Source organism: Ahaetulla prasina, chromosome 6, assembly GCF_028640845.1.
Source record: "Ahaetulla prasina isolate Xishuangbanna chromosome 6, ASM2864084v1, whole genome shotgun sequence".
In the NCBI taxonomy this organism is placed as follows: Eukaryota; Metazoa; Chordata; class Lepidosauria; order Squamata; family Colubridae; genus Ahaetulla; species Ahaetulla prasina.
The window spans coordinates 100,623,662-100,695,750 of record NC_080544.1 but is presented as its reverse complement, the minus strand read 5'-3'; the positions used below and the strand labels follow the sequence as shown (position 1 = coordinate 100,695,750).

Sequence of the window (72,089 nt, the reverse complement as noted above, 5' to 3'; positions counted from 1 at the left end):
TGGGAAGGGTAACTTTAGAGGAAAGACTTCAACAAACCTAGTTCATAGAGTGGTGAACATTCTTTGTATTCTGTCCTACCCACAAACTCTATATTAAAAACAGGTCTTTGAAAATTACAAAAAAAGATACATCATGTCACTTAAATTTCAGAGGGGGGGGAAGCTGCAGGCCAGTAACTCCCCCCCTTTTTTGCATTTAGCATATTTTTCCTTATCCTATTTCACCTATAGCCCTACCAGTTCAGGATGGTATCAGCTCTGCTGCTCTCCTTATGTTTTTACTTAGCCTTTGTTGTATATCCAAAACAGAGGTGGGTTTCAGCAGGTTCTGACCAGTTCTGGAGAACTGGTAGCGGAAAGTTTGAGTAGTTTGGAGAACCGGTAGTAAAATTTTTGAAACCCACCACTGATCCCAAACCATTTTTTAAAGCCCCCTTTTAAAGCAAGCTTAAGTTATGATAAAAAAATAATAATCGGCAAACGATAAAGATATATATCCCAACCGTTGCAGAAGAGATGATGCAAAGAAGATCCATACACCATATTCTTATAGGAAGGATGAATTATTCCCCCCCTTTTTGTTGTTTTTAAAATCTCCTGCAAATCCCATCTCCCTCCATCAACTCAGACCCCCCTACCCGCCCCCTCAAAAAAAACCCTCCCCCCCAGTCTAGTTTCTGCTGGGGTTGCACAGTTTAGTATTTCGGACCCGAGTTTCCCTTTATGGGGGAATGAGAATGGACTCTCCCGAGGGGAATCCGAGGCGACCCCAACTGCCTGGCGGGCGGGAAGAAAGGAGGCTTCCTCAGGAAACAACGCGGGGTTCTCCGTTTAACCTTGGGGAGAGCGCGGGGAAAACACAACCGCCACCATCCCGATCGGAGAGGTGGTTCTCCGGCCTTTCTGAGGAGCCCGAAGAGGCATGGCAGCCCTCCACCCCCACCACCAAGACCCTCCCTCGGGGAAAGCGGTCGGGCTCCCTGTAAGATGAGTCGGCGTTTCGAGCTCCCGGGAAAGGGAAATTCATGTGTGGGAAGAAAAGACTCCCTCCGCCGGTCCGGCCTTGAGGCGGCACACTTCGTCGTCTTCGTCGGACGGTATGTCATCAGCTACGGTCTCATGGTGGACAGTTTGAGGCTTGCCTTCGGAATCAGCCCCAACATGGAATCTTTGGATTTCGGCAGCCAATAGCTCAGACATCTCAGAGGCTCGCGCCTCATCCATGGCAACTTTTGTTTTTTTGTTTTTTTGTTTACATTTATACCCCGCCCTTCTCCGAAGACTCAGGGCGGCTTACAGTGTATAAGGCAATAGTCTCATTCTATTTGTATATTTTTACAAAGTCAACTTATTGCCCCCCCAACAATCTGGGTCCTCATTTTACCTACCTTATAAAGGATGGAAGGCTGAGTCAACCTTGGGCCGGGCTCGAACCTGCAGTAATTGCAGGCTACTGTGTTCTTAATAACAGGCTTTACCAGCGTGAGCTAAACCGGCCCTACTTGCAGGGTTACGTCTTTGCGGGCTAGAAGGTGGCGCTGTAGCCGCAGGTCTCGAACCCCGGTGACCAGTTGGTCTAATAACATTTCATCTAAGTCTCGAAATTCACACTCTAGAGCGGCGACACGTAGGGAAGCCATGTACTTGTTGATGGATTCCCCCGCTTTCTGAAAACGCTGTCTGAAAGCGTGTCGCCTCGCTATGCGGGAAGGAGCCGGAGAAAAATGAGCTCGTAATTTTTCAAGCAGTGTCTCCCATGGAACAGAGGAGACCTGTTGAGGGGCGGTTAGAGCCCTAGCCGTGGCAAAGATCTCACGGCCAAAGGAGCTCAAGAAGAAACCCCGCTTCCTGGCACTTGATATATCTGCCAAATCGTTTGCTTGAAGGAAACATTCAAAGCGCTCGAGATATACGTCCCAAACCTCATTAGTCGGCTCGAACGGCGGAAATGAGGGAAGCGTAGTTGTCATCTCAGCGGTGATGGCTGTCCGGTCCCCTGTCCTTGTCGCCAGTGTTCTATCTCGCGAACAAATAAGAAGTCCGAGGGGGTTAAGTATTAACAAGCTTTATTGGCAACAACCTACAGAATAACTATTAGAGCTAACGTGCTCCTCAGAAGAACAACGTTCCTTGCCTTGACAGCAGCTTAAATAGCTAGCTGTCACGTTTGCAGAACCAATCAAAAGGCAGCCGGTTTCCCGCTCTTGGGCTAGCCGCGCCTGGACCAATCAGCGGCGGCTAGCAACAGGCAAAGTTTCCTCGGGTCGTAACTCCGAGGACATAACAGTAGTAGTAGACGCAATCAGTTCCAAAACAAACAGACTTTAACTGAGAATTAACTCATTCTCAGCATAGTCCAAACTAAATCAAAACAAATTCTTCATAACAATTCTTCAGTCTTATCACCAACCTTGGTTTAATAAGGCAAACTGCCAAAGTTTTTTCTTGGCAAAAGTTCAAAAGCAGAAGACGGCGACAAGAAATAAATGCAGCAAGACTGTTGATTGGACAATACTGGAAGAAAGAAGAGATACCTACAATAGAAGAATGGATACTGAAAGTTATTAATTTGGCTGAGATGGCTAAAATCTCAGCGTTTTTAAAAGACAATACGCAGGAAAGATATTTAATTGAATGGAAAAAATGGATTGATTATTTACAAAACAGATATCAGATTAAGAAATATCAGATTGCCTTTGAATAATTAGAAAGTTATTTTATGTAATGGGGAGGGGGTTGGGAGATGAAAAGCTTTGGATGTGGTTATTTGGATTGGAAGGGAAAATTTTATTCTATGTTTGGTTTATGTATAACAATACCTTGTGATTGACCCGGGAAGCCGGGGGGGGGGGGTTGGGAGGGAGGGGGGGAAAGGGAAAATGTTTTTGTTTTTAAAAACTCTTTCATTAAAAAAAAAAAAAGAAATAAATGCAGCAAGACAAAGAACAAGTCTATCAACATTGTTTTCTAACAAAGAGCCCAAACGCCGTTGCTGGTCTTTTAAGCCTTAAAGGGGCCAATCATCTCTTGGCCCTGCTCCTGAGTCTTCCTCTTTGCTTTAGCTGCTCTTGCCTTCTGGCAACTCTTCTCATGCATGCATTAGGAACAGGCTCCTCCTGTTCCTCTGCCTCACTACTCTCAGCCTCTGGAGGCTCCAGAGTTCACACATCACTCCCCAATGGCCCCGGCCCCATCTCTGCCTCCGGCCAGACCCCTCATCTGAGTCTTCCCCAGCCTCCAGGACTGGCCCATGTTCTTCCTCAGCTTCATTGCTGTCCGACTCCATTGCCAGCTCCGCTTATTATCATTAATTAATGATTAATTAATGATCATTAAGGTGGACTATCTGAATAAAGTATTGCTAGGTATGTTGAATTGCCCCAAGTATATAAAAGGCAGGATAAAAAGATAATAATGCTAATGGAGAACAAGTTGAAATCAAATCCAGCCACAATGGAAAAGCTGGTTGTAAGTAAGTTAGGTTCAAGGCATCTACTTTATATTGGATTTTCTGTAACTAAAAGAACAGGTACAGCATCTGGAAGGTGGTCCTTGATTTTCAGCTGTGATTGGATTGGCAGATGGTAGTTGTGGCAATGTTTACAGTCATGACCCTTCAGCTACAATCCTTCCTGAATTAGTTTGATTTGGCAGTTTTAGTTTGGTCACGCACAACCTTAATTATTGCAATGTGTTCTATGTGAGGCTACTCTTGGAAGGACATTTGGTGTAAAATACAACAACCAGGCTATCTTCTTTTTTTGTCGTAAATACTGGCTTAATAGATGAGAATGTGATTCACACAATGTAACTGCTGTTGCAAAACCTCTAACAGACCCTCCCCTGATAATTGTAGACTAGAATTAGAATTAGAATTAGAATAGAATAGAATAGAATAGAATAGAATAGAATAGAATAGAATAGAATAGAATAGAATAGAATAGAAGCTGGAAGGGACCTTGGAGGTCTTCTAATCCAGCCCCCTGCTCAAGCAGGAGAACCTATACCATCTCAGACAAGTGACTGTCCAGTCTCTTCTTAAAAACTTCCAGTGATGGAGCACCCACAGCTTCTAGTAGCAAGCTGTTCCACTGGTTAATTGTCCTCACTGTTAGGAAGTTTCTTCTTAATCCCAGGTTGCTTCTCTCTTTGTTTAATTTCCAACCATTATTTCTTGTCCTGTCCTCTGGTGCTTTGGAGAATAATTTGACCCCCTCTTCTTTGTGGCAGCCTCTTAAATACTGAATACTGCTATCATGTCACCCCTAATTCTTCTTTTCTTTAGTCTAGCCAGACCCCAAACCTGCAACCAGTCTTCATATGGTTTAGTCTTCAGGCCTTTGATCATCTTAATTGCTCTTCTCTGAACATTTTTCAAGGTCTCAACATCTTTTAAGTAGTATGGTGACCAAAATCGGTTGCAGTATTCCAGATGTGGTCTTATTGGTGTTGCTTTTAATAAAATGGTAACATAGGGGGTAGTTGATATTAGTGTTTGATGGATTCATAGTTGGATGAATGACTGTATAGTGCTGGTTAATGGTTCAGCTTTTGCTTAGAGAAAAATGTTGCGTGGATTGATTATCAGATTTACAGATGACACAAAGCTGGGAAGGGTAACTTTAGAGGAAAGACTTCAACAAACCTATACAGTCTTCATTTGCGTGCTGAAATGAATACAATAGAATCTGCATCTGGGAAGGAAAAATGAAAGGACCACAAGACTCTTGTGTCAGGGGTGAAATACTCCCGGTTAGGACCGGATCGCCTGATCCGGTAGCGATGGCGGTGGGTGGTTTGGAGAACCGGTAGCAAAAATCCCTGCCCACCCCTGCCCAGCTGAGCTATGCGATCATCAGAGGGTTGGTTTTTTTTATTTTTAAAAGCATTTTTTAACAACCTCTTCGGTGGAAGAGGTTGTAGAAAAAATGCTTTTAAAAGAAAAAAAAAGTTGGACACGTCCACCCAGTCATATTAAACCCCCCCCAAGGCACACCCACAGAACCGGTAGTAACAAATTTTACATTTCACCCCTGTCTTATACTGAAAGATTTCTACTGATTGCCAGCTATTTTCAATGGTGATATTATTAATCTTTAAAACCCCAAATGCTTCGGGTGTGACTATCTGAGGAAAAGCCTGTCTCATTATCAAATTATCTTGTTAAGTAGAAGAAGCTTACATATCTGGGAACTGGGCCAAGGCTGCCTCCTGTGCCACTTTCAACTTATAGAAGAATGCTTTCAAACGTTTTGTTAGAGGCCTTGAGTATTTGTTCGGTAGAAAAGTGGAGTTTTAATTCAGTATGTTAAATTGTTTGATGAAGATTGTGAGCCAGACCAAGACGTAGGACAATGTGTAAACCTGTAGGAAGTTAGCACCCACCCCTCTCCTAGAAGAATGAAATATTTTAGGAAATATTAAAAAGGCAGCATATATTTCCCAGGATGAGAAATGGAGAAACATGTTTTAAAGACAAAGCATCTTCCTGCCCCCCCCACCTTTGCTAATGGACCATCATCTGCAATACAATAGGAGCCATCTAGCAATAGAAACTCCCCACATGGCACCTGGGAAGATTACATCAGCCAGCAAGGCTAGCTAAGACCCGCCACCCGCTGGGAGTTCGACAACCAATCAGGATACACTTCCTGTGCCCCAGGAAGTTCAAAGCTCAGAGAGGGCATAAAACCAAGGCATGCTCAGCATCTAGCCCCTTTTTTCTGCTCAGGACCTCAAACCATGTGATTCTGTCCACCATTAAACCATCTTTCCAAGCAGTCTTCATGTTTCCAGTGTTTTTTTTCCCCCCACTTGGAACTGAACCCAGATGGACATTTCTTCCAACAAACCTAGTTCATAGAGTGGTGAACATTCTTTGTATTCTGTCCTACCCACAAACTCTATATTAAAAACAGGTCTTTGAAAATTACAAAAAAAGATACATCATGTCACTTAAATTTCAGAGGGGGGGAAGCTGCAGGCCAGTAACTCCCCCCCTTTTTTGCATTTAGCATATTTTTCCTTATCCTATTTCACCTATAGCCCTACCAGTTCAGGATGGTATCAGCTCTGCTGCTCTCCTTATGTTTTTACTTAGCCTTTGTTGTATATCCAAAACAGAGGTGGGTTTCAGCAGGTTCTGACCAGTTCTGGAGAACTGGTAGCGGAAAGTTTGAGTAGTTTGGAGAACCGGTAGTAAAAATTCTGACTGGTCCTGCCTCCATCTATTCTCTGTCTCCCATGTCCCAACTGATCAGGAGGAAATGGGGATTTTTGTAGTATTCTTCCCCCGAAGTGGGGTGGGAATGGAGATTTTACAGTATCCTTCCCCTGGAGTGGGGTGGGAATGGAGATTTTACAGTATCCTTCCCCTGGAGTGGGGTGGGAATGGAGATTTTGCAGTATCCTTCGCCTGCCACGCCCACCAAGCCATGCTACACCCACCAAGCCACACCCACAGAACCGGTAGTAAAAATTTTTGAAACCCACCACTGATCCCAAACCATTTTTTTAAAGTGCATGGCAGCTCACAGAGGATGATGCCACTACCACTATGTTCCCAGGAAATATCAGTGCGTCCATGGGCATGGGCATCATCAGGCACTTGCTGGGATTTCTACTTTACTTGGCTTCTTTATTTCTAAGAATATTTCTGAAGCTCCCAGAGCATCAATAGAAATTATTTGAAAATAAATGTGGCATGAGGCTATGGTCCATTTTTGTGTGTGGCGGCAGTGCGGAAATGTCGACACTTGCCAGGAGTCTGCCTGGGAGAAGGCAGAATCTTTCAAAATGTTGGGAATTACAGGAAAGTGCCTCACCCATATTTTTTTGACAGCTGCATCCCCATGACAGATCAAGCCTGTGATTGTGACAGTACACAATTGTGTACCGTCAGACCCATCTACTGGGATCGTTAAGTTCGCAGATGACGGCACCATACTGGGTCCATTCTTACAGGTGGAGACAAAACAGCGTACAGAGTGGAGGTTCAAAAACTTTCCACATGGTGCTTAAAAAAACAGCCTGCACCTGAACATCAGCAAGACCAAGGAGATGGGTTTGGACTTCCGGAGTAAGAGAGAGAAACCTGCCCCACTTTACATCGAGGGGGGCTGGCTGTGTAGAGATAGTTTCCTCCTTTAAATTCCTGGGAGTCCATCTCAGCAAAGACCTCACCTGGCAAAACAACACGATCCAGGTGGCCAGGAAGGCCCAACAGAGACTCCATTTCCTTAGGGTCTTGTGTATAAACAGGGTGGAACAACAACTGATGACCTCCTTTTACCGGTCCACAACAAAAAGCGTCCTCACTTATTGCATCACGGCACGGCATGCTGATCTGACAGCCGTGGATAGAAAAACATTACGGGGTGGTGGTGGTGAGCTACAGCACAAAACATTGTGGGCTGTCCCCTGGTACCACTAGATGAGATCGCTAGGGCTCGCTGCCTTAGAAGAGTGAGGAAAATCCTCAGGGACGACTCTCACCCTGGTCATCACTTCTTTACCCTCCTACCATCGGGAAGGAGATATAGAAGTACAGCCAGCCGCACAAACAGGCTGAAGAACAGTTTTTATCCGTGTGCTGTCAGACTCCTGAATGAGAAATAACATCAAAACTATGTAGTATGATGGACTGCAGGGCCGGCGCAACGTGTAACATGTTCACACTAGTGCAAGAGGACTGGGTGTTTTGTTAATATGATTTATTGGGTTAGGGATTTTCTGTCTTCACTGTGAGTTGTATTGTGTTGGGGTGTGTGCGCGCTGAGGGAGCTCAACCAATCTCATTGCACTCAACCCATCCAAGATGGAGTGGCTGTGGATACCAGTGTCCCGGCACAGTCAGCTAATTCCATCGCTGACTGTGGGGGGCATCGTTGGCCCCCAGGGAATCGGTGCGCAACTTAGGCGTTCTCCTGGATGTACGGCTGTCTTTAGAAGATCATTTGACGGCGTCGCCAGGGGAGCTTTTTATCAGGTTCGCCTGATTCGCCAGTTGCGTCCCTTCCTGGACCGGGACTCTTTATGCACGGTCACTCATGCCCTTGTTACCTCCCGCCTGGATTACTGCAATGCTCTCTACATGGGGCTCCCCTTGAAAAGCACCAGGAGGCTCCAACTGGTGCAGAATGCGGCTGCGCGGGGGATAGAGGGAGCATCTTGTAGCTCCCATATAACACGTCTCCTGCGCAGACTGCATTGTTTGCCGGTGGTCTTTCGGTTGCGATTCAAGGTTTTGGTCATCACCTTTAAAGCACTCCATGGCATGGGACTGGGATATTTACGGGACCACCTACTGCCACCAGTAGCCTCCCATCGACCTGTGCACTCTCACAGGGAGGGCCTCCTTAGGGTGCCGTCGGCCAAACAATGTCAGCTGGCGGCCCCCGGGGAAGAGCGTTCTCTGTGGGGGCTCCTGCACTTTGGAATGAACTACCCGTGGGGCTACGCTTACTCCCCGATCTCTGGACCTTTAAGCGCGAGCTCAAGACTTTTTTCTTTCATCAAGCAGGGCTGGCCTAATGATAATTTTAATTGAGGGTTTTTAGTGGGGCTATTTTATAATTTTATCTTCCTATTTTAAATTCTCGGCTTATGGAATTAGATTTTTAAATATATATTGCATTTTAATCTTTTTGTACATTTGTTTTATTTATGCTGTACACCGCCCTGAGTCTTCGGAGAAGGGCGGTATATAAATTTAAATAATAAATAAATAAATAAAGATGTTGTACAGTGATACATATGTTGTACAGTGGCACTGACAATAAAGATTTGAATTGGATTGAAGCCACAGTCAGCTCCATTAGCCTCATATTTGTACTTTGTTCCAGTTGGCCTTTGCTTTAGAACAGGGGTCTCCAACCTTGGCGACTTTAAGCCTGGTGGACTTCAACTCCCAGAATTCTCCAGCCAGCAAAGCTGGCTAGGGCATTCTGGGAGTTGAAGTCCTCCAGGCTTAAAGTTACCAAGGTTGGAGACCCCTGCTTTAGAATAACACAGGTTAATAAGTGCAGCATTAAAAAGCTCTGGTGAACTTGTTTCCTCTTTATTATGTTAAAAAAATAACAATTAAGTTTGCTGTTTGAAAAAGGGAAATATAAGTTTCACAAGATGAACCTGGTCAAAGTCAGTATCCAATGAATGAGTGGGTCAGCGCTTATTGTGACACAAGGCAGCCAGTGGGTCTAGGCAACAAGGAGGCAGACCTGGGAGGGCCTGGAGAAATGATCAGGGGGAGGAAGGAAGCTAAGTTATGGAGCAGGAAGAAGGAATCCAAGTAGTTTTAGACCAAGAGACAAATGCTGCGGTGAAGAGTAGGAAGCTGAAAGAAACAGTTCAGGAGCAGATCACAGAGCTGGAGATAACTAACCAGGAGAATATTCTAGAGCAAGAAGAAGGAATCTCAGAAGATAGCACAGAGCTGAATGAAGATATCCCAGAGGAGAATGGAAGGGACTGTGAGTTTGTGGCTGGTGCTCGTCCAAAGATCAAAGAGCAAGTTCAAGGGGGACCGGAAGAATTTACAGAACCATCTGATGAAGTCCTAACAAGGAATGAAGAATCGGTTGGGGCAGGCCAAGGTCTTTTCAGAGGGTTTTCAGTTGGAACTCACAAGAAGATCCTGAGGCAGGCTGGGAGATCCTGGGAAGAAGTCGCCGAGAGAGTGGGAACAGGACAGAACCGGACGGCAGAAGAAGACCACCAAGGCCAAGAGGCAGGCCTAAAGCTAGTCAGAGACCTGTTGGCAGTTGTCACCAGGTCTGACCTTCCACTTGAGGAAAAGTTGGAGTTGGAATTTGTGACCCTTCAGTTTATGATGGGAGGCAACGTGCATCTGCTTGGGGAATTGCAAAGCCAGGCGGTGGTGGAGAACTTCCGACAGGAAGTGTTTGCAAAATTCCCTATACCAGCTTTCCATGTGACCAGCTCAGTGATCTGTTGCGATCAAGCTATTGGCCAGTGGCCTGAAAGGTCTCAGCTCCTGAATGAAAATGGTTGCTCCAGACAACAAGAAAGAATCTACTCTCAGCTCATCTTCTTCCTGTGCAGAGCCCCTTTCCTTAAGTCTTGGGACCAACTGGATCGACTGGCTGAAATGCTACACAAACTGAAGAACTGCATCTATTACAACCCGGTGGCCTTGGTTGGAGTCATTGTGCAGGTGGATCCAGACCCAGGATTGGATGCAGAACAGGAGGCCCGGGCAAGGCGTTGGCTGAGATGCCTGCTTGATGGGTTCTTTTGCTGTGATTTGTTGTTAGACCACGATGGGACAGAACCAGAAGTTCAAGTCCAGGTAGCAGTCTATCAGTCAGGCCAACCCGAAAGAGCTTTAGAAGTCAAGAGAGCAGCTTGTCAGGCAATTCGAGCAGCCCTGAAGTTCTGAATGGGCACTACTGATGACCACTCTGATCACATGAGGTAAGCTCAAAGGCCTGGAATAACAGCGTGCCTTTGGGTCTCACATTATGCTGAGCTAAAGTTTGCTTTAACAATGGTTTGTTGAGTAAACCTCAGCACAGCATATACAACGTACCAAGGCCATGTCAAGCGAACCACCGTTTGCTTCTAGAACTGATGATGTTACCTTAATAGGTAATGGAACATCTGCACGAAAAAAAAAGAAAACCAGGCTCAGAGAGTACCAAGGGCCCCACAATATCAAGTAAATTTGGAACTTATTAAAAGAAAGAATTAATAGTCCAGTTGGGTCTAGTGGTTTAAGCACCAGGCTAGGAAGCGGGAAACTGTCAGTTTTGGTCTTGCCTTAGCCATGAATGCCAGTTGGGTGAATTCGGGCCAGACAGTCTCTCTCAACCCAACCTACCTCACAGAGTTGTATTGAAGGAGATAGGAGGATGGGAATGTGGTGGATATTTACACCACCTTCAGTTCTTTGTAGAAATAATAAAGGCAAGATGCAAATAAATAAAATCCTAACACCAGTGAAGGAGACAGAACATGTAGAGAGCAGGTGCTCAGTTCTAATAAGAGCTGGTAACCAGGCAGAGGTGGTTTTCAGCCGGTTCAGACCGATTCTCCTGAACCGGTAGCAGAAATCACGGGTGGAACCATCCCAGCTCTATGCCATCCTATTTAGGCACGTTTTTGAGGCCAGGCGCATGTGCGAAAGGTGCGGTCGTGAGCAAAGTGCATGCGCGGAAGGCTGGGCACATGTGTGGAAGGCAGGCATGCACACGAATCTGGTGTGTGCGGGGTGAACTGGTAGTACCGTGTTTCCCCAAAAATAAGACCCTTTCTTATATTTTTTTGAACCCTGAAATAAATGCTTAGCCTTATTTTCGGGGAGGTCTTATTATTTTAGGGCGTGTGGAGCAAGAAGGGGCTCCTCTTGCTGTCTTACCTGATTCCACCTCTGTCTCCCTAACCCTGACCAGAGGAAATGGTGGGGACCGGCTGCGCATGTGCTTAAATATTTTCGGGTGAGGGCTTATTTTGGGGGAGGTCTTATTTTCGGGGAAACACGGTAACATAATGTGAAACCCACCACTGCAAAAGATTTGTTTCTCTATTTCCTCCTCCCAAAAAAATCCAGTGTTGTGAGACAGTTGAATTGAGAGTGTGTGTGTTTATGAGAGAGAGAGCCTAAAATCCAGTGAGTGTTCATGGCTGAAGGGGGATTAGAATCTGGGCCTTCAAAGTCCTTAACTTAGCTTTCCTTGCAAATCATAGTGTGTGAGAGAGTTTGTGGTGGGGAGAGAAAGGTAGCATGCAAATGCTGTGACCTGGGCACTTGTGTTCAGAAGTAATGATATTTGTGGGTACGTGTAGTATCTGCAAGTGCTCCATCACTGGAAGTTTTAAAAAATATGCTAGATAACCATTTGATTGGGAGGATAAGGTCCCCTGCCTTGAGCAGAGGGTTGGACCCTTCCAAGTCTCTGCCCAACACCCACATGGCCATCACATGGTTCAATCCAAGCACCATCCCAACTGGAGATGCCTCCCAGTTCCAGCTGTCCAGGTGCAGGGCAAGATGTCCTTGACTCTCTGAGAAAGGAATGTTATTATGACTATATATCACCCTGGCTCCATACAATCCCCTCTCCCAGTTTCCCACAGAAGTAAATGTGGCAGGTCTGACGATCCAACGAAAAAGATGGCTTCCAGGCCTGACTCCAGTGCTATGTTCTTGTATGACAGTGAGCATGTTTTATCATCATTCTAGCGTTTTTCCCGCAGGTGCAGGGTCTGCTTTTTGGATCAATGAGCACCATCTTGTGAGATGAAATGCAACATCTGGCTCTAATTGGCTCTTTTTCACGTCCGCATGAAAATGCGCATGTTGCCATTGCCATTTGCTGTGGGCACTGCTGATTCATAGAATTCACAAATTATTCTAAGCTATAAATCATGATTTATATACTACGGTGGATGACTTTACAGGACATTTAAGCCAGAACTAAATCAATCCTAATTGTAGTTTAGCCTGTCAGAATGGTCTTCTAGATATGGTCATTTATTTTTGTTTTGGATAACTGGGGGTACATTCCCTCTATGTTTTTGTTTATCAAATTTATTTGCTGCCTATTTCATAGTTCAGGTGACTCTGAGTGGCTTACATCAAAATAAAATGAATATTCAATGATTATAAACATAAAAAAGGACAGTTTAGATGACTGAGCAGCTTACATCAAAATAAAACAAATATTCAATGGTTATAAATATAAAAAAGGATAAAAGTTACAAAAATTTAAAGCAAGTATTCTGCAGCTTTTTCTGCAGTCAAGGTTCATAAAGGGTTTGGGATTTCAATCATGTAACCAGGTGGTAGCATATTTTTTAAAAATTTGGGGATAGTGTAAGATCCCTGCCCAATGTTTTATTTATACTGAGGCAGAAGCCAAAAGTCAATGCTGATTTCTAGGAAAAAAAACTTATAAATCAGTGAGATGACCATGGGATGCTGCAGATATCTGGCTGCAAATATGGACTAATTGCTGAGCTTCTGAAAATGAAGTCATGTGACCACAGTGGGGCAGAAGTTAGCACTTTGAATCTGGGTCGCAAGCCCCTTTTTTGGGCTCTGTCGTAACTTTGAATGGTTGCTAAGTGACTAGTTGTAAGTTGAGGACTATTTATTTATTTATTTTATTTTATTAAATTTTTATACCGCCCTTCTCCCGAAGGACTCAGGGCGGTGTACAGCCAGAAATAAAATACAATATATATACAATTAAAACAAATTAAAATATAGCAATTACTAAACGGCTGATAATTAAAAGAATTTAAAATTTAAAATATTAATAAACCCCGATATAAAATCAAACTATTATGCCAGTCCTGCTTGGATAAATAAATATGTTTTTAGCTCACGACGGAAGGTCCGAAGATCAGGCACTTGTCGTAGGCCAGGGGGGAGTTCATTCCAGAGTGTCGATGCTCCCACAGAGAAGGCCCTACTCCTGGGGGCCGCCAGCCGACACTGTTTGGCGGACGGCACCCTGAGGAGACCCTCTCTGTGAGAGCGTACGGGTCGGTGGGAGGCATAGGGTAACAGCAGGCGGTCTCATAAGTACCTGGGTCCTAAGCCATGGAGCGCTTTAAAGGTGGTGATCAGAATCTTGAAGCGCACCCGAAAGACCACAGGAAGCCAGTGCAGACTGCAGAGCAGAGGTGTTACGTGTGAGCCACGAACGGCTCCCATTACTACTCGCGCAGCTGCATTCTGGACTAACTGCAGCGTCCGGGTACACCTCAAGGGCAGCCCCATGTAGAGAGCATTGCAATAATCCAGCCGAGACGTAACCAGAGCGTGAGTGACTGTGCATAAGGCATCCCGGTCAAGGAAGGGACGCAACTGGCGGACCAAGCGAACTTGGTAAAAGGCCCTCCTGGAGATGGCCGCCAGATGTTCATCAAAGGACAGCCGTCCATCCAGGAGGACGCCCAAGTTGCGAACCACCTCCTTTGGGGCCACTAACTCGCCCCCAACAGTCAGCTGCGGGTGCAGCTGACTGTACCGGGGTGCCGGCATCCACAGCCACTCCGTCTTGGTGGGATTGAGCTTGAGTCTGTTTCTCCCCATCCAGACTAGAGGGAGTCTTTGACTTATGATCACAATCGAGGTCAACATTTCTGTTGCTAAATGAGACATTTGTTAAGTGAGCTTTGCCCCATTTTATGACCTCTCTTGCCAGAGTTAAGTGATTCACTACAGTTGTTAAATCAGGAAGTTGTTAAATGAATCTGACTTCCCCATTGACTTTGCTTATCTGAAGGTCACAAAAAGGGGGAATCACATGACCCCAGGACATTGCAACACTCGTATTGGCAAAGCGGGTGCATTTTGATCATGTGACTCTATGGGGATGTTGTAATGATCATAAGCGTAAAAAACAGTCATAAATCAGCTTTTTTTCAGTGCCATTATAACTTTGAGCTGTCACTAAACGACTATTGTGTGTACTTTTCCTGTGTGTTCAGAGAGATACATTTGGGAAACTCGGATAACTTATCTCATCCTATAGCACAGAGAAGAAAGTGCTGGATTTCCTTAGTACTGTAGGATGGTTGCCATTATAGCTTTGGAGGATTGATATCCCAGATACCGAAGAACTGGTGATATGAGCCATGGTGGCGCAGCGGTTAGAATACAGTACTGCAGGCTAATTCCTGCTGACTGCCGGCTGCCAGCAGTTGGGTAGTTTGATTCTCACCAGCTCAAGGTTGAGTCAGCCTTCTATCCTTCCGTGGGCGGTAAAATTAAGACCCCGATTGTTGGGGGGCAATGTGGTGAGTTCTGTTGCTAGATGGGTAAAGGGCTAATCCAATCTTAGTTGGATCTTGGGTGAGGGCATTTGCTCATGAATAGACCTAGCTATCTCTTTATCTCTTAAGTGCTGACATCTGCTGTGGGCTATTGAGGAGGGTCGGGCAGTGGTGAAATCCTCTGTGGTTTGCTACCGTTCGCTGCGCATGCAATGCGTGGTGCGTGCCAAATGCATGCTGCGCATGTACAGTGTGCACCAAATGCATGCTGCTTGCGCGTGCATGAGCAGTGTGCACCAAACGCATGCTGCGCGCCAAACATGCAGAAAAAGGACACTTTCTAAGGTAAAAAGAACAGCGGGGGGGAGGGAACAGCTGTGCTGCGCTATTTAGATTCACTAAAAAGCAGGATTTCCTGCTTTCTAGTGAATATAAATCGCGCAGCACAGCTGATCGTCCGAAATACCGGTTCAGACCAACTGGTGTTTTTTTTACTACCGGTTCATGCGAACCGGAGCAGGTAGGATTTCAACACTGGGGTGGGGGCTATTAAGAGTGAATCTGCTTCCTGCCTAAAAAACATATTTCTCCATTTCTCACCCAGTTATAATATTCTGCCTTTTCAATATTTCCTACAATATTTCATTTTTTCTAGGAGAGGGGTGGGTGCTAACTTCCTACACCTTACAGAATCCTTTTTCTTCCCTAAACTTTCAATTTAATCAGCATCAACTACCTTAAAGATTTATGATTTTCTGTCATTTTTCTTTACAGATCTCCAGTAATGTGCAAGATCTCACCATCCCTGGAACATCATTTAAAATTCAGATTATTCCCTCCAAATTTTCTCGTGTGTGTTCTTTAATTTTGAAATTGTTTACACCAATACGGAAATGTCTCAACAGATGGCAGCACCAACCTGTTCTTGCCTGGGTTTGCTAAGCAGGGTCAGGTCTGTTTAAAGGTTAATGGAAAGACTCAGAGATTCCAAGACTAGTTTGGGAAGTGTCTGTCCATCCATCCATCTTTCCATCCATCCATCCAGGAAGAAAATAGAAACAAACAATTTCTGTATTGTTGCCAAGAAAACTTCATGGAACTTCACTTGGCATTAAGTTTGACTTGAGAAGGCTCCGGTTACCTCTCGCCTGGACTATTGCAATGCTCTCTACATGGGGCTCCCCTTGAAGAGCACTCGGAGGCTCCAGTTAGTCCAGAACGCAGCTGCGTGGGTGATAGAGGGAGCGGTTCGGAGCTCCCACATAACACCTATCCTGTGCAGTCTGCACTGGCTGCCTGTAGTCTTCCGGGTGCGCTTTAAAGGATGGTTACCACCTTTAAAGCGCTCCATGGCTTAGGATTGGGATACTTACGGGACCGCCTACTGCCGCCTTGTGCCTCCCACCGACCCGTGCGCTCTCACAGAGAGGGACTCCTTAGGGTGCCGTCCTTAGGGTTCTCCAGGGGAAGGGGCTTCTCTGTGGGGGCTCCCACCCTATGGAACGAACTTCCCTCTGGACTTCGACAGCTACCTGACCTTCGGACCTTTTGCCACAAACTTAAGACATATCTATTTTCTCACACAGGACTGGCCTGAATTTTAATTTTTTAGATGATTTTATGGGTTTTAATTCTAATTAGTTTTATTGGGTTTGAATGTATTTTAAAACTTGGGCCAAATTTAAATAAGTTTTTTAATTGTTGTTTTTAGTTGTATTGTATGTGTTTTGTTTGTTGTTTTATCTGGCTGTTAACCGTCCTGAGTCCTTCGGGAGAAAGGCGGTATACAAATTAAAATATTATTATTATTATTATTATTATTATTATTTACTTTTAGTATGAAAAAACCTAGCTCTCATACCCCAGGAAGAAGGGGGAGTGAAGAAATTTAAGGTAACAGCAGTAGGATTTTTGATAAAGTCAGTTAAGATATACATAATTTAAAATCAAGATAAGAAGTAATACAGGAAGTCCTCGACTTACAACAGTTCATTTAGTGACCGTTCAAAGTTACAACAGCACTGAAAAATGTGACTTATGACCGGTTTTTATAGTTACGACTTTTGCAACATCCTCATGATCATGTGATCAAAATTCAGACGCTTGGCAACTGGTTCATGTTTATGACCACTGCTGTGTCCTAAGGTCATGTGATCACCTTTTGCAAAGGTAATGGGGAATCCCAATGCATTTAATAACTGGGTTACTAACTTATCAACTGCAGTGGTTCACTTAACAACTGTGGCAAGTAATAATACTTGTACATAATACCACTCTAACATTCATTTTTGTTTTAAAACTAAAGTGCAGCCAGGAGAATCTTTACTATTGCTTACTATGCCTACAAACATCTCAATACTGCCTTTTGGTCCTAAAAGGGTTAGCATAACAGCGCTAAGGAATTAAAATATTATTTTAAAAAATACAATTTAAAAAAAAACCCCAAAGAAGGGCTATACAATTCCAAATCTATCATAGCTAGGTCACAACGAGAGCCAGGTTTGTATAGTGGTTAAGGCATAAGACTGGAAACCAGGAGACTGATCTCGTCCTGCCTTAAGGACAAAGCCATCTGGGAAATTTTGGACCAGTCACTTGGTCTCAGCTCTAGGAGAGAGGCAATTGCAATCTACTTATAAAAAAAATATTGCCAAGAAAACTACAGATGACTTGTCCAGTCAGTTGCCAGGAATCAAGACTGACTTGAAGAGGAACACACAAAAACAGTGCACTAAATGCTTGTTGACTAGGAATTCTACCTTCAGCATATATGGCCACCGAAAAGCTATCTTGCATCCCCTGCAATTAGCATTAGCATCTTACCCTTAGGTTGCATGCTGAATGCACTGAAGGGAAAGGCAATAGCCAGGTACAAGCAGTTCAAATAAGTTTCCACTGAAAAGTGTGTTGCACGTACAATGCTGTTTTAGACATTTTTGTTGAGAGAGAGATATTTGCAAACAAAACATGTGACCAAGATGCAATTCATCGGTATCACTTTTATATACAGTAGGTGGAGAAATATCTAGTGTGACAAAATTCTTCATAGACATCATAGATTCCCAAGGCTGTGGCCTTTTTAAAAATTGCTTAAAGACTTCGCAGTGTGAAGGTTCAGACTGACTTCTAGTTCAGGGGTCTCCAACCTTGGCAACTTTTAAACTTGGGGACTTCAACTCCCAGAATTCCGAATTCCCATCAGTGCTAGTAGGGAGTGACGTCTGTTCTTTGTACAGTGTCTTGCTCTGTTATTGGGAGAAATCTTGGTGGTTCTTTGGTCAGGCTGTTGAGTTTGCTTGGCAGTTCCTTGATTGGGGTAATCTTTTGTTTCTTGATTTTTGGTCTCTAATGATAATTGTGGAGTTAATCTCTGCTCATCTGGGTGATGATTGCTGGTGGAGAGTGTTTCTTTTTGTTTCCTTTTTTTGGCTTGTTGATTGTCTCTTTTGAATGGTATATAGATGTGCCTATTGATGGCTGATTTGTCAGAGTTTTGGACTTGGCTTCGTCTATGATGGTCACAGTGTCCCACAGTGTAAATTCACATTCAATTTACCATATAGCATGAAGGGATTTTCTTTGGGGTGGGGGTGGGGAATACAAATCAAAGGCACAGAATTAGAGATACATTTTTTGTAGGGGGTGGGTGAATCCTAACTGCATATAGATTATGCCTCAGACAAATATAAGAATGGTGAAAAGTAGTCCAGATAACCCAAGAAATATTTTTACTCCACTTCCAGGTTTCCGCAATCATATATGCAGGTTAAGGCATCCAATACCTTAAATACCTGTGCAGGTATTTATTGTAAAATTATGGTTCCTAAGCAACTCTACCTTAAATGATCAATGATTAGGGATATTTTAAGCAAATATGTAAATTGTTGAAATACACAAAGGGTAAAATAAATAATAAATGAATAAATGTTGATATAATAGTTCATCAACATTAGGAGGGTTACAGATTCCTCTTTCCTGCCCTATAGTATCATCTGTACCAACATTAGCTTTCAAGATGCGTGGATTTATGACTTAATTGTCATACACATTATCTGCATTTATAAAAATAAATTAAAGATGCAATTACTAAGAGATAACAAATGTTTACATTGTTCAAGAAATATAGCCTCTTAACCGTTTACGTTCTATACAAATTTATTTGTTATATTCCACTAGCTACTGTCAGCACACCATATTCAAATTATATTGTACTCTGAATACCTATCTGAGGGGGGGAAAGGGGAAAATGCGATCAAATATCCCGATTTCAGGAACATTTTCAAATCCTATGAACTTAGTGAGACAACATTAGTATAAAAGAAATGGCATCTTAGGTTTTTGGGCTCAGGATACACAATATTATAAAAAAATATTTATGGAACAATTTGTACCAGCCACCATGCTGGTTGATGCCAATTTTTTGTTAGTTTCATATTGCAATAAAGCCATACAGTATACACAGGCACAAACATATCTATAAAATATTGGTTAGTTGGTTCCGTATGCCACGAATTATGTAGCATACTGAAGACTGTTTAGTGATCAAATTTATATTATTAGTTCTGGTTTGTTGGTTATTCTAATTAAGCAATGCCTTTCCAGCAGTCTAGGAAGGAAAGCCAAGGGAGAGGTGGAAGGCAAGTTAAAAATAAAGAGCATTGCCTGAGACTTTTAGGAAGACCTGAAAGATCTTATGTCATTCTAATGCACCAAAACTAGCATAAAGAAGAATCAGTTTTTACTTCCATAGATAGATCTTCTTATAGAACATTCAAATAGTTACCAATGGAAACAAACTTTGTGGTATTACTTTGGTCAGGAAGCTGAAGACACAAGTTCTCCCTTTTCATCCAATTGTTTCTCAGTCTGTTCAAGGTTATTTTCTGACTATGTTAACCACAGGTATTGAGATTTATTCAACTTTTATAAGAATGTTATAAATATATGATGTTCCCTTTTGGGAAAGTTTAAAATAAGTCAAAACTCTTTAGATTCCTAGATTACACTTAGCTTAACTTTACCCTCTGAACTTCAGCAAATATGCTCGAGTTCTGATTCAACTTCATCATTTAAACATGTTTATTACTGACCATTTCGGCACTCTCCAGATACCTCTGGGTGTGACTCCCACCACAAAGCAATTACCGGTAGTTCTACCGGAAGTAGATGACAGCAGCTGTAGCCCAAGAGATTTGGCAGATGGAAAGGTAGAAAAGGCAGTTGCAGACAATGGAAATTGAACATTCTGATCACAAATCATATTTATTTGAAAGTAAGTGTTACCAGTTTCAAAAGATTTCCCCCTTCCCCTTTGCGACGGCACAGACAAGGACTTGCAGGCCCTGACCTCATCCTGGAGTCCTAATGCAAGTACAAACACTGTGCAGCTGCCCAACCTAAGCAGCCTTCTGAAACATCTGAACTGTAGGCATACATCTCCAGCTTTGTTCAATTTGTCACAGAGAGTTCTCAACATCTATTCGGCAAGTGCTGAATAAATCCCTGGATGTAGTAAAAGCATGCCCTGCGGTCTATGTTTCTGCATTTGAGCTGGTTCTAAAGTCAGGACTTGGTACATACAGAGAAGCCATGCCTGGAACAGCACAGGATTCTTTAAATCTGATCCTACAAGTCACTGCATCGGTCTAGTGGTTTATATAAATCTGTTAGACAAAGAAGTGGTCTGTAAAATTAAAATGACAGAAAACCAACATAAAGAAATATATATATTAATAAGTTTCTGTTATATAAATAACCTTTATAAAAATAATCTTTAATTCTAATAACTCACCTCTTTTTTTTAGGCTCTGGAAAGCATGCATGAAAAATGTTTTGAGGTTTAGGTTAGAAAAAAAATAAAATCCAAACTCCAAAACCTAAGAAAAACCACTATTCTTAAATCCACAAATTTATCTGACATTATAAAGGCACCATCCCCTCTATTTGTTTTTTTTTTTTACTGAGTACAGTTCATGGGAGAAGAAAGCTCTTTTAGAAACAATGAACAAAATTGCTAAACTCTCCTTCTTTTCATTATTCTGTAACTTATCTGAATCCCTTTTTTCACTATGTGAAAGACTGGACGTATGAAAGATTGGGCTGTTATGCTGGCATAAATTCCCAATTAAATAAACCAAGATGAACAAATCTCCAAGTTACCTTCTTACACTTAAGGCATAACACAACTACACATATAGGAAAGTTACATGTTGAAATGCATGATTTATAGTGTTCAAAATACTACAAATGTTTTATTTAAATAACTTTGCATTTTTAACTTGTTGGAAGTTCAAACGCTGTCCTTGGTTTGTGCAACTGTGATGCAACAAGGTTTTTTTTTTAAGCTGTTGAGACAACAGTACAGTGGAACAGCCAAAAAAACTAGGCTTATCAGTTTTTTGTTATCTTTACTTTAGTTCAAGGCATGCTGCTTGATTGTGTGGAAGATCCAGTCCATTTTTGTTGTCCAACCACCATGATGAGCATCGTTCATCTGTTTCATGAAATACTCAAGCGCTTCTTGTTCAGTTTTGTCTAAGGCAAGAGTCTTGCGTATATATGCAATGTCATCAAAAGACTGTAATTCTGGCATCCCTGAACCAAGCATCATGGAAAAGAGGTTTATGAAGAGGTTGGCATGTTGTCGAATTGCTAGGTAGGCCTTGTAACACATTTCTTGGAACCTTGAAGAGAGAAAAAAAATGCTCCCCATTAAAGTCCTATCAGATTAACAACACGCTTGAGATCAATAAATACATAGGCATCCTTCTGTTTAAAACGATTATCTGGCTGAAAATTTTTTGTTTGAGTGTTAAGGAAAACAATTCTACAGTACAGACTCCCTCAATCTAGGACCCTTCAGATGTTCTGGATTACAACTCCTCAAATTCTAAGCCATCACGGAATCAGATCATGTGAGTTTAAAACTACAGGAGCTGTAACCCAAACACATCCGGAGACATATTGATTGCCAAAAGGTATATAATTTCCAAGGAATATCTTTCGAGAAATAGTTTCTTTAAATGTAAGAGTAACAAACATTACTCTTGAAAGAGTTTTACGTTATTCAGCTCTGTATACAACTAGACACAAGAACAGTTTTTTCCCGAAGGCCATCACTCTGCTAAACAAATAATTCCCTCAACACTGTCAGACTATTTACTGAATCTGCACTACTATTAATCGTTTCATAGTTCCCATCACCAATCTCTTTCCACTTATGACTGTATGACTATAACTTGTTGCTGGCAATCCTTATGATTTATATTGATATATTGATCATCAATTGTGTTGTAAATGTTGTACCTTGATGAACGTATCTTTTCTTTTATGTACACTGAGAGCATATGCACCAAGACAAATTCCTTGTGTGTCCAATCACACTTGGCCAATAAAATTCTATTCTATTCTATTCTATTCTATTCTATTCTATTCTATTCTATTCTATTCTATTCTATTCTATTCTATTCTATACTTTTGGTAAGTCACAACCAATAACCTCCACACTAAGCATTAATAAGCATAGTTATCACGTAAATACACACAGGAAGACAAAAGAAAATACAGCTTTTTTTATATGAGGCTTACGGGTGGTGCCAAATTCATTTGCAATTTTTAGTGTAGAGATAATAATAAGGCCAAGATATGTCTTTGCAAGTTTTCCACTTGCAAATTGTTCTAAATTGTTCATGGACGAAGGCTTATAAAGCTTATGCTAGATTGGTTCATCAGCATCATAATTACCACCATCATTATTTTGGTAATTTCTATGTTGTCTAGGTGGCTTACAATATTAAAATGACATGTAACAGATACGAAATAAAAAGATCTCAGTTGCTGTGCCAAATTAAAAATCGTTGCCTTCAAAAACAATGCACAACTATTTTTACTATTTTCTAAAGGATAAGAAGACAGTGGCTAATCTGTTTTCAGGGAGGAAGCTGTTCTATAGTGAAGAGGCTCAGAGAAAGTCACCTTCTGGGCCCCAATCCCCTTGAGGAGTGGGTACCTGCACTATAAATACTCCTCTCTTAACTAGACTATCTAGAATGAGAAGGTTCTACTTGGAGAAGATGATCCTAAAAATATGAAGGACCTAAACAGTAAATCACCAACAGCTTCTATTATATGCATCTCCCACAAAGTAAGTGCAACTGTATGCCAAATATTCTTGTGATAAGTACACTTTTGAAGTCCCTTCAAGGACAGCCAGATGTAAGACAAAGTGCAATAGTTTAACTGGAAGGTAAGAAGGATGTGAGTCAGCACCTTCAGTATTTGGTAACATTTTTTTGTGGAAATCTCTGTGATCATATAGCAGACTCTTGCCCTTTGGCTTCTAACCAGATTTTTTCTATTACAATAACAACAGTGCCTCGTGGGCATATGTAATTATTTTCTAAAAGGTGTAGCTGAAAATTGGATCCAAATTGTTGCTGCTACCTAACGCACAAGGTTTTATTCAGGAAAACTCAAGGCAACCCAAATACCATTTTCTCTATAAGACATAATGTCATGTTTTTGTACCACCCTGCAACAGAAATTTGGTCAGACCAAATAGCATTTCTATTCCAGCTTACTCACCTTTCAAATTCTCTTGTTTTGGTACATTCTTGTGCTCCTTTACTAATCACTATCAAGAAATCTTGTGTTAAGACAAATGGCACGCGCTCCCGTTTGTAACCAAACTTCTTCTTTTTGTGATCCAAAAAGTGTCCAAAATCAATGTGAAACAGCTATGGAAAATATATTTCAGACTCTTATTAATATGAAGAAAGAGCAAATGTTTATTTGCAGAGAAGAGCAAGAAAGATGGGACTGGAGACTAAAACATATAAACAATGGTTTCTGGAATTGGGTATGTTTACTTTAATGAAAAGAAGGACTAGGGGTGACATGATGGCAGTGTTTCAATATTTAAGGGGCTGCCACAAAGAAGAGGGGGGCAACCTATTCCCCTAAAGCACTTGAAGGCTGAATAAGGGCCGGAATAGCTCAGGCTGTTAAGAAGCCTGTTATTAGAACACAGTAGCCTGCAATTACTGCAGGTTCAAGCCCGGCCCAAGGTTGACTCAGCCTTCCATCCTTTATAAGGTAGGTAAAATGAGGACCCAGATTGTTGGGGGGGCAATAAGTTGACTTTGTAAAAAATATACAAATAGAATGAGACTATTGCCTTACACACTGTAAGCCGCCCTGAGTCTTCGGAGAAGGGCGGGATATAAATGCAAACAAAAAATAAAAAATAAAAAAATAAGAAGCAACAGATGGAAACTAATCAAGGAGTCCTTCGGGAGAAGGGTGGTATAAAAATCAAATAAATAAATAAATAAATAAATAAAGGAGAGAAGCAACCTAGAACTAAGGAGAAATTTCCTGACAGTTAGAACAATTGATCAGTGAAACAACTTGCCTCCAGAAGTTGTGAATGCTCCAACGCTGGAAGTTTTGGAAGAAATTAGGCAACCATTTGTCTGAAATGGTATAGGGATTCCTGCCTGAGTAGGGGGTTGGACTAGAAGACCACCAAGGTCCCTTCCAACTCTGTTGTTCTGTTATACCTGCTCTGGTATTTCAGTCCATATGCCAGGGTACAAAACAATTCTATAACATTAGCACTCTTCAAAACAAAGTAAAGAGCTCTGGCATTTATTAGAAGTTTGTTTGGAAAACATTAACTATGTGGTGTGTGTGTGTGGGAAGACTTCCACAAAACAATGAAGTTTCCTGTGAAATGGAAAACACTGGGTGAATTCTAAAAAAAACATTCTCAGGTCACATTTGTAGTGCTAAGGTCTATGTTCCTTTGCTTGTATCCCATGTGAATGTTAGTAGAGCTAAAGGTTCCTACAATGCATAGAGAACACATGTGTCTAGTATCCCCAACAGAGGCACAAAATATATCTCCAAGATAGAAAATATGACAATTATTGCACCCCATAAATAAAGATACTGAAAGAGAATGTATTTTAAATATTTTTACCTGCCCATCATCTTTTACCATAATGTTGCTATTATGACGATCACCAATTCCCAATATAAAAGTAGCTACACAATAGCCAGCACATGAGCGAGTAAACAAATCGATAGCTGGATCATACCTAGGAAAAATTTAAAAAATGTTAGTTTTGGTAAAGGCTACTTTGTTATTTTGGACATGTCAAATAATGTAGAACAATTACTAATTCTTGTAGCCATCTTGTAATAATCTTACAAAAATTTTGGAAGAAGAGAGTGGGTTTTTAAAATTTTTTTTAACGATTTTCAAGATTCAATTTTAATTAAAGTATTAATAGCACGATTTTTAAGTTAACAAAATATAGACAGTGCAAAATCATGTTGACCTTTGTCCATTATCAAAGGAAAAAGGGAAAATTTGCTTTACTTTACACAGCCAAGAAGGTATCACATCAGATTCCAGTGCCAGCTCCAAAACTACAACTTTTACAGTATTTTGGCATTTTCCAGCTGCCAACACCCATCATTAATATACTGTCTATCACATAAATGCAACCAAGCTTCTGTAACATTTACAGAGAACTCTGGCAGTTATTAGAAGTTTGTTTGGAAAACCTTAACTATGTGGTGTGGGGGGAAGGACTTTTCAGAAGATACAAGGTTGTGCAAGCTGTTACATCACCCTAACTTCACTTCTCAGCCACAATCAAGGAAGCTGGATGACCAGAGGCAATCACCCACTGGGTTCATCAAGAACAGATGGAAAATAAAAAAGGTTAGTTATTCAACTCACATTTCCCCTTTGTTCTTGTCTTTGAGCCACTGGTGTAATGTGTGGCTGTTGAATTGCAGCGCACCTTTAAGGCCACCCTTGCACTGGATCTGCATGATTGTATGTGAATTTCTCACAACTTCAATAAGCCCCACACAGTCACCAATGGATAAGCATCCATAAGGTAGCATCCTAAAAGAGGAACATGATACTTTTGTTTTCCGATACAATTGTCAAAGTATTAGTATATGAATATGTCCATCGAACAAAATGCACAGGTATACAGCCCTAGATTGCAATAACTAAGTTTGGATTTTCTAATGAAACCTAATTAACTTCACATCCATCATTGAGCTATATTGTCATTAAGAAGAAATTTTAAACAATTGTGCAAATAGTTCCAAATAGGTCCAGTGCATATATATTTCTATATTTCAAATATGAGCCACCCAAACATGAGCCATGTTTGAAATAGAGAAGTTTCAAATATACTTTGTGGTATAGGGCTAGATCTGTCCTTTCATATGAATATTTCATATGAGGGTAGGACAAGAAGCAGTAGGTGGAAATTAATCAAGGAGAAAAGCAACTTAGAACTAAGGAGAAATTTTCTGACAGTTAGAATAATTAATCAGTGGAACAACTTGCCTCCAGAAGTTGTGAATGTTCCAACACTGGAACTTTTTAAGATGATGTTGGATAATCATTTGTCTGAAGTGGTGTAGGGTTTCTTGCCTAAGCAGGGGGTTGGACTAGAAGACCTCCAAGGTCCCTTCCCAATCTGTTATTCTATTCTATTCCACCGTGAATGCCTGAAAGGGCTTTTTGAATCTTGGCAAATGTGTACAATGGAGATACACAAAACATTAGAACACAGTGGTACTTTCCTGAGCTGCTTGAATGAAATAAAATGCAGTTACCCTGCAAAAAGGAAGAAACTGCAAACAAATTGAAACATTTGTAAAATTGATAAAGTCATAAGTGATGACGTAAAGTTTGTTGATCAAGATCATATTCTTTATTAGACAGAAGTGGAAAGGAAAAATGCAAAAAAAAACTATTGGCAGAATTTAGGAATACTTGCCTAAGATCAAGGCCTTGGTTTTGCCAGATGTTCTCCATAATTCGAATTATTTGAAGCGTGAGCATATCCTGGCGTAGGTCTGGATAAAAAAATGCATTATGTAACGGGTGAAGTTTGGAAAACTGAATATAGTTTTTAAAACTTTGTAGTTTTTTTTATATAATCAAACATTGGGGCTTTTTTAAGATTACTTTAAAGACTGCTAAACCAGCTGATGTTAACATCCAGTTTTAAACCAGAGATGTCGAGTTTAGGAATAAGATTTATAAACTTTGTGATAGACACTACAATATTTAGGAGGAAGTTCAACAATGATATCATCGTTGCTCCCTAGGCTTTAAGTTCTCCATTCCACTTATTTCTCATTGTGTCTCCAATGCTCTGTAAACCAATTGACCTGTCTATCAAAATGGAACTGATGTGAGTTTTTGCCAGAGGTTTTCATACAAATATGAAGTATCAAATTTCTTCTTTAAAAAAGAAAAGAAAAGAAATTTGCCCAGGAAAAAAAAAATCAGTTGAGCATTGCTACAATGTTATTTTCAAAATGAAAAGGGATCTCTTACATAGGATGAAACACGTATAAACTGTTCCATAGAAAAGAATACCTTCTCTGCTCTGTGTGAAACCTTCACCTGATACCATTATGCTCAACAAGTATGAATAAATTTGGATTTAGAAGGGCAAGAAATACCTTCAGGAAATAATCTCAGAAATGAGATGCATAGAGATAGAACTGTGTCATCATCCAAAGAACAGATATTCATGTGAAATGTATGTTTATGGTAGCTAGGATATAAACTCAGAATTGGAGTGTTTCAGGCAGGATAATGAAAACAACAATGCAGAAATTACGACAAAATATTTTTCTTTACCATCCCCATTTTTAAAGATGATCTCATTGTTCTGAAATAGCAGCTCAGACATAATATCTGGATTTTCCCAATTAAGCCATAACGGCCTTTTGGCAGACGACATAATTCTGCATTCCTCAAGCCTACAAAGAAATAGATAACTGTTTAAGCAAGTTCTGTTCCAGTAGACATAAATTTATTAGATTTCTGTAGATCCCTTAGAAGTAGATTAACTTTTCACTTTTAATGATCATTCTCTAATTATAATTTCTAATGAAAATGTATCATTGTGAATTAATTTTAACCACAAAACAAATCCAGTCTAAAGCAACAGCATCCCTGTTCTTGTCATGAACCAAAAAATTTTGAATTGAAGTCTATGGAAACATTTGTTGGGCAATAATTTACAGAGATGCTTTTTTGAAGGAGTAGGTTCTCCTTAATTAAAATAAGCAAATAAAACCATGAGACTGACTTCTGATTAACCCTATCTGATTTTGGAGTGAATTAGAATTTATTAGAACTTAACAGAACTTATAAAACAGCTATAGAAGGAATATCATACGTTGCTAATGCTTGATAAATTTAATTTTATATAACTGTATTTATAATGCTATACTCTGCTATAGTGAAATAGTTTTGCAGAATACAAAACATAAAGGCACAAGTTTAATTTGATCTGGCTTCAGCTTTGATCAATTTTGATTTATCAATGACAATATGTATCTGAAATTAGATTTCCATTTCGTTTTATTGGTGTGCTAATACAGAATTAATTTGATTTAGAAAGTTCACTCTTAGACACTCAAAGCAAAGAATGTTAACTGAATGTAGATAATCTAAATAAGGCATGTTATTTAGGTACAATATATGTGTGCAAAATGTTTTGAACTTGCAACAGATTCTTTTGACTTTATTTTTCCCAAGTTTGAAACATTCAAAATTTGAAATACTTTTACTTTTAATCAAAATCAAACAACTGCATTGGACAAATTTGTAAGTTAGTAATAGGAAAGATGCAAGAAAGCTAATTAAGAATCACAGGTTCAAAGAAATCATTTGTTTAATGATTTAAATCAATGATTTGTTTAATAACCTACCAGTATAGTTTCAGTTTGAATTGGTAGACCCTAGGATTTAACTACAACCAACAAACTCTAGTCATGGAGTGAAAAGTGAAATCTGAGTGTGATAACAGAAACATGGTGGCCAACAGATCATGAGATGTCTTCTCTAGGTCACTAAGACATCTATGCTGACTGAAAAGGGGGAAATTACATCTTGGGTGCTAAGGAGCACACGGGTTACTTTTTTCTAACTCTAAAAGTCTTATTTATATCATCTCTTTCATGGTATCATTGCATTATTTGAAATAAATAATAAAGATATCTCAATTGTTTTATTTATTTTAATACACAATTTTATTCATTTATTATGCTCTGATTATACAAAATGTAACAATTACTTTGTATCATCATTGGTTTCTTTATGCGAATATATTTAATTTTTTCTTGGGCCATCTTAGTTCAACAGTCTTTGTCTCAAAAGTGACAAGATCAAATCAGGATGAAGGAGACAAAGTGAACTCATACTTTAATAACTCATATTTTGACACCATCCTGCTGATCCATTGTTCATATTCCATATATATTCCCAGCTCTAATAATTTCTGGAAAGGAAACGATACCTCAGGGTTCCCAGCTGATGAGCAGGATTAAGAGGAGATATGAAGCCTTGAAGAGCATCCATGAAGTCCGGCCGCCTCATTTGCTCCACAAGAAATTTCATCTGTACCTGTTTAATGAGAACACTGAGTATGTAATGATAGTCCCATATATTTCAAAAGTTTTGCTTTTAGCATGAATATCAGCATGGTATTTGAAACATTTCAACGGGAGAAAAATACAGCAAATTCTACAAATCCTGCTTCCTAAATACATATAGTTAGAGCCAGTTTGGTATAATGGCTAAGGTGCTAACCTAGCACCTTTGGTACTGGTGAGTTTAGGCATGAAAGCTGACTGGGTGACTTTGGCCCAGTCATTCTCTTTTAGTCACCTTACAGGTTGTGGGGAAAATAGGAAGAGGAAGGAGTATATTCACCACCCTGAGCTACTTATAATGTAATAATGGCAGTATGAAAATCTAATAATAAAAATATAAAACATACCACAATTTTAAACCTTATTTTGCTCATGCATAATTTTACCTTTTGTGTTTCATCCTTTTTCTCCTGCTTCAGGATATCTGTGAGGTTAATCAATTTTTCCATAGCTTCCACTTGCCGGCTCAGATGTTTTAGGTACATTCCACAAGCTCGGCAATAGGAATCCAAGAGCAGACCAAACCTCTGGCTCACATTTTTATTGTGCATTTCAGACCTATATATAAGAATATCTTAGCTTAAGTAATGATACAAACTGCTAAAGATGTTCATAAACACATTCAATTTTATGTTATAATAATGGTTTAATATCATCAACTTTTTGGCATTTATTTTAGAGCCAAAATAGTTACTGGAAGATCTTGTTTATCAAGTATATTTTCAACCATATCAAACATTACAAAAATAAAAACTACTTTATTTCTTAGTCAGAAGATAGTTAAGCTTAGATTCCTTGGCTTTCTGGTACAAGGTATTATAATGTAATACTCTTTAAGGGAGATGGATGGTTCAGAAAGTTGAATAATAATAAATAAATAACAATAACAACAACAATAATAATATCAAAGCATACAATTTATTGATATCGCTGTACCAGGAAACACCGGAGTCAAAGAAAAAGAACTAGAAAAACATCATAAAATATTGTGACCTGGCCATCGAAACTGCGATTATTGATGAAACATGTAACAGTGACACCCATTGTCAGTGGGGCACTTGGTACCATGTCCAAGAATTTTACAAAATACATCAAGAAATTACAGCTTCCTGAAATAACATCAGCGGAACGGCAAGAAACTGCGCTACTTGGAACATCGTACATATTAAAAGATACTTGGTCGATACCTAGGATGCTGGCAGCAACCCGTATCAACCATCAGCACCAGTCAATGATATGTGTGATACATTTTTAAATGTTCAGTTGACTGAGTTTCATGTTTAATGAATAAAAGAGATAATCATCATCATCATCATCATCATCATCTAAACTTACTTTAAATGCCAAAAGAAGAAGTGTCCTATTCTCTGATTAGTCAGTGCCTTCTTGAGTAAAAATCTTACCAAGAGGTTATCCAAGTACTGTTCATACTTCAGAACCTAGAGATAACAATGAAATTGAATTGTGATTGGCATTATCAGTATTTCTAAGGCTGGAACACTCCTGAGGACATCAGCATGACTATTTGTATACAGGTAGTCTTTGCTTAATGATGGTAATTGGGACCAGCTGCAACAATGTAACTCTAAGCCTCTTGTAAAGTGTCTGACGAAAACATGGAAGTGGGGACATTGCGATGGCTACACCTACAAAGACCTGACCTAAATCCCCCTCATTTAGCACCATGAACAAGCGGTAATTCAATGAAGACATCCTGCCTTATGTTTTCTGACTGATACCTCTTAAGCAGGTATTGGGATTTGGTTATTGGGCGGGCTAATGATTTAGGATTTTATCTCATTTTTTTTTATGCTGCTCATTTGTGAACTGTAGATGCAGCGGTAACTTTTCATACGGCTGCCCATAAAAAAGTTCTTTTCAATTACATCCTTTCCTTGCTCTCCTCTGACTAATTCCAAATCACTTATAAAATTTCATGAGAAAAATTCTGTCATGCTGTCCTTGGGAAATTCCCTTTAAGTATGTAACTTCTGAATTCCTGTACATATGATAGGAGCACAGTTCTTTCAAGCAGAGCACATTACCTGAACCAGCTGAATCAAATACTGAGAGAATTTATCATCTGTCAAGTATTTTTCCAAACACCGAATTGCAAAGGCTCGCACCATTGGATCTGGATAATTGCAGTCCAAAAGCTCCATTGCTTGCTCAGGCCTGATTTGAGGCCAGTCTTTTATCAAGCAGTACATCTGTGTGAGATACAGTAAGAGAGCAAAATTGACTACAGTCATGAAAACAACCTTCCGAGTCAGACCAAATTCTTCTCAGGTGAATACCCTGCTTCCAACAGTGGATTAACAGGTATCTTGAGAAGGGCAGAAAGAGGACATAAGATAATGCCTTTCAGTCCATAGTACTTGGTAGCTAATGGTGCTCCATCTCTGAATATGGATTTTCTACTAGGTCCAGTAGCCCCAGGGAAGTTTATCATATTATCTCACATTGCATCAGATATAGTATTATAGCATCCTACTATAATGAATGAGCTTAAATGGTTTCTGAGGGAGGATAGAGGACAGGAAGGCCTGGAGGAAAGTTGTCCATGGGGTCGCAATGGGTCGGACACGACTTCACAACTAACAACAACTATTTATTATTTATTTATTTATTTATTATTCAAATTTTTATACCGCCCTATCTCCCAAAGGACTCAGGGCGGTTTACAGCCTAATAAAACATAAGAATAAATACAAGTTAAAACAACGTTTAAAAAACTTATTAAATTAGGCCAAATTTAAAACTATCGTTAAAATGATACAAAACCCCATTTAAAAACTAAATTTAAAACTAAAACCCTAGGCCAGCTATAATGAAACAGTAAAAGTCCTGCTTAATAAATAAGTTTTTTAAGGCATTTGTTCAGCATAGAGTTGTTACCTGGGCTACTTCATCCCTGGAATTCCATTTAACAGACAAAAGAAGCTTAGGTAGGATTTCTGGCATAGATACACAGTAGTGCCTGAAAAAGGAGATAGAAGTATATTTAACAAATAATTCTATATGAATCAAGAAATAATATATTAAACTAAGGATAGTATTTTTTTAAAAAAAGAGTTTGTTTGAAAAGAACATTCTTAAACGTCAGCAGAATTCCTATGAAAAGAATTCCTTGTGAGTCTTAAAGCAAGGACATGGGCCCATACTCCAGAAAAGATATATAAAATCAGTGTCACCAATATAATCTCAAAAGACTTTGATGGCTTTAAGTAAAACAGATTTAGATCACCTAACACATTTAATACTTTAGGAATAATCTCCCGTCTTGAACTGGAACTGAACCCTATATATTTAGAGAACTAATATGTTGCTTAAACAAATGCAGATAGCACAAGCTACTCCCCGGTACATTTTTTTTTGATTTCTACATTCAGCACAGACCAGGACAGTGATGGTGAATCTTTTAGACACCAAGTGCCCAAATTGTGTGTGCGTGCATGCCCAAATGGAAAGGCGCATGCACATGTGTGAATACGTGCATGCGTGGACGTGCACGTGAGCATGTGTGGGACATGTAACATAACATAACATAACATAACATAACATCAGAGTTGGAAGGGACCTTGGAGGCCTTCTAGTCCAACCCCCTGCCCAGGCAGGAAACCCTACACCATCTCAGTCAGATGGTTATCCAACATTTTCTTAAAAATTTCCAGTGTTGGAGCATTCACAACTTCTGAAGGCAAGTCGTTCCACTTATTAATTGTTCTAACTGTCAGGAAATTTCTCCTTAGTTCTAAGTTGCTTCTTTCCTTGATCAGTTTCCACCCATTGCTTCTTGTTCTACCCTCAGGTGCTCTGGAGAACAGCCCAACTCCCACTTCTCTGTGGCAGCCCCTGAGATATTGGAACACTGCTATCATGTCTCCCCTAGTCCTTCTTTTTGTTAAACTAGACATACCCAGTTCCTGCAACCGTTCTTCATATGTTTTATCCTCCAGTCCCCTAATCATCTTTGTTGCTCTTCTCTGCACTCTTTCTAGAGTCTCAACATCTTTTTTACATCGTGGCGACCAAAACTGGATGCAATATTCCAAGTGTGGCCTTACCAAGGCATTATAAAGTGGTACTAGCACTTCACGTGATCTTGATTCTATCCCTCTGTTTATGCAGCCCAGAACTGTGTTGGCTTTTTTAACAGCTGCTGGCTCATATCTAGATGGTTATCCACTAGGACTCCAAGATCCCTCTCACAGGTACTACTATTGAGCAAGGTACCACATATATGGTACTGGTGCATTTTGTTTTTTTGGCCTAAATGTAGAACCTTACTTTTTTCACTGTTGAATTTCATTTTGTTAGATAGCGCCCAATGTTCAAGTCTGTCAAGATCTTTCTGTAACTTGAGCCTATCTTCTGGAGTGTTGGCTATTCCTGCCAGCTTGGTGTCATCTGCAAATTTGATGAGTTCCCCATCTATCCCTTGTCCAAGTCATTGATGAAGATGTTGAAGAGTACTGGGCCTAAAACAGAGCCTTGGGGTACTCCACTGCATACTTCCCTCCATGTGGATGTAGTTCCGTTGAGGACTACACGTTGAGTGCGGTTGGTCAGCCAGTTACGAATCCATCTGGTGGTGGTGCTGTCTAACCCACATTTTTCTACTTTATCTAGTAGTAGGTTATGGTCTACTTTATCAAATGCTTTACTGAAGTCCAAGTAAATTATATCGACAGCATTCCTCTGGTCTACTAATTTTGTCATTTTGTCAAAGAATGCGATAAGATTAGTCTGGCATGATCTGGTTTTGACAAACCCATGTTGGCTTTTGGTTATTACTTTTTTTGCTTCTAGGTGTTCGGTGATTCGTTGCTTGATTATCTTTTCCAGAATCTTCCCCAGGAATTGAGGTCAGACTGATAGGTCTGTAGTTTCCTGGAACTGTTTTTTTTCCTTTTTTGAAGATGGGAACTACATCAGCTCTTTTCCAGTCCTCTGGCAGCTCCCCTGTGCTCCAGGATCTTTGAAAGATATAGTTCAGTGGTTCTGAGATCACGTCTGCCAGTTCCTTCAGAACCTTGGGGTGTAATCCATCCGGTCCTGGTGATTTGAACTCGTCTAGGGTAGACAGGTGTTCACTTACCATTTTCTTCCCTATTTTAACTTGTGTTTCTAATCTGTTTTTTGTAGTGCTGTTTTTGATAGGTTGGATTGTTTTTTCCTTTTGTGTAAAGACAGATGCAAAATATGAATTAAGTAGATCTGCTTTCTCCCTGTTGCTTGTCATCTTCTTGCCACTTTCTCCCAGCAATGGGCCAATTGTTTCCTTGACTTTTTTCTTGTTTTTAACATGTTGGAAGAAGCTTGTGCAAATGGGGACATGCACAGACATGTATGTGTGCATGCGCAGCAGAGACCTGAAGACCAGCTGGCCAGCGGGAAGCAGGGCATGCCAACACCGCGGCAAGAGAAAAGATTTTTTTCTTTTGTGAGCTTCTGTTTTGTCATTTGCAGGGAAACAGAAGCTCACAAAAGAAACACCGCGGAGATCTGACCTGGGGCGATGGCGTGCATGCCAGCAGAGAGGGCTCTGCATGCCACCTCTGGCACGCGTGCCATAGGTTCACCATCACAGGACTAGGAGGTTCCTTTATTTAGTAAGAATTTTTTTATGGCTGCCTAATTCACTCATAGTGACTCTGGGCAGCTTACAGAAATAAAGCTCCATATAAAAAAAAATCAATAAACCTCTGCCCAAGGTTTAGGGGCAGCTGCATCATATCTAAGGACCATAGACACAGCTATGCTCTGAAATATCATTTACATACTGAAAAGCTGGTTGTTATACCTGTGGCTCCAAAGGAAGTCTTTTTCTTGTTCTGTTATTTCAGATAAGGGGTCTCTAGTACAGATTGCCCGGAGCTGCTCTTTGTCGTTGTCTCTTAACTCATTATCTCTAGCTATTCTGTTACTCTGTGAAAGAAAGGAATACATAGCATCATTCATATAATGAGCACCTTGTTCAAATGCCGTTATTGCCAAAAGTGCTCAAAAAGACTTATTTTATCTTCTGAACCAGCTGAGGGAAAACTGCTTGGGAATATTTCTGTTACACATCTTAAAGGTTTGTAATGGAAAAAGTGTTTCTTTCTTCAGCTCTAAAGAATGTACATGATGTTCCAGAGATCTTCAAACAGGGTTGGATGCTTCCTCAAATGGTTTAAAAATACAACATTATAGACATAGACATAATTTAATATTTTTTCCCACTATGATATATATATATTTTTGTTTACATTTATACCCCGCCCTTCTCCGAAGACTCAGGGCGGCTTACAGTGTATAAGGCAATAGTCTCATTCTATTTGTATATTTTTTACAAAGTCAACTTATTGCCCCCCCAACAATCTGGGTCCTCATTTTACCTATCTTATAAAGGATGGAAGGCTGAGTCAACCTTGGGCCGGGCTTGAACCTGCAGTAATTGCAGGCTTTGTGTTCTTAATAACAGGCTTTACCAGCCTGAGCTATTCCGGCCCTTGTAATTTGATGAACTAAAATCTGTGTGTTTTTCCCCATAAATCAATAATCTTTCAACATATTATTTTTTTAAAAAAATGTTTATTTTAAATAAAAGCTACTCAATGATTTAACAAGGAATATATCAAAAGGAGGGCAATAATATTAATGAGCCTGTTTGGAGTTTTCAGTCAGGTGAGGACTCAGGTAAACAGTAGTTTACTTGTTTTCTCCAACAGGTTTTCTCCAACAGGTGAATTTTATTGTTATAATAATAATAACAACAGAGTTGGAAGGGATCTTGGAGGTCTTCTAGTCCAACCCCCTGCCCAGGTAGGAAACCCTACACCACTTCAGACAAATGGTTATCCAACATCTTCTTAAAAATTTCCAGTGTTGGAGCATTCACAACTTCTGCAGGCAAGTTGTTCCAGTTATTAATTGTTCTAACTGTCAGGAAATTTCTTCTTAGTTCTAAGTTGCTTCTCTCCTTGATTAATTTCCACCCATTGCTTCTTGTTCTACCCTCAGGTGCTTGTTAGGTCAAGTCTCAACACTGAACTCATACTATTAGTACTATATAATTTTGAATTTTACATTTTAAAGATGTAAAGCAACTGCTATTTCATTTTGGTACCTAAAGAGCAGGCTGATAGCTTTATTTCTATACATAAAGGACCTAAGAGTTTGCTGTTCATGTTCTTAGGTCCAAGAAAATTAGGGAAGGAAAAAAAAAAAGCCCTCACCAGTCCTGCATGGTTGTAATTAAAACCCTGTTCTCGAGAAATAATCCAGTTGGCATGTTCTTCTATTACTGACATGTCAGGAAACTTGACAGGACTGCTAAACCAATCAAATTCCAGTTCCAAACAAGGAGTTTCCTAAAGAGAAAACATGTTCTTTCATTTATAGACAGAAATAGTGTGAAAATACAAAACTTAAAATAACTAAAATATTTAACTGCTTTAGATCAGAAGTACTGCTTCTTGCATATAATTCTGTATAGAGAAAATGAATGTATCTGTTGAAAGCTGAAGCAGGGATTTCTGCCCAATAGTTTTCATGTCAGTTAGTTGTTTATTTGTGTGTTACATGGAAGAGCCATGTGAATCCTAACTACGCCCAAAATAATATTTTACAATCATATTATTGTAAAAACAGAATGGTATGCAAATGAAAGTAAATGAAGCATGGACAAAAATAAAGCTTAATGTAAGCAAATTTTAAAATTAATTAAAATTAAATGCAATTAATATTATTCTGCAGGTAATTAACAATTTCTTTCTTTTTTTTTTTTTTTTTTATTCAAAAAGTTTTACAAAAACAACAATTTCTTTCTTCTGTAACTTTAAAAATGATGGTTCGCCTAACTTGAAAAGAAATGAGGCCAAACAAATCTTTCAAAGGCTTTGAATCTATGATGGGATATTTTACAGGCAATTATTAGGAATTATGATCAAACCCCCTGATTTAAGACAACGAAGTATGCTAGAAATTGGCTTGAAACATTTTTAATATAAATACAATAATATGAAATCACAGCTACCAGTTCATTAGCAGGTATTAGCCTTCAGATGCATTGAATTCTTCCCAAGAATTTTGTAATTGACAGATGGAAATTTTTTCAATGCACAAATTTTTTACGTGCCATCTAAGATGTTTTGGTATAACACCTAGTATTGGGAACACCATGGCCATCTGTTTATTTGTATCCTGCCTTTATTACTTTTATAAATAACTCAAGGTGGTAAACATACCTCATGTTCCTTCCTTCTCCTGTTTCCCCTACAACAACCCCCTTAAGATGGGTTGGTCTGAGAGAGAGACTAATGCGCCCAAAGTCACCTACCTGGTTTTCATGTCTAAGGCGGGACTTGAACTCACAATCTCTGACTTTCTAGCTTGCTATCCTAACTACTAGTAGACCAAACTTTTCTCCAGTTATACCATAGTCTTTCAGCATGGATTTTCATATCTTGGTACTTTTTGATCTTCTCCAATTCTTTGTCGTATACTCTACTCTCCCCTGGTTATTATTATTATGGTTGGTCGCATAGTCAACCAGAGGCTTGGACTGAGTTTGACGTTTTTAATCTATCTATTGAGTCCTTATTATTATTATTTACCTTATTTGGGTTGGATCCGGTGACTCCAATGGGATTAAGAAGGTCTTCTAACCCATGGGGGACAGGCCACAGATTCAGAGCCATTTTGCCAGAAACAAGTGTGTCTGTGTAATCAAACATGTTAATATTTCCCCACGCCAATGGGCAGTGCTCCTTCAAAAGAGCAAACAATCAGTGTTTAGTCTCCTCTATTAGTAAGATATTGCAAGCTCAGATTTAAAGGAAACAAACGAGGAAACATAAGTTACAGTACTACTTTCATCAATCAAGACAGTATAAATGTTGAGAATATTTTTAAAACATCAGTTCGCCCTACTTCATTTCTAATAGTCAATGAGGAGAATTTTACCTCCTTTGCACCCTTTCTGCCTTTAACAGAGCAGATAGAAAGGCAAAGCCGAGCAGCACGTGGAAGATCAAGAACAAGCATCTCATACTGCAGCCATTCATTCCATCTGAAAGAGATGTAAGTTTATTGCCAAATATTTTTCAATTACATGGTAAATCAAAAATCGGTAACAAAGATTTTTAGCTGTTACTGATTAGTTATTCTAATGGGGCAGGTCAAACTCACATCGTCACGTCATGATCATGTAACATACCGTGACTTTTTCCCCCATCGCTAAACTGGGTGTGGGCATAGCCAGTGCATGATGCATCTGGCTCATGGGCCACGAATTTGACACCCCTGGTTTAGGGGCTGACTTCAACAAGAGCTAATCCTGTTATTAAAAACCTAGGCAAGTTTTAATTCCTGCAAATTTGCAGGAAAGGCTAGTGCTAGCCAGAATGCTCTATGCCATTATCAAAACTGAGCATGGTATACTTTTCCCCTTATTTATGTCAATTTGAGAGAGCAAAGGAGACAGATTTCAGCTTTAGAGTTAACAGTTGGCTATACTGCACTTGCACAAAGCATAATGTAGGATTGCATAATCCCAGGAAGAAGCATTCTGATACTTGTTCAAAGAAATTAACTACACGAAAACAAACTAGCTAGATAATGGTCATAGGCAGTAAAGGTATTCCTTAGCTTTTGACCTCAGCTGGGACGGGAATTTCTATTGCTAAGTGATACGATCATAAAGTGTAATGTCATGAGACAAATTCATTCTTTATGAGCAAGGGAATAAATTACCTAAGCATACTCTTGAAAGAGAAAATTTGAAACTAATCATCTGGATTTGCTCATATAAAAAATATCAAATTAAGCAAAAACGTTAGTTGACACAACTCTTCATTAAGTGAAAAAGTAGCATGCCACAATATGTCAGCCATCCTTCTACACTTGGATATAAGTAAACACATCCTACAATTTAATCTTCATGATGTGTTCTGTTAATACAAAGGGTTAATTTCCTTCTTTAAATTTCATTTGTATTATTTACCTGGGATTGGAGCAAGGTACTCTTTGAGTATTTACATTATCACATAAAGGCTCTCCTCCATGATAGATTCCAGTTCGGACATAAATCTGAAAAAAGTATAAACATAATCATAAGAGACACTAAAAATTGACACTGGTTCAAGAAAAGCAAAATGTACACAGAAAATTAATCAATCGGTTGATTATTTTTTATGTTTATTTTATTTCTTTATTTGTTTCCTGCTTGTAATATTTTTATAAACAACTCAAGGCAATTAAGGGCAACTTTCTTTCTTTCTTTCTTTCTTTCTTTCTTTCTTTCTTTCTTTCTTTCTTTCTTTCTTTCTTTCTTTCTTTCTTTCTTTCTTTCTTTCTTTCTTTCTTGTTTAAATTTCTATACCGTCCTTCTCCCAAAGGACTCAGGGCGGTTTACAGCCAAAGTAAAACAATTAATACAAAAATTAAAACCAATTTAAAAAGGAAAATTTAAAGTTGGTTGAACACTTAAAACTAATAAAAACCCCATTATTAAAACCCCAATAGGCCAGTCCTGCGCGATGGAACAGAAATGTTTTCAGCTCGCCTCGAAAGGTCCGAAGATCAGGGAGTTGGCGGATTTTCAAATTAAATAGAATTAGCAAGTACAGGCCAATAAAAAATATTTTTCTTTTTAACAGAAGAACTTAGCAAAATTACTTTTATTTTGCTTTTATAAATCCACTGCATTTAAGAATAAGTGCAAGCATTAAAATTTTGCAGAATAAAACCAAGCCCTCTGTAAAAGTTTACCAAAGTTCTGATATACCGTATATACTCGAATATAAGCCGATCCGAGTATAAGCCGAGGTCCCCAATTTTACCCCAAAAACTGGGGTAAACTGGGGACTCAGTATAAGCCAAGGGTGAAATGAGGCACCTACCGGTTGAAACCCTCCCTCCCTCAGCTGAGAAGGCTGGCGGCTCCCCGCCCGCCCTCTCACTGCACCGCAGCTTCCCCGCACCGTCGGTAAAATGTGAAAAAAAAAAAAAAAAACTCAGTATAAGCCGTATATATAGTATAAGCCGAGGGCTTAAAAAAAAAACTCGAGTATAAGCCGTATAGACCCGAGTATAAGCCGAGGGGACGTTTTTCAGCACAAAAAACGTGCTGAAAAACTCGGCTTATACTCGAGTATATACGGTAGTTCAAACTTGGATGAGTATCCAAAGGAAAAACAAGTTTGTAACAAAACGTATTTTAAGATGATCCAAGTGGTGAACTAAAACACATAAATTTCAGTAAGAGGTACCCATGCCACCCTCATCAGAACATTTACTAATCAACTTCCATTTCTGATTGGATTGTTTTTGTTTAGATAGTCCACAGAGAGTACAGAATCAGACATATTTTGATGTTGCTAATCGAAAATACAACTATCATACCCACACATCCAGAGTTCCTTTCCTACCTTGTCAATGTCCCGAATATTTACATTTACATAAGTAGCACAGAGAATCTTAATTCTCAGATGACTGTTAATAGCCCAAAGAGATTTGGCAGAAGCTTCCCCATTCATGTAAGGAGTAGCTGTAGAAATACGCCTAGAATAAGATGGCATTGCAAACGTATCCAATGGCAGCTGGGCATAGAGACTCTCTTTAGTCATCAGCATCAAATTGGGCATTCGGCCAAGCATGATACAGCTCCGAATATACTGAAATAGGTAAGCAGAACAAAAAAAAAACAAAAAACCAAAATGACTGTCCTGGACATACCTCTTCTGGATCATCTTTACTTAGCTAGGAAGTTCACAATGTCAGTCAGCACTGTTAAGATTTTACTATTTAGGGCCAAGAAGGCAACACAACATCAGCATCTAATGAAGCTAACATGCAACACCAGGCTGTTAAATAAAGTGTTACCATTTTATTTCAAACAGTTGACCTGGCAGGTGCTGGAGTCAATAAGACTGATTTCCACTATATAATAATACGTTATATTAAGTAAGTAAAATATTCAAAACTGAAATTTCCCAGTAAACCTACTAAATAACACACACATAAAAATAGTTTCAGAGCATCATATTTTGCACTCTGCTATATCAGTTGCACTCTTCTTATTTACACAGGTCTGTTTTCCCATAATTCCCCGACTCCAGTTTGGATGAATGACATTAATTCTGAAAACATATTTGATATTCACTTACCTTATACTGACTCAATGGGTGCTTTTCTAACAAATACTCATCACAGCCACAGACTTTTAAAATATACTTCCCCTGGTACTCTAACACACAGAGTTTCAGTTGTTCTGATGATAGCAACATACTGCGTGTTTTTTTCCTGATTGCTTCAGCAATTACTTGTTCTGGCACATAATCGTGATTGATTTTTAAGGTGTACTTCTGTTTGTCATTGTTGGGGGAGACTATAACCCAAATCACTACTATTATTTGACCTGAAAGAGAAGAAATTTGGTTCAGATTGCATTAGGCATCATACCATGCAACAGCAGACAGAAAGGAACAGCTCTGCCCCTTTTATGTTACTCTAATAATTCATACATATCCTAAAATTAAAACAAAACAAAAAACGAACAGACCCAAAGGACTAAATACTATTCATCTTTTTCTGCCATAACGGTAACAATTAGGTTTTAGAAACATGAATAAAAAGGCTATAAGGCAACGGGATTATAAATTGGCACACTGATATACTGTAGCGGGGTGAGAGGCAGAAATCAGTGAAACGGGGCTTGGATTGATTCAGGCAGTATCAGCAGGAGGCAGGTGAGATGGAGGATCCTAGGACCCAGAGGTGCTGCACCTTTTCTGGTTCTGGAACAAACTGAAGGCAGCACAGGAAGGAGGGGGGACAGAAAGAGAAATTGCTGTTGCAAAACAGAAAGAGTCAGTTTGGATGGGAAGGGGAACTGATTGTATCAAGTCAAGTTTCTCCTTTTGTTTAAAACTGTACTAGCAACATGCAAATAAATCTAACAGGCAAAACTGGAGGGGGTATGGGGAAGGGGAGAAAGGCAAAGGGGAAGGATAGCTAAAATCTTGCTACAACACTTAAATTCCACTTATGAAACAACAGCTGAATTCATTGGTGGTTTACTATGCAATAAATAACAAATGCTTCTGGAAACTTTGTGATTGTTATTTATGTTGAAAAGAAATGGTTACACCAAACAATTTAAGGTATATCTTTAAAATAAACTATTTGTACTGAATAGATTACTCTGATATGAGAACAGTGTACGACAAATAAAATCTGTTATGGACACAGACCAGCATGGTGTGCACTTCGAAGTTTGCTTTACAATTTACAGTACAAAAATTCATAAAATATCATCCCAATTCTCTGAATGCTGAAAAAATTAAGTAATGCATTTTCTTTACCTTTATCAAGTTTATTGTATATATGCTTTGGTAGATCAGATGATTCTATGTTTGGGGGACAGACGTACAAGGCTCTGCTATGGGGGGCATTAGCATCTCGTAGTTCTACTGCTTCTTTACAAACATTAAGTATGTTTCGTCTGAAATCCTGAACTTCTGGATCCTTCACCAAGTCAAATTCACAAACGGGCATGCCAATAGCAAAACCTAAAAAGAAAAACATCTCCTTTGATACTGTGCCAGGGTGCAGGGCTCCGCCATTCCATCTCAAAACCTACTGGAGAGTTGACAAAAACCCAGCTCTGGGCTTGAATATCAAGCATGCTGCAACTATCCCCAGGAGGTGACCCCAGAACTGGCGGTGGTTCTTCAGTCCAAGCTAGATGTGACATGTGTCCCCTTGTCATGCTAATCCAGTTGTTTTAAGCAAAAGATGTATAAAACGAACAACCTGGCTGAAACCAAAATGTTAAACCAGAAACATGGCTTAGAACACAGTAAGAGCTGCAATCACAAATCTTGTTAAAAGCCAAAAGCAAACTACATTTCCCTTCAATATGGAATGGTTCCAGCACTGCGGTGGCAGCAGGTTCATTTAGTCAAAAGTGGTATGATTTGTTCTATTTTGGGGATGGATAAATAAATAGCTTAAATATGATACATATGGTGCAGAGGTGGGTGTCAGCAGGTACTGACCAGTTCTGGAGAACCGGTAGCAGAAATTTTGAGTAATCCGGAGAACCGGTAAATACCACCTCTGACTGGCCCCACCCCCATCTATTCTCTGCCTCCCGAGTCCCAGCTGATTGGGAGGAAATGGGGATTTTGCAGTAACCTTCCCCTGGAGTGGGGAGGGAATGGAGATTTGACAGTATCCTTCCCCTGCCATGCCCACCAAGCCACGCCCACAGAACTGGTAGTAAAAAAATTTGAAACCCACCACTGATATGGTGTGCTTTCAGTATCTATGGAAATCCTCAGTCATCAGGGTCATGATTGTCCCAAAGGTGCTTTTTCAAAAGGTAACTGGGCTTTCTTGGTTTTTTTTTCTTTGAAGACATTTTGCTTCTCATCCAACAAGCTTCTTCTGTTCTCTGCTTCTAGTGGTGTTATCTTTTCTCTTATCAGCCAGTTTTTCCCTAACAGAGGAACTTAGAACTGGCAGAGAAGGGAACTCACATCCTGCCTCCCATTTACTCAGAGGATGTAATAGTATATGGACCCTGCTATTATGTGGAGAGAAAACATGGGGAAATTGTTTCTGTTTGGAGACAGTTGTAAGTCGAGATAGTCCTCAATTTACAACTATCATTTAATGACCGTTCAAAGTTATAGCAGTCATGAAAAAGGTGCTCATAAAGCATCACATCCATATCACATGATCACATTTTGGATGCTTGACAAGCAGCCTGCTTTTATGATTTGTTGCAATGTCTAGAAATCACATGACCATAATTTGCGCTCTTTTTTCCAGTGTGCAGCAACAATGCCCATTTGGGAGAATGGATTCCACTAGTGACCATGTGATTCACTTAATGAATGTGTATTTCAGATCTATGACCATGCGATTCATTTAATCACCACTGTAAATATGGTCAAAATGTTGGGTCTAGGCATGTGGGCACTCTGACAAAAATCCGGTCCCAAATATGGTCCTAAGTTGAGGACTATCTGTAATCTTCTTTGTCCTATGAGGCACCAACTTCCCCTCAGGTGTCTTTTTCCTTTCCAGTTAATCCTTTATTTATCTTAATAGAATGGAGGAAATTACCGTTTCATTGAGTTGTTCTAAAAGTTGGCTCACATGAAAGGAAGGATAAAAGCAAGAAGTGGTGCATGATAAATTAAGATTTGGTTGTATGTTAAAAGACTTTTTCATTATTAGAATAGCAAACAATCTTTTTGAGCACATCAATTTTGGAAGTGTGGATACAGCCATATAATTACAACAAGTGAGGTGAGCGGATCGCATATTCGCAAAATAACTATCAAGGCCTGGCTGATCACAAAACACCCATTTGTTCCCCAACCTCTACAATATTTCTTTAATATTCAAACATATTTTTCCTACTTTGCGGGCCAGTAAGCACACGTCTAAACAAAACACTGGATTCAAATCACTTAACTTTTAAATTTTCTTATATGGTTATTAATTATATTTTTATACTAGTCCAAAAAACTGTAGTTTCTGGACATATTACAAAAATTATTTAAATACTAAAAACAAGAGCAAAAACATAAATAAAAGAGGCTAGAGTAAATGCGTAGATAGCTCCATATGAAAGAAAATCTTCCTTGATATATTCTTGCCCCAAATAATTTAAAGATTAGCACCACCACTTTAGATTGTGCTAGAAGACTGGCAGTCAACACAGTTGAGGAAGTATTCAAACATTTACTAAATTATTATTTTGCATACACCACAATGCAGATAATGTATCTCCTCACCCAATTAAAATCAGGTGAAAGGTCGTTCAATCACATTTCCTGAAAACTAACAGTGCCTATCATATGAATCAGTTCCCCCTGAGGTTGGAGGGAAGTGAGACACCTTTCTTTAGAAGTATTTTAAATTGCATGCAATAAATCATATATAGGCCCAGTAAACAGTAAATGATATGTACAGTTGCAATAAATTAAGAGAGCAGGCCTCACCGATTTCTCGATTCAGAATTTTCTCTTCTCTGTTGCCCACTGGTTCTATCACTTTTAAAAAAGGCTGGAAGAGTCGCAGATCACACAATCGCCGGGTTTCATCAAAGAATTCTTCTCTTTCTGCTTCTTGGGTCACACTTACAAAAATGTAAGATGACTCGTCTTGAAGGAGCTGATAGAGAGGGTATTTTCTAGCTTCTTTAAATAGTTCGTGTTTAATATTTAACAAGGTGGCCTCACGGAGGCATTCTAAAGTCACTATCATACCGTTAGGTAGAAGACATTCTACTAGGATTTTTGGTGGCATTAAGTGCATGCCCCATAATTCACCGGATGATGGTCGTGGAGGCATTTTGTTAGGCCTCTTCTTTGAATAATATCAAAAAACTATGATTGTAGATTCCTGTAGGAAAGACTAAGTAAAGATAAATAGGTTTATGTGAGTTTTCACAATCACAATTTATCTCTTATCACACCTTCAGAATTATGCACTGCAACAACAAATACAAGATTCATCAAAAATTTTCCTTCCAGTCTTCATGATTAGGTTAATTGTACCACCTATGGCTCATCGAAAAATTAATAACGTTTGGCTAGGAGCATGTTTGCAGTGACAAAGTATTTCACCATGCCTAACAGGGACCTAAAAAAACCACCCAACAGAAAATAGGAAACAGAAATGGCAGCAATCAAAGATGGACAAATTTGCCAGATACAGTTTAACAGAAGAGAAAGGTAGTGTGATCAGGTATTAATTAATTAATTAATTAATTAATTAATTAATTATACAATTAATTAAATTTATCCCCCCTCCCCAATGCTTCAGGCAACACTTTGCGGCTTACATCTAGATAAAGCAAAATCCAACAATTATAAATATAAAAATGGATTAAAGTTACAAAAACTGAAACAAGCTTAAACCACAAAGGTTGATAAGGGAGAGGTGGAGGTTTTAAGGAATATCCTGAAGGCTGGAAGAGGTATACAGCTATTTGGTCAGAAGTTAAAAGCATCACAGTTCTGGCCATAAACAGATTTTGGAACAAATATTAAGAGTCCAGCCAGTTTACCATGACATACATTAGCTGCCGTGGATAAGATTCTTCCCTCCCTATCCAATACCTCCTCCAATGATAGCTTAATCAGAAACCTGAGTCACTGGATAGAAATGTAGTATGTTTCAGTTTCTAATTCTTTTGCTATAATTATAAGAATATCCATATTTGACTAAAATTAACCCCTTTTTTATTTAAAAAAACCCATTCCAAATGCAAGGGTAAATTAAATTTTTAATAAAGTAACAAGGAAACTTTACTAGATTTGCATTAGGTAAACACATATGTTCTTAAACTCATAGAGCAAAAAAGCTCTGTGCGAGAACCTTGTTTGTGCTATACACACATGGATAGTTGTCATACATAAAGCACACATGCATACCCACTTTAACAGACCTCTCCCCCCCCACCATTCATGGAATTTTTAAATTTAAGTCTCTCAAGTTAGACCTTGATCACTCTAGTACATTTTGCAGAGAAGGGGCGTTGGTACTTACCTGAGACGCACCTTCTAGTTCAGTGGAGACAGCAGTCAGAGTGGGTGGGTGGAGCTCCTCTGTTCAGATTGGATAACTGAGTCTGTTGAAGCTGAAAGTCCCGCCCCTTGCTGCTGGGAACCCCAGATTTTGATGAAGGCGAGAAAAACCAGACTCAATGCGTCATGGAAAATAGAGAAACAAATTTTATTATCCAAAACAAACAAACAAAAGAGGATCCAGACCGAAATAGGGAGGGGCTGACTGCTGTCTCCACTGAACTAGAAGGTGCATCTCAGGTAAGTACCAATGCCCCTTCTCCATTATGGTGGAGACAGCAGTCAGAGTGGGACATACCAAAGCCTAGTGTCCCTAACTACGGGAGGGATCGGTCTGGACAGATTCAACCTCAGATACAAGTACCTGCTGCAGCACCCTATGGCCAAAGGCAGCTTCAGCCGAAGCATACTTGTCTACTCTGTAGTGTCTAATAAACAGAGAGGGCGACGACCAGGTGGCTGCCCTGCATATCTCTGGCAAGGATGCCTGAGTAGACCAGGCCGCTGAGGTAGCTGCACTGCGAGTGGAATGCGGGGGCCTAGGCAGGGATCTCATCTCGTAAGCCTTAGCTATCGTATGCCTAATCCATCTGCCTATAGTGGACGATGTCACTTTACGCCCTAAAGAAACAGGAAGGAAAGACACAAACAAGGACTCTGTTCTCCTTAACTCTGCTGTTCTCTTAATGTAAATTCTCAAAGCTCTTCGAACATCTAAAGTATGCCAACGGCACTCTAACCCGTGGACTGGGTGAGGGCAAAAATTAGGCAAATTAAGTTCCTGCATGCGATGGAAAACTGAATTTACTTTAGGAATGAATGAAGGATCCAAACGGAGCACCACTCGATCCGGATGGAAAACACAAAGATCACTGCGGACAGAGAGGGCAGCTAATTCTGAAATCCTTCTGGCAGAGGTGATAGCCACCAAAAAGGCAACCTTACAAGTTAATAGCCTCAGAGAGGTAGACCTCAATGGCTCATAAGGAGGCCCTGTTAGGGAATTTAGGACCAGCGAAAGATCCCAAGTGGGATATCTGTGGACCACGGGAGGACATAAATTTTTGGCCCCCTTGAAAAACCTCCTGATAGAAGGATGTTGAGACAAGTATGTCAGTGGATCACAGGATAAAACCGTGGAAATAGCTGCTACCTGTCTACGAAGTGTGTTGGGAGCTAACCCCTTGTCTAACCCTTCCTGCAAAAATTCCAATATATGCAAAATGGAAACCCGGAGTGGAGAAACCCCCGCCCTTTGACACCAGGAACAAAAAGCCCGCCAAGAGGCTGAGTAAATGCGCTCAGTGGAAGGCCTCCGGGACGCTAACATAGTCCGGATAAGCCTGGCAGACATATTGTCTCTTCTCATGGCGCCCCGCTCAAGCGCCAGGCGGTCAACTGGAGCCATAGAGGATCTGGATGAACCAGAGCCCCTTGAGATAACGACACTCTGCTGGGAGGAATCCTCCAGGGGGGAGCCACTGACAGCGACTTGAGATCTGCGAACCAAGACCTCCGAGGCCAGTGAGGGGCGATTAAGATGACCTCTGCCTGTTCCTCCAGAATCCGACGGACCACTCTCGGGATGATTGAGAGAGGCGGGAACGCGTAGAGTAACCCCTCTGGCCATGGACTGCGAAGAGCATCGACTCCCTCTGCTAGATGATCTGGAAACCTGGCAAAGAAACGAGGAAGCTGCGTGTTCTGCCGTGTTGCGAACATGTCCACCACTGGAGTGCCAAATCGACGTGAGAGGTCGTTGAACAGATCTGGATGCAGACGCCACTCCGCCTGGTCGATGACTTGACGACTGAGCCAGTCTGCCTGAATATTGGACACCCCTGAGATGTGTTCTGCAGTTAAGGACAGAAGATTCTGTTCTGCCCACAGGAATAGGGTCCTTGCTTCCTTCATCAAGGACTTGGATCTGGTGTCCCCTTGTCGGTTGACATGAGCCTTGGCTGTGATATTGTCCGTGAGCACCAGTACATGCTTGCCTGATAGATGGTTCTGGAAAAAAACAAAGAGCTAGATAAATAGCCTGTAGCTCTAGCCGGTTGATAGGAAAACGGCGTTCAGTGATGGACCAGCTCCCTTGAGCCAGCAGCGATTTGAGGTGTGCACCCCAACCGAAAAGTCTGGCATCCGTAGTTACCACCAAACGATGAGGCTCGTGCAAAGGAGATCCCTTGGAAATCGCCGATGACAACCACCAGAAGAAGGACTTGCGAACCTCCTTGGGCAGTAGGACTTTGGAGGTGGAATTGCCTGTGCCCGGTTTTTGGAATGGCAACAGGAATCACTGGAGGTCTCTAGTATGAAATCTCGCCCATGGAACGATGGAAATGGTTGAAATCATCTTTCTCAGGAGTTGGGATAATGACAGCAAGGAAACTCTGCTTTTCTTTATTAAAGAACCAGCTAAAGATCTTAAACTACTCTGTCTCTCCTGAGATAAAGAGACTCTACCTAATATGGAATCAATATTTGCTCCTAAGTGAAGTAAACAGGTTGAGGGGGTCAAATGACTTTTCTCTATATTAATAGAGAAGCCATGTAAAGAAAGAGTCTGAACTACAATCTGTAAATCCCTTCTGGCCATTGACTCTGACGATGATAAAATTAAAATATCATCCAAATAACAATAAAGTCGAATAGGTATGGACCTAAGATGAGCTGCCATAGCAGCCAAGATCTTAGTGAAAACCCTCGGGGCAGAAGACAACCCAAAGGGCAGTGCCCTATATTGATAGTGAACCCCCTTATAACAAAACCGGAGAAACTTCCTATGATCCGGGAAAATAGGGATATGAAGATAAGCTTCAGTGAGGTCTATGGAAGTGAGGAAGTCGCCCTTCGAGCGCCATCTAGAATCGAGCGAAGAGAGTGCATTTTAAACTTATGATAAACAATAAAACGATTTAGTCTCTTGAGGTCTAAAATGGGCCTCCAGCCCCCCGAAGATTTGGGAACTAGGAACAAAAGAGAATAAAACCCATGTCCCCTTTGCCTTACGGGAACTGGTTGAATAGCCCTAATCTCCATTAAATGCTTAACTGCTGCCGCCATATGGACCCGTTTATCCCTGTTCCTAGATACCGGACAGCGAATGAAAAAATCTTTTGGAAAGGAAACAAATTCCAGAGACAAACCGTATCGAATTGTATTCTTAACCCAATTATCAGAAGTAGTGAACTCCCATTGATCCGTAAAATGGGCTAACCTGCCCCCTATGGGAGGACTAGCAATGCACCTATCGATGGCCTTGAATGGACGACTTCCTCCTCCACGAAAGGGCCGCTTGGAAGGAAAGGGCCTACCCCGTGAAACTCTATCATGACCTCCTCTTTGTCTAGGAGCCCAGGACCCCTGGAACTTGGAAGAACCAGCCCCCCATTCAGAACCTCGAAAGGAAGATTGACGAGAAAGGGAGTAAATCTGGCTTCCTCTGCGATAGACTGAAGGTAATATCTTTCTTTTGTCTTTAGTCTCGACCAATAGAGGTCCAACGCAGCACCAAAAGTAGCTCCCCTGCGAAGGGAGCCGATGCCAGCCTCCATTTGTGGCGGGCATCCGCCTGCCAATGTCTAAGCCAGAGTAAGCGTCGAGCCGTCAAAGCTGAAGCCATGGATTTGGAAACAAAACGTATGGCATGTAAAGTGGCATCCGCCGAAAATTGAACAGCTGCAATTATCTTATTCAGGTCCTGGTGGATACGAGTATCCTCTGCTGGAAGTTTATCCTGTAATTGTCTGAGCCACAACAAGGTGGACCTATTAAAGAAAGATGCTGAAGAAGCCGACCGGATTGCCCAAGCTGCACCTAGATGAGCTCTCTGCAGGACTTGCTCCGCCCGTCTATCCTCTGGACGAAGGTTCTCTTCAGGCTGGCCCGGAATGGATGAGGAAGATGCCAGAGCTGCAACTGGACCATCTACAGTGGGTGTCTGTAGAGCTGAAGCTAATTTGGGGTCCACATTGAAGAAAACGTTTGTCTGCTGAGGAAGGAACCGTAGAAGAACCAGGGGCTGTCCACTGGCGTTTGATTACGTCCATGAAAAGTGGGGGTGCTGGAATAGAATCCGGAACTCGGTCAGGTTCAGAAAAAAGAATGTCAGATGCACCCTTGGAGGATGATGCCACAGGTTGATCCGAGGAAGAACTCAATTGAGCCACATTCTTTGCCTTGAAAAGCAAGGAATTAAAAAGACTAGGAGGAAAAAGACCAGTAAATGCCGGCTGGTCAGGTAATAACCCTTCATCTTCAGACAGGTCAGGATCTCCCCTTTCTAATCCCTCCAAAAGAGAGGGATGGCTAGTTACTGAGTGGGTAGGCGAGACTGTACCCAGCTGTGACTGCATTTCCTCCTCTTCAGGATCCTCCTCCCTCACTGATAGCCTTGAATGGGACAAGGAAGCCCTCTCAGATATCTGCATGCCCGATAAAAGGGTCCTTTGAATCGTCTGTTCAATGATTGCCTGAATATGTGGCGAAACAGGCAAAAGAGGCTCTGCCCCCTGACCAACAACGTGGGTTGCAGTAGAAGGAACTATCTGAGAAAACTCCTCAGGAGACTCAATAACTGGCGCATCAACTGTATGAGAAACTGGAGGAAGGGATCTGTAGGAATATCCCCTGGGCAACATTGTAAGGAAGCTTGACCAGGAGAGGTAGAAATAATACCCTCTCGAATAAGAGACCCAGCAGAAGTACTGGGTTCTGGATTGGCCATTGAAGAAGAGGGTAAATTAGAGACTGCCCTACTACATATTCTCTGTATTGCTTCATCTCTTCTCTGCTCATCCCTCAGAGATGCTTTAGACGACTTACTGCGGCCTGAAGTAGGTGGGGCCTTGGTTTTCTGCTTGGAAACACGGCTGCACTTTGCAATAGGGGCCTTGGGAGAGACCCCTCCTGATGGACCTTGCTCCTCCGGCAATGGAGACCCCTGGCGTTTGTTGGATTTTGCCAAGGCCTTAGGCATGATGAAATATTAAGTTTCTAGACCTCAATAAGGCCAAAGAATCACTTCTCCTCTTTTTTTTCTTTTTTTTTAAATTCAAAATGGCGGCCACCAATAGAGAGACTAATAAAGTCCGAACTGGAGGAGAACTGCAGCTGAAATAATGAGAGCACAAAGCTCCACGCCCAAATTAGCCCCTAACTCCGCCTAATGTAAACTTCAGGACTAATCTTCTGAAGACTCACTCCAAATGTGCTCAAAATGGCCGCCGGAGTTTGGATAGGGGAGAGGCGGAGTGAGCACTAAGCTCTAAGCGTCTCCTTCCGCAGCTGCAATAAGGGATCCATTTAAACAGTTTTTGGCGGGAAAAATCAGATCGTGCAAAATAGGAGACGGAGGGCTGGGTAAATTGCAGGCTACCCTGTGGGAGCGGAAACCAAACTCCTCAGCGATCATAATTAAAGCCGGGCGGCAAACTAATCCAAACAATTTCTATACCGCCCAGCAAGCCCTCGGCAGTGCTAGAAGCTGCCCCAACGATACTGGGAGTGAATAACTCCACTCATCCAATCCCTGCTGGCTTCGGGGGCGCTAAAAACCCCACCAAAAATATCCTGGAACGCCTGCAGCTCAACAGGATTGAAGCAGAAGTAATAATCACTTCTGCAGCCAGCGGAGAAAAAATAAGAAAAATGTTACTCACAAGTATGTATCCTGCAAGTCAGGCAGGGAGAAATCCACAACGCAACCGTCCAGGCTGAACAACTGAGTCAAAATCTGGGGTTCCCAGCAGCAAGGGGCGGGACTTTCAGCTTCAACAGACTCAGTTATCCAATCTGAACAGAGGAGCTTCACCCACCCACTCTGACTGCTGTCTCCACCATAACGGAGAAGGTCTCAATGTAATTCAGGTTTGAGAATTTCTGCACTAACCAATAAAAGTACATAAGACTAATGTAAACTGAAACTGGATCTTTAAAAATGCAAAGGATTGAAATATTTTGAACTTAACAAAGGCAAAGTCTAATTTATTCTTGGACTGTGTCCAATTAATATCTCCCAGTTAAAAGAATGGTGTTTACTCCAATAAAGTCACATACAAACTTCAGTCATACTCTTCTTGTTAGTCAGGGTATCAACTCTTCAAAGGATTCCCTAGAAACAGTTTTTTTAAAAGCCTAAAGCTTTTTTTATTATGCTTGGAATTAAGGTACAGCAGCGTTTGAATGTTTGTCACATATCTTATTTGTTTCTGCAAGTTAAGAGTAGACGATATGACTTCCTTATTGCTCCTAAACAAAAATCACAGTACCTGCAAACTAGTGGATTTGGGAGAGAAATAAACAAGCAAATAAAATAAAAATATACCTGTATGTATTATTTTGGAACAGGGAGATCCCACACAGCTCCCTACTTCACATGATGGTCACATTATTGGGAACTTCTGTGTTATCCAATTGTTGCAATATAAGAATGGATTTTTTCTATCGTCCAGAAACATTCTACAATTTTTATATGAACTTCTTCTCAACTCTTAGACATCATACTGTTTGATTTTTTACGGAAAACACTAAACTTATAATCAAATTCAACATAGCTATTGAAGGGTAAACGTCCAAGTCATATGACTACCCTAGAAAAGAGAGACAGACAGATAGACAGACAGAGAAAAAAGAATTATTTCAACAAGTTATATCATGGAAAGCTACATAGACAGAAGGACTCAGATAGTAATAGCAATAGCACTGAGACTTATATACTGCTTCATGGTACTTTACGGCCCTTTCTATGCAGTTTACAGAGTTGGCATATCATCCCCAACAATCTGGGTCATTTTACTAAGGATGGAAGGCTGAGTCAACTTTGAGCCAGTGAGGATCGAACTCCTGGCAGTGAGCTGAATTAGCCTGCAAATACTGCATTCAAATATTATATACTGTTGGAAGAAATGTCCTTCTGGGTTCAGCTCCAAGTGGGGAAAAAGACACTGGAAACATGCTGACTGTTTGGAAAGATGGTTTTAATGGATCACATGCCTTAAAGATGTTGGGTGAAGAAAAAAAAAGGATGGAGATGCTGAGAGTCCCTGGGTTTTATACCCTCTCTGACTTTGAACTTCCTGGGGTGCAGGAAGAGTATGCTGATTGGTTGCTGTCAGAGGTCATAGCTGGCCTTTTAGGTTGTCTGTGTTTGGTTGAAACTTGGTGGGTGGAGCAATGAAAAGCAATTAAATGGCTCTGCCTGAAGGAGGTAGATCTTTGTTATGTAGAATAGACTGTTCCAGGCCTTAATGGCCCATTAATAAAGGTGGGGGGCTGTGTTTCTGCTTCTCTGAGTTTCTACTTCTCTTTTAGGGGAAATATTCTGCCTTTTTAGTATACCCTAAAATATTTCATTTTTCTAGGAAAGGAATGGGTTTTAACTTCCAACAATACTATAGAATGGGAAAGGGGTTTTAGGGGCAGAGATCATAGAATTTTTTTTCTCTGTAACCTTAGATTCTGTTTTATGCTTCATAAAAGGTAAAGGTAAAGGCTCCCCTTGCACATATATGCTAGTCGTTCCCGACTCTAAGGGGCGGTGCTCATCTCCATTTCAAAGCTGAAGAGTCAGCACTGTCCAAAGACGTCTCCATGGTCATGTGGCTGGCATGACTAAATGCCAAAGGCACACGGAGCGCTGTTACCTTCCGACCAAGGTGGTCCCTATTTTTTTCTACTTGCATTTTTACGTGCTTTCAAAACTGCTAGGTTGGCAGAAGCTGGGACAAGTAACGGGAGCTCACCCCGTTACACGGCAGCACTAGGGATTCGAACAGCTGAACTGCTAACCTTTCGATCGATAAGCTCAGCGTCTTAGCCATGTGAGCCACCACATCCCCTTGAGCCACCGCATCCCCTCATAGCATTACCAATTAATATTTGTTCCAATTTATTAGTTATTGATTAAAGCTGATATCCTAAATATAGAGCATGTCTTCTTGGAGTTGGGCAGCCTTAAGAATCCAATCAATCAATACATGTCTATATTCATTTACAAGGTACTTAGTAACTTGTCATTTCTGTTTTCTGAAGTTACTTAAAAAAACAAACTTCAGAGACTGAGCTGACTTTTATCTTTCTTTCACATCTTTCTAAAATTTATAATCCCTTCCTTACTGCCTCTTCTGTAACGGATACATAAGACTAATTTGACATGTAAGAATTTATATTTTTACATTAAATTACTTAATATCACCAAGTTACAAAATACAAACTATGCACATGTAAAACAACATATTATTTTTTGATTAAGCAACATTGTGTGAGGCTCAGAAAAGGATTCCAAAATTAGACTATAATAAAAAATATATTTATTTTATTTATTTATTTATTTATTTAATTCGATTTTTATACCGCCCTTCTCCCAAAGGACTCAGGGCGGTGTACAGCCAAATAAAAATCCACAATATACACTTTAAAACAAGACTAAAACAAAACATATTACAAGATGGCCAAAATTAAAACAGTTTAAAACCCTAAAATATAAATAGCCCCAGTTAAAATTTAGTAAAACTTCTAAGCCAGTCCCGCTTGAATAAATAGGTGCATTTTCAGCTCACGGCGAAAAGTCCGAAGATCAGGCGCTTGACGTAGACCAGGGGGAAGTTCGTTCCAAAGCGTGGGAGCTCCAACAGAGAAGGCCCTACCCCTGGGGGCCGCCAGCCGACTTTGTTTGGCGGACGGCACCCTGAGAAGGCCCTCTCTGTGTGAGCGTACGGGTCGGTGGGAGGCATAGGGTAACAGCAGGCGGGCCCATAAGTACCCGGGCCCTAAGCCATGGAGCGCTTTAAAGGTGGTAACCAAAATCTTAAAGCGCACCCGAAAGACCACTGGAAGCCAGTGCAAACTGCGCAGGAGTGGTGTTACATGGGAGCAACGAGTTGCTCCCACTATTACCCACACAGCTGCATTCTGGACTAGCTGCAGCCTCCGGGTGCACTTCAAGGGCTGCCCCATGTAGAGAGCATTGCAATAATCCAAACAGGAAGTGACAAGAGCATGAGTGACCATGCATAAGGCATCCCGGTCAAGGAAGGGGCGCAACTGGCAAACCAAGCGTACTTGGTGAAAAGCCCTCTTGGAGACGGCCGCCAAATGATCGTCGAATGACAGCCGCCCATCCAAGAGGACACCCAAGTTGCGCACCCTTTCCATTGGGGCCAATAACTCGCCCCCCACAGTCAGCTGCGGCTGACTGTACCGGGGTGCCGGCATCCCGGTATATTAATAACCCACATCAGTAGAGACAGCAACACAGAACATGCAACGTACAGGACAGCTATCATAGATGGGATTGTAATTAGCCTGATCCAGGATGTACTGAAAATATCAATATTTTTTTTTTGTAAGAATACCCCTTCCACTGTCTGGCCTTATTGTGGAGGTGGGGAGAAATTCCTGAGAGGGATGGGTGAAAAATGTAGGATCACCCAAGATGTTAAAGTCACTCCAACTGTTCAGATAAAGAAAGCAGGGTTAGAAAGTTGGAGTTGGAAAATCATTTTAGTGAGAATGGCAAAGGAATTGTTTCGTCCTGTGTGGGAAAAGGTAATGGTACAGGTAGTCCTTGTTTAGTAACTGCCTTGTTTAATGACTGTTCATAGTTGCAATGGTGATGAAAAAATAACTTTATAACCAATCACATCTACAATCTTTGCAGGTCTATAAAACAAAGGAAAACTGAATAAGATTATAAAACACAGTCATAGCTTCACTCAGTGAGCAAATTCCTGATCCTAATTGTGATAGCTAAATCAGGATTATCTGTAATCCAATCTGGGATTTTATCAAGAAAATTGTATGGATCAACAATATAAAGTGATTGAAGATTTAGTGGACAATGAACTCCACAGGTTGGATAGCACCCTGTGCATCATGCTGGCATCATCTACTTGAAGTTTCAGAATAACAATATAAAATCCAAAAACAAATCTTTGACTAAGTGGCTAAAACACTGAGCTTGTTGATCAGAAAGGTCGGCAGTTTGGAGGTTCGAATCCCTAGTACAGGTCTCCTGAGTAAGCAGGGGGTTAGACTAGATGACCTCCAAGGTCCCTTCCAACTCTGTTATTGTTATACTATTGAGGAAGAACAGAGGATCTTTTAGAGTTGTTAGTTCAGCCTTCAGGGCCTCTGGCTGCTACTGTTGCAATGCAGGAAAAGAAGTTTCAAAGTACAAAAAACAGATTTTATAGCGGAAACATGTACAATAACAAGTATGAATGTGGGAAAGCTTAACATAATGAAAAATGAAATGAACCGGCCACATTTTGACAGGCAGCAGTAAATTGAAAAGGACTGGAATTGGACTATTTATTACTCAGAACAGAGACACACACACAGACACACACACAAAAGGAGGAGGAAGAGGACTGCTTTTATAGTCAGGAAAGATAAAGCAAGACAATACTTGGACACAATGCAGTCAATGAATATCATCAGTTGACCTCTTGGAAAACCCATTAATATGTTGATTATCCAAGTTTATGGTCCAATCACTGATGCAGAAGAAAAACAAAAGGTTGATGATTTTCAAGTTCAATCATGATCAACAGAACTTTCAAGCAGGTTGCGCTGCTTGTGGTTGAAGATCGGGATGCCTAAGCTGAAAATATTAAGAGAAAACAGTCGGATTGCATGGCATTAGAAATGAAACAGGGGGATGACTTAATTTCTGCCAATCCAGTTATTTCTTCATTGCTAATACAGTCTTCCACAACATTTCTAGTCTCCCACATGTACCATCACCAGAAGAATATAAAGAAATCAAATCAGCTGTATTATACTATACAATGGAATAGAAAAACAGAGCTTTTTACAGCAAAGAGGTTACCAGGATTTGGCAGTGGAACAATTCATGTGCAAGTTCCAAATTAAGCTAAAGTGGAAGAAGAAAACCAACCAGTTTCCATGATATGAATTTCATTGCATACCTAGCATGTTCAAGGAGAACGTTAGGAATTGTTTTAAAGTCCAATGATAGGCAACCAGAGAACCATGGAATGAAATGAAGTAAGTTGTTAGGGATGAATACGAAACAAACGATACAGAAACACAAGAACTCAAAATAAATCTCAGATCAAATGGCAGAAATTGTTAAGAAGAGAAGCAAAAGCCAAGAAATATATGATCTCTAAAAGGAACTTAAAAAATTTCATAGAGCTATTAGATGAGACAAAAAGCAGCATTGCAATGACATTTATAAAGACACGGAAGAGTGAAACAGACAGAAAAAAGATGAGAGTCTTCCAAAACCTCCCCAAACACTGAAGGAGGTTCCAACTTTGAATTAATAAGCTAAAGGATGGTGGTGGTGGGGTGTGTGTGCATATGTGTGTATGTGCATACTTTCAAGTCAATGTTGACTCCTGATGACTGCCTGGACAAGTCCCTGCATTTTTTATGTGAAAGGCAGGATTAGAATTCATGGTCTCCCGGTGTCTAGCCTGATGCTTTAACCACTAAACCAAACTGGCTCTCTCAATGGATGCTAATGGACAGATTCTAAGTAGATCAAAGAAAGATAATATTAAATTGTGTACAGTAGAAATGTTAACATCCAAAATAGTAGAAAAATATTCCTTTTTTATAAGGACCGCTAGTACTAGAATATGAAGTTAGAGTGCCATTCTAATCATTACAAGTTGGAAGAATACAGGAATTTATAGAATATCTACAGAAATATGACAAGCAATAGAAGAAAAAGGTGAAGGTTCTAATCAAACAATTCTAGTAAAGCTGAAGGAGGACACATTTGCCAAAAGATTCGAAGAGATCAGTTTATATATCAGTATCAAAGAAAGACTTCACAAAGTGTGCAAACCATGGTACATTTGGTACAATATTGTTAATTTTGCATGCCATCACCACCCAGAGCTCTTCTCTGAGGGAGATGGGTGGTTAAGAAGTATGAAATATAAACAAACAAACAAACAAACAAATAAAATGCCAACTGAGAAAGCCAAAGAATACAAAGTAAAAGTCAGGATATGCTTCAATAATTACGGAAAGGCCTTTGATTATGTCAATCTCAAGTTGTGGATATGTTTAGGAAAATTGCAATTCCATGTCATATTGTCATCAGTTGCTAATGAAATAATCCAGATGCTCTCTGGAAACCAAGCAGATCTAACAGACTCCTAGAATAATCCATCAATTGGGCCTGTATTTCTGGAAGGGGGGGAAAGCAATGGGAGAATTGGAGAAAACAATGGGAGAATGGTCTGACCATAACAAAAGACAGATCTTAACGTCCCCTGTTCTAGTTGGCAAATTCCAATACCAAAGAGAAGGGACGTAGTTTCCTCCTTCACTTGGAGAGAAATTGTCCATTTCCCCCACCATTCCTGTCTAATCCAACTCTACCAATAAAGACAAATTGTACTTGCAATCCAAGCTGACGTTTTCAGGTAGCATCAAATCAGATCTCCCTCATAGGTGGAGAATATGGTGGGTGAAGCCAGTGAGGGTTTTGCAGATTTATTTACCAAGCATCTTGGCTGAGTTGGTGTTTTAGAAGTGCTAGCAGTGGAAGTTGGTGGAGACTGGGTCTTCTCAAGGTATTTTAGAGCCCATTGTGGCTGCTTTGCAAGTACAAAAGACTTCCAAAGTGTAGAAAAAGCAGTTCTGCATAGGACATTTCACAAAATTTCAGATTAGAGAAGTTTGAAAATGTTTTGTACACTATCCTTATTAATCCCAAATTAGGTTTATCTTCCCTAGCTGCAATCACTTATTTTTATTTCTAAGAGTGTCTATGTAGCTTATTCAAATCCAGATTTTGTTAATGTATTTTTCCTTCCTGTAGGAAAAACCTATAGTAGTTTGTTGGGAAAAAACTTAATAAGTCAACAATTAAAACAATACAAAAATTTTTAAAAAATCAATTGGTCATTGTTCAGATGTATTATAATCACTCTTATCTGCCCTTTACGTTTCCAGGTGACTACACATCTGTATTTGATTATGTAAAGTATTTGTAATGTAATGTAAATCTATCTCAGAAAACATGCTGATTAAATATCAGCTCCATTTTACTATGTGAAATAAATTATAGTATCTTGTCTCATACTTACTGAAACATGTTTACAGGCATTTCTTGAACACAGTACATTTTTAGAAATAATGTTGTGATTTAGCTGTAGAATTATCGGCATTTTAACATGCAGTTCTTTGAATGGTTTGGAACAATCAGATTCTAATAATAATAATAATAATAATAATAATTTAATTTGTATACCGCCCTTCTCCCGAAGGACTCAGGGCAGTGAACAGGCAGATAAAATATAAATACACACAATAATTAAAACATCCCTTAAAAAACTAATTTAAATGCCCAAAATGTTAAAAAACGTACTCCCCCGTAAAATCACAAAATTTTAAAAACCAATCCAATAAAAATAAAAATCAGGCTAGTCCAGCCATAAAAAATAAATAAGTTTTAAGTTCGCGGCGAAAGGTCCTAAGGTCAGGTAATTGTCGAAGTCCGAGGGGAAGTTCGTTCCACAGGGTCGGAGCTCCCACAGAGAAGGCCCTCCCCCTGGGGGCCGCCAGTCGACACTGTTTGGCTGACGGCACCCTGAGGAGTCCCTTTCTGTGGGAGCGTACCGGGCGATGGGAGATAGAAGCCGGCAGTAGACGGTCCCGTAGATAGCCCGGTCCTAAGCCATGGAGCGCTTTAATGCCACTGTTACTATGCAACAGATTAGCAAAGCCACAAAGTGAGCAGATTAGCAATCTTGCCAGTTCTTGCATTGTGTTTTGGACTACAATGTCCAAGAAAAAGATGAAAACGTTTTGTTCTTTTGGCTTTGGGATCTGTTGAAAGGTAAAGCCTTTCCCTTCCAAGGTTCGAATTTCCCGGTTGGGAGATGCAGTGGAAGGATTCAAACAGGAGCAGCTGCGTGAAAGGCGGAACTCTTTATTTAGTTTATTCTCAGGAACTGTAAATTTTATGTTTTTATACCCTTTTCTTTGGGTTTGGTTTCTATGGCTTTTGTGTAGTTCTCTTTGTGTTCCTGAATAATTTAATAGCCCTAATCTTGTTCTGTATTTGTCCCAGGAGTGATCTCAGCGGGAGGGAGAGGGGTGATGTTAGCGTGGATGCGCTTGAAGTATTGTTTTTTATTAATCCAATCTTCATGTCAGCTTTTTTCAAGTTTTGCTTTTAGAGCTAATCTTTTCCTGGTGTTTATCTTTTGCCATATCCCAGATCCTTTTTTTGTTCCTCTTTTGTAATTTAATTATTTTCTTCTTGCATGTCCTGTATATTGTTGTATTTTGTAATGACTCTGGTACTTTTAAACATTTTCTTTTGTAGTGTGCCTTGCTTCTTGTTGATAACACAGTATCAACAGTAGAAACCTTCAAATTTCTAGGTTCTATCATATCGCAAGATCTAAAATGGACAGCTAACATCAAAAACATCATCAAAAAAGGACAACAAAGAATGTTCTTTCTGCGCCAACTCAGGAAGCTCAAACTGCCCAAGGAGCTGCTGATTCAGTTCTACAGAGGAATTATTGAGTCTGTCATTTGCACCTCTATAACCGTCTGGTTCGGTTCTGCAACCCAACAAGAAAGACACAGACTTCAGAGGATAATTAGAACTGCAGAAAAAATAATTGCTACCAACCTGCCTTCCATTGAGGACCTGTATACTGCACGAATCAAGAAGAGGGCCGTGAAAATATTTACAGATCCCTCACATCCAGGACATAAACTGTTTCAACTCCTACCCTCAAAACGACGCTATAGAGCACTGCACACCAGAACAACTAGACACAAGAACAGGTTTTTTTCCTCAAGGCCATCACTCTGCTAAACAAATTCCCTCAACACTGTCACACTATTTACTTAATCTGCACTACTATTAATCTTCTCATAGTTCCCATCACCAATCTCTTTCCACTTATGACTGTATGACTATAACTTGTTGCTGGCAATCCTTATGATTTATATTGATATATTGACCATCAATTGTGTTGTAAATGTTGTACCTTGATGAAGGTATCTTTTCTTTTATGTACACTGAGAGCATATGCACCAAGACAAATTCCTTGTGTGTCCAATCACACTTGGCCAATAAAAAATTCTATTCTATTCTATTCTATTCTATTCTATTCTATTCTATTCTATTCTATTCTACTCTACTCTACTCTACTCTATTCTATTCTTTAATTACTCTGGCTTTGTTCTTTTCTTTAGGATATTTGTTTTAATGTTTTCCTATTCTAATGTGTTTAAGTTCCAGTTTCTTAAGCTTGGAGTTTTTTTTTCTTTTGGGTATAGTTTCTTGTTTTCCTAAAGGCTTCTGGTCTGGCTCTATTGGTGACATTGTTTTAGAAGTTTCTGGTGTTTGCTACACTATCTTAGTGTGGTTCCCTTCCCACAGATCTTTGGCATATGGAGCAGCTGTTTCATATAGGCAAGCATTTTTACCCCTGTGAAAGTGACTTGATATTACTTCTGAATAATGATCAATTAAGACATCAAATGTTAAACAACTGGTTTTTTTTTCTATTTGGTGATCTTTATTTCTAGATCAGATGTAAATTTATAATTATACTGAAAGATAATTGTCAATGAACAATATTACTACACTCCAGATAATCCCCAATTTATGATCAGTCATTTAGCAACTGTTTGAAGTTATGATGGGCTTCCTCAGTTACTTATAACTTGAATTCAAAGTTCCCGTGGTCATGTGATTGCCTTTTAGGTGATTGGCCGTTTGCACCATCCCAAGGTCAGTCCAATTTATAGTATTTTTTGCCAGAAACCATCATTCCAAGAACTAACTCAAAAACCAATTCTGCCAACAGATGGATAAACCTGCTGGATTAGATCAAGCATCAATCAAGTTCCTCATAATGGCCAACTAGATGCCTACCATAAACCCACCAGAGAATCAAGGCAATAATTGCCTTGCAAGGAATATCCACAAGCTTAGTTTTTGTAAATTACACATCAAAACAAAAAAATTTCAAATACACAAAAATGTATTTTTTTTAAAAAAAATTTAAACTACTACATATAAAGTTAGGTTCAAGATTCAGAAGGATCTTGACAGATTTGAACACTAGGCCCTATCCAACCAAATGCAATTTAGTGGTGATAAAAGTAAGATTTTACGCTTAGGCAAAAAACAAAAACAAATGCATAGGTGTAGAATAGGTGGTACCTGGCTCCACAGCAGTAATTGTGAGAGAGATCTAGGAATCCTAGTGGACAATGGCTTAAGTATGAGTCAATAGTGCGCTGCAACTATCAAAAAAGCCAATGCAGTTCTAGGCTGTATCAACAGAGGGACAGTATCAAGATCATGCAAAGTGTTCATACCGCTTTATATTGCACTAGTAGGACCACACTTGGAATACTGTATCCAGTTTTGGTCACCATGATAGACAAATATGTTGAGCCTCTGCTGCAGAGAACAACAACAAAGATGATTAGGAGACTGGAGGTTAAAATGTATGAACAATTATGAGAGATGGATATCTTTAGTCTAACACAGAGAAAAACTAAGGGTGACATTATAACAGTCTTCCAACATTTGAGGGCCTATTACATAGAGGAGTGGTTCAGTCAATTCTCCATAGCATCTGAAGGCAAGACAAGAAGCAACAGATGGAAACTTATCAAAGAGATACAACCTAGAATTAAGAAGACATTTCCTTTCAGTGAGAACAATCAGTTGAACAACTTGCTTCTAGAAGTTGTGGATGCTCCAACACTGGAGTTTTTAAAGAAGAGATTAGACAGCATTTGTCCAGAATGGTATAGAGTCTCCTGCTAAAGGTTGGACTAGAAGTCCTCCAAGGTACCTTCCAACTGTTATTCAGTAATTCTGTCAATTGTAGCCTATTATTCTATACTTCAGGCTAAATTAACAGAAGATAATTTTCCCTCTGTAGAATCTTCTTGTAATCAATAATATTACTTCATTACTCTGTATTTAATATCTTACTGAACTGTAGTTCCTCTTAGGAAAGGACAGCTGTTCTTAAAATAAGAAATTTACCATAGTTTTCGGAGTATAAGACACACCTTTTTTCCCCAAAAAGGAGGGTGAAAATCTGGGTGCATCTTATGCTGCGAATGTAGTCCCACTCATCTTCTCAAAAGTTTCAGAGACTGAAAAAAGCATCAGAAACGAAGCTTCAGCAAAGAAGCCCCCAAACAGAGCTTCAGGGGCTTTTTTTCTGAAGCTGTTTTAGAAGTTTCAGAGGCAGGAAAAAAAAAAGCAAGGTACAGAGCTCACAACCAAGGAAACTGTTGCTAAAATTCACCTCTGGGAATAGCTGATTGGGGGTATTCCGGGAGATCAATCCACCTGCCAATCAGCTTTTTTCTTATTTTCCTCCCCAAAAACTAAGGTGCGTATTATACTCTGAAAAATACTGTAACATTTGCTAAAAGGAACAAAGATAATCCCCAGGCTCACAATTTTTTCAACTTCAAAAATGTAAGGAACAATTCTTTGGTTTGTTTATTATTATACCTATTTATGTAGCAGCATCTTGTAACTGTGATTCTGGATGGTGATTTTAAAATATGATGTAGAATAAATAATATTAACAGAATACTATAATCATACAGTGCCCAATCTTCAGACCACTGGAAACACTCAAATTTTTAATAACTTTCTGAAATACTGATGAAGTTGGAACCAAATAAATCTTAGATGGTTTGGTATTCTGGAAGGCAGATATCTAACTGTGTACAAATGTCTATAGAATTGCCAAATCATTGCAATATTGTTTTCGTCTCTGCACCACCTTCTCAAATTTCTGTATTGTCAAGGCCAAGTTTACTGTTACAATTCAAAGACTTCTATATGGTATCCAGCATTAGTCTAAATATTGTGTACAAGTAAGGCAATGCAATAAAATGGTTTATTATCCCTTAACACAATGAAAAAAGTGTATTGAATACACATACATATTAAGAAGGAAATGTAACTTATACTTAGAGTGTATGTATTAAACATTTCAGAGTATTATCACACCAGAGTGAGCATAAGTATGAGAGTTTAACACTGGAATTTTCCTTGTTTCAAGAAATACATAATAAAGAAAACCATGCAGTTTTCTCACTCACACTCGGAGAGAAAGATCTTTGTAGAATATCATAACTGTGCTCAGATTTTCTTTACTGATAACCATATATATTTCATTACAGGAGTAATTCTTCTTTTCAGTGTACCAAATTATTCCATCTAGGTTTTAGAACTTGGGGCAAACAACCTTAACAATCAATAATAAAGTCCTGAACCACCTAAGAGTTTTTAAAAGAATTCAGAGGTGAACTCACTAGTATCACAGAAAATATGTGCAACTTGTACTCAAACAGAGCTCAGTACCAGATGGTAACCAGTGTTCCATCCCTGTTTAAAAAAGGACCTGGGAAGATCTGAGAAATTATGATCTGGTCACATTGATGTGATTCCATTGATGCCACATTGATTCCAAGCAAATTGGTAAAACATTACTTTTTAAAAAACACAAAAAAATCTACAGAACAAGTCTAAATGGTTTACAAGTCAGCATATTGCTCCCAATAATCTGGCTCCTCATTTTACCGACCTCAGAAGGCTGAGGTCGGTAAATAGAAGGCTGATAGAAGTCTGAGAAGGCTGAGTCAACTTTGAGCCGGTCAGGATCAAACTCCTGGCAGTGGGCAGAGTTAACCTGCAATACTGCATTTTAACCACTGCACCACCATGGAGCTTACAATAAAAAGGTACAATTTGTTTTTTCAGGTAGCATGGATATATTTAATGATATAATTTAAGAATGGGAAGGAATGTGGTTCTGAGCTATTTATAAATACATTCATTGGTAAGGTTTGTCTTTGCTACCGTGATATCTTCTTTTTAAAGCCTTTCTAAATGTGTTTTTCAAGTCAATGTTTACTTAAGAAGCAGCTCTCAGTGTTTATGGAAACCATATTCCTCTCATCTTATGTTAATCACAAGAATGAATTCCAGACTGCTGCAATAATAAATGGAGCAAGGTGTAATCAACTACATTTTTGTCCTACTAGTCCAACTGAGACTACTCAGGTTTGTTTACGCAAATGGAAACACTCTAAATGGCAAGGGACAGATTGTTGTTATTGAAAATTGTACTTATAAATAAACAATATTTGCAATGTTCCAGTTTTTACTGTTTTCCCCAACTATATTAACTAGGTAGCCAGGTAAATATTCCACAGTTAAAAATTTGGGGGGGGGGAGAGGTATGGGAATTCTATTCATCTACAATTGCTTTTGTAAAAAGGAAAGATAGAGTGTAACGGATATAAACATGAGAATCCCAAGAGAAGAGGAAAAGGTACAAAAACAGGATTGGGGAGGAACAGCCCATAGAAATAGAAGATCCAGGAAACAGGAAAACAAGAAGGCCATCACATGGCAGAATTTAGGTAAAGAAATAGGGACTGACAAGTCTCGCCGCCCCCAATCACATTTGGAGAGGAGGAAAACACATTCATGTTGGAAAATAGGAGGAGGAAATGTTGGATATGTTTGTCACCTTGAGTTATTTGTAAAAATAATAAAGGCAGAATACAAGTAAACATCAAAAATCTTGTATGAAAGAGCATGGAGGAATAAACAAAAGGAAGGCATGTCCACAGCATGTATTAGCCCTGTAGAAAACTAAGCTGTGCTCTTGAGTTAATGTGTCTATAATTTGACTACTACATGTTTACTGGATCATAATCTTCCACTGACATTTTGCAATCCCAAATAGGACAGTCTTCTCTAATGTGACACTCTGGATATGACTGGATCAACTCCCATAAATCTCAGTCTGCAGCCATATTACCCAAGTATTATGGGACTTGAAAGGTTAACATATTTTGAAGGGATCAGTTTAGGGAAGGCTGAAAAACACTTACTGCATTATAAACATTTACCTTAAAGTTCCCACCACCCTTTTGGCTTTCCTGCAGAAGTTGTCTCTAATATTGTTCAAGGAGGGAAAAGTGATATGGAAAGAAAGCAAAAGATGAAGAAGAAAACAAAACAGCATTAATTTCTGTTGATGAGAGATAGATATTACTACTAGATATACAGAATTATCAGTGGTGGATTTCAAAAACCAGACAACCACTAGATTGCTGCAAGAAACATAGACAACTCAAGAGTTCTCAAATTAAGGGTTATGATAGTTTTAAAGTATTTCACAGACAGGGATCATTAATGTAAATGAAATGGCCAAAAGCCTGATTTCAGCATATATTTACACATTTTCAGGTTTTGATGATGTACTATCATCATCCAGCAACATTGGAACCAACTGTTCTAACAAATATTGGCACAGTTTCAGCACAGTGTAGTAGTGCTATATTCTTTGCATTGCCTGTAGAAAGGTGATAATGAAGTTCAGTATTTTCATTCTTTTTATTTTAGAAAGTTACATTGCTGTATCTACTTTTATTGAAGTATAAGAGGTCTGTGAGATGGATGCTATTATAGTAACTGTTGTTTCCCTCAGCTACACTTTTTGTATATTTATTGTTATTGTTATTGTTATTTTTCTTTTTCTATTGAATTTTAATTTTAGATTAGCCAGCCAGAGTTGCTGTCGTGAAATGGACAGCCATATAAATTGATTGAAACACAATAAATAAAACCACTCCTAAAAGTAAATGGCATGTTTGCTTCTTGCTGAACATCAAGTCAATAAAATCATTAATATTCATAGGAGTGTCACACAAACTTGTTGGCTGTTTTCGGGAGACACAGTCGTGTATCACAAAGTTTGGAACGCCTCAGCCTAGCTCCTTTTTACAGACCTTTTCAAACAAGTCCATGGGAAAGCTCTATTTCAGAGAAATAGTGCAAGAAGGCCAGCAACAACACCCTGAGCATCTTGAAATCAGGATGGAATGAAAATGTAATAAAATATACAAAGGATGAGCAGGGAACATTTCCTACTTGGGATGCTGATGAGGTTTCCCAGCCACAGCTATGAACAGGTAGTCCTCAACTTATGACCACAACTGACCCCCCCCAATTTATGTGGCTAAGTGAGAAATTTGTTAAGTGAGTTCTTTCCCATTTTACAAACTTTTCTCACCACACTTGTCAAGTGAATCACTGCAGTACTTAAATCAACAACACGGCTGTTAAATTGAATCTGGCTTCCCTGTTGACTTTGGTCACAAAAGAGGATCACATGAGCCCACCACCACCACCACCCCGGACACCGCCGTCATAAACGCGAGTCCGCTGTCAAGCATCCGAACATTAATCACGTGACCCTGGGGAAGCGGCAACGGTCATAAGTGTGAAACACGCTCATAAGTCACTTGTTTCCCCTCCCCCTCCCCACAGTTCCTCCATAACTTCAACCAGCCACTGAATGCAGTGTTGTAAGTCGAGGACTACCTGTAACTCCTTGGGCCCCGTATGCAGATTTGTTTTAAAGGCTGAAAATAGCTTTTGTATTTCAGCAGGTGCCGAAGAAGGACAATAAGATGAAGGGAGGAGAGGTGGGCGAAGCCCCGAGCTTGTTTAGGGTGACTTAAGCGAGGGAGGCTGGAGACCGCCGGGGTTCCCTGCCTGGGCTTCCCCTCGCCCTCTCCCCGCCCAAAGCTCCGGGCTAAGAGCGGCGCCGCTTCTCCCAGCGAGGTCTTCCGAGCCGAAGAAGGGAGACCCGGCAGCCCACGAAGCCCCCTTTCCGCCACTGCGGACGTCTCCTGCCGCCAATCCACCCGCCGTCTCGGTTCCCGACCACCGTCACTTCGCCGGTTTACTCACCTTGGCGCGGACCGGATCTGAGGCGTCCGGGGGCGAGTGAGTCCCTCACCCCCGCTTCCCTCAGTCGCCGACGCCCGTGATCGCCCGCTCCTCCGAAGGTTCCAGCGGGTCTGTGGGGGGCGGGCCGGCGGGCGCGCTCCCGCCGCTCTGGGTGTTTGACAGAGCCACGGCCACGCCGCGCGCTCCCTCCCTCGCTCGCTCGCGCTCCCGCTCTCCTGTTCAGCGGACTGGGCCCCGCGGCCGCGCACGCGCGCCAGCGCCGGGGGCTCGCTCTGCCATTGGAGCTTTTTTCCTTCCCTTCCTTTTCTTTTCTTCCCGCCTCCCCACCCCTTTCCCTTCTTTCTTTCCTTCCTTCCGCCTTCGTTCCACCCTGACAAACAAACAAAAACACCCACCTACGCCACTCCCCTCTCCTCTCTCTCTCCCCCTTCCCACACACCCACACTCCGAACAGGAAGCGAAAGGAGGCGACCCCGGATGCAGACCAAAGGAACGGCCGTTGGGAAGAAGAGAGGCCGCGCGCATGAGTTTGAAGGGGGGGAGGGGGGGGAAGAGAAATCCGATCACAGGCACCGATCGGTTTCCAAAGCGCATGCGTCTCCCAGTGACGCAAGCGCGGTGTTTTGAGAGCTGTGGCATGGGCCGGGAGGAGGGGGGGGGCGGGGGATCTGAGCCACACATTGTAATAAGTCTTCGTTTCCTTAACTATGGTGTACAGGTAGTCCTCGACTTACGACCCCAATAGAGCCCACCGTTTCTGTTGTTCAGCGAGACATTTGTTAAGTGAGTTTTGCCCAGTGGTGGGATTCAAGTAATTTAACAACCGGTTCTCTGCCCTAATGATTTGGTTAAAGCTTTGGGGGTTTTGAGTAGAGACTATAGAGTCAGGTAGTGTGTTCCAAGCATTAACAACTCTGTTACAGAAGTCATATTTTCTGCAATCAAGATTGAAGCGGTTAACATTAAGTTAACTTTAAATTTAAGTTTCTTCTAACAACCAGTTTGCCAAAATGCTCAGAAAGTTAACAACCATTAAGGGGCGTGCATAAGAGCACCAGCGTGCCTACCGTTCCTGTCCTAATGTTCCCTTTGGTTGTATTCATTTTGTGTGGTTATTTCATGCTTATACTTATATATATCGTTTTGTTTGACAAAATAAATAAATAAACAAAGAAACAAACAAACCGGTTCTCCCGAAGTGGTGTGAACCCGCTGAATCCCATCACTGGTTTTGCCCCAGTTGTTAAGTGAATCACTGCCGTTGATGAGTGAAGAAACCCGGGTTGTTAAGTGAATTGGGCTTCCCCATTGACTTTTCCTTGTCAAAAGGTCACAAAAGGGGATGGATGGTGTTATGTATTCTTGTATGTACCTTTAAATATTTGGGCGGGAAATCAGCACGTTGCTGATTGGACGAAGCCACCAGTAGAACTGTATAAAAGGAGAGGTTTTTCCCCCAGCCTGTTGCTGGGTTCACCCTATATTAAAGAGCTGTTGTCACTACCCTGGTCTCCAGCCTCGTTACTTCCAGAACTTAACACTGGCGACGAAGGTGGGATCTCGAGGCTAAGGAGAACCAGAACCGAGCTGAAGCACGATAGACCCGAACCCAGCAAACACAGGGCAGAAAAGCGGAGATGGCCAGTTACACTCCGCCCGCACCGTTTGACCCGGCTAAAGAGAAATGGGGAACGTATATGACCCGTTTCGAAAGCTTTCTAGAAGCCAACGAACTGCAAGGAGTTCCAGATAACCGAAAAAGGGCTTATTTCTTAAGCCACTGTGGTCCGGAGGTCATTGATATCGCGGAAGCCCTGGCAGAGCCAACGCCGTTACAATCGGTGTCGTGGCCAACTCTACAGACTTTACTAAAAAACCACGCGCCAACGCCGCCCAAATCCGTGAGGCGGTTTGAATTCGGAGAGGGAAGGCAGATGGAGGGCGAATCCATCGGTGACTACATGGCCGCCCTAAGAAAAGCGTCCAAGGACTGCGGATACCGCGACCTAGACGAGGTGCTCCTCGAGCAACTCATCCGAGGTCAGAGACATCCGTTTGCGGCGGCTGCTAGCAAAGAGCAACCTGACGCTGGCCAACGCCTGGACGAAGCCAGAGCACATGAAATGTCCACCCAAGCGGCGGAGACACTGCAAAGCCGGTCCCACCAAAGGCAAGCGCGAAGACAACCCCAGTGCACCAGGAGGAGGTTCAGACCGAATCCGACGGTGAAGATGAGGAAGGGGTCTGCCGAACCGAGAAACGCGACAAAGGGGACAGAGACGAATGCGGAAGCTGCGGTGGTCAACACCAGCGCCAACGCTGCAAGTTTAAGGACGCGACATGTCGGCGGTGCGGAAAGAAAGGGCACCTAGCTCAAGTTTGTCGAGCGGCCCAACCTTCCCGCCGAAAATTCAAATCGGCCAATCAGAGCGTGGAATCGGCAAGGCGACCCGCGATTGGCTCAAACAAAAAAGGCGCGGATTCAAACCAAACGACTGTGGTCATAGGCTGCGCCTCGACCCAAGTGGAGAAGAAGATCTTCACCAAACCAAAAATAGAGGGAGTACGGTGCCGGCTCGAAGTAGACATGGGATCAGCAATCACCATTATGTCCTGGGACACTTTGGCGAAGTCACTGCCGTCAGTCGCGAAGCGCCACCTGCAAGCACAACGGCTGCAAATCCATGACTACCAGGGGAATCGCATCCCTGTTCTAGGGACCACCTCCGTCCGAGTCGAGTACGGACCACATAAGAAGACCCTGCCCATCACGATCGTTGAAGGGACCCTGCCCAGTCTGTTGGGACTAGACTGGTTTCGTGCCCTGGGCATGGGAGTGACTGGCATCTACAGAAGTGACTGTAACCTGAAAGACATTCTCTTTAACGAATTCCAAGATGTCTTCAAGGACTGCCTGGGCAAGTACAAGGGGACCCCTATTTCCTTCAACTTAGACCCCAGGTAGCTCCCATTAGGCTTAAGGCGAGGAGAGTCCTTTGCCCTAAAACCAAAATGGATAAGGAGCTAGATAAGCTCATAAACCAGGGGATTTTGGTGCCAGTCGATCACGCAAAGTGGGAGACGCCAATCGTCACCCCAATAAAACCAGACGGGTCAATTAGAATTTGCGCTGACTACAAGGCGACGCTTAACAAAGCCTTACAGAAAAGCGCTTACCGGTTCCGTGGTGCAACACTTACTGCACTCTTTGGGGCAAGGGCAAGTCTTTGCAAAGTTAGACTTGGCCCAAGCCTACCAACAACTGCCCGTGAGACGCCCGCACAGCCAAGCCCAAACAATTGTAACGCACAGGGGGCCTTCAAGTGCACCCGATTGCAATTTGGGGTGAGTGTGGCACCAGGGCTGTTCCAAAACCTAATGGAACGACTTCTGCAAGGGCTCCCAGGGTAGTTCCTACTGATGATGTCCTAATTTCAGGGAAAACATAGAGGAATTGGGGAGCGTTAAGAAAGGTTTTGGGC

At 40.6% G+C, this 72,089-nt stretch overlaps 1 protein-coding gene across 3 annotated transcripts; it reads right to left on the bottom strand.

Annotated features, from left to right (window-relative positions):
• Positions 1-19,988: 19,988 nt before the first annotated feature.
• PIK3CA (phosphatidylinositol-4,5-bisphosphate 3-kinase catalytic subunit alpha) lies at positions 19,989-68,996 on the bottom strand. 3 transcript variants are annotated; one of them, XM_058187864.1, is made up of 23 exons: positions 68,608-68,996; positions 66,759-66,803; positions 53,164-53,428; positions 45,243-45,657; positions 42,588-42,794; positions 41,391-41,641; positions 40,653-40,898; positions 39,227-39,312; positions 38,188-38,293; positions 37,839-37,991; positions 36,459-36,593; positions 35,042-35,166; positions 32,134-32,215; positions 31,281-31,445; positions 30,571-30,674; positions 29,622-29,793; positions 29,100-29,206; positions 27,434-27,555; positions 26,559-26,637; positions 25,496-25,666; positions 24,728-24,845; positions 23,329-23,480; positions 19,989-21,428 (listed from the first exon to the last, which is right to left on the bottom strand). In XM_058187864.1, exons 4-23 carry the CDS (start codon positions 45,592-45,594, stop codon positions 21,158-21,160), a joined length of 3,204 nt encoding a protein of 1,067 aa, XP_058043847.1. In that variant the 5' UTR covers positions 45,595-45,657; positions 53,164-53,428; positions 66,759-66,803; positions 68,608-68,996; the 3' UTR covers positions 19,989-21,157. The 3 variants fall into 3 exon arrangements, with proteins under 3 accessions (XP_058043847.1, XP_058043848.1, XP_058043846.1); XM_058187865.1 differs by lacking the exon at positions 66,759-66,803 and adding an exon at positions 46,795-46,947; XM_058187863.1 differs by lacking the exon at positions 66,759-66,803.
• Positions 68,997-72,089: the final 3,093 nt, after the last annotated feature.

What these genes read in the sequence shown, in the direction of transcription:
- PIK3CA (XM_058187864.1), bottom strand. Translation starts at nt 45,594, where the DNA reads ATGCCTCCACGACCATCATCCGGTGAATTATGGGGCATGCACTTAATG. An exon ending in AATTCTGAATCGAGAAATCG is followed by an intron (nt 42,795 to 45,242) that starts GTGAGGCCTGCT and finishes TTTTCTTTTTAG; the next exon opens with GTTTTGCTATTGGCATGCCC. An exon ending in GACTTCCTTTGGAGCCACAG is followed by an intron (nt 32,216 to 35,041) that starts GTATAACAACCA and finishes CTCCTTTTTCAG; the next exon opens with GCACTACTGTGTATCTATGC.